The following is a 72,089-nucleotide window of genomic DNA, read 5'->3' as shown; positions in this document are numbered from 1 at the left end:
AATTACGTACTAGTGCCGGCCGTACTTGTCTCCGGCAGCGAAGGAGGAGAAGAAGTCATGCCCGGCGCCGCCAGTCACCCTATCGCCTTCCGGCGCCGCGGCCGATGCATCGAAATCGTCGAACGGGTTGAACCCTCCCATGCTGATGCCGTGGTAGAGATCAGCCGCACTTGATCCGCCCGACGTCGTTGCGGCTGCGGCGCCGCTTGGCATCACGTTGCTCTTCGCGAACAGCGCGAGCGCGTCCACGAGAGTGCTGTTACCGGTAGTATTCATGGTGGTGTTAGCTAGGGTGGTGGTGCAAGTGCTCGGGGGCAGTAGCACAGGGTACTTGAGAGGAGACGGGCGCATCAGGAAAGGCGGGCCGCCGAGGAGGCGCGGGCGGACGGCAGGCGGCGGCGCGGCGGCGAAGGGCGGCGCCGGGAAGCCGGTGAACTCTTGCACCATGGCGCGGAAGTTGGAGGTGTCGGTGGTGAGAACGGTGGTGGGCGGCCGGCGGGAGGCTCTCAGGCGCTTCTTGGGCGGCTTTGACGGCGCCGGCTGTGGAGGGAGCAGCGGCGCCGGCGGCGGTGGAGGGGAAGGGGACGACATGGCGGTGGAGGAGGAGGTGGGGAGTAGACCATGGAAGGAGGAGTCGAGGTATAGGCTGGCAGGGGAGGAGGAGGGGAGAAAGAGGCTGTGGTAGTGATGGTGGCGGTGGTGGGAGGAGAACTCTTGGTCGGCGGCTGCGTCGAGGCCGGCTGCGGTGGCGGGGAGGGAGGGGGAGGAGGGGAGGCTCTCACTGGTAGTGGACGCCATGGACGGAGCTTGCCGGGTCGGTTGAGCTAGCCGTGGAGGTGAAGGGAGGAGGAGAAGTGTGGAACAGTGGAAGGTCTGGATAAATGGACAGATAGGGTTTGGTGAGTGGAAGCTCTGTAGAGGGATATGGAATCTTGATCTAGGTTAGTAGGTGGATTGGTGATACGAGCCTGATGAACAAGAGAGGAAGAGGGGGCATTTTGCTTGCATTTGTTGTGTAATAATAATGGTCGTGCTTCAACAGATCAACAACTGAAATCACACGTGTGAGATCAACCACAAGTGTATACTACAAATTAAATAGAAGTAGCCAAAAAGATGCATTGATGAGGATTTCTTTCTTTAATATTGGTAGATCATATATCACTATCACAAAATCATTCAAAACAGACGGAGTATCACAAACACTTTCTTAGGACTCGTCATTGATAAAATAGTCACAGGTGATTGCTAAGATAGATATGTCTGTAATATGACCGTCATTTGGGTGTGCCAGAACTCACAGACTGTTTTTACAAATGAGTTTTTCTAAACTCCGTTTGTATCTATATGATAGAAATAAACGGATTTGTAAAAATCATCTGTGAGTTCTGGTAGACCCAAATGACGGTCATTTACAAACATGTCTGTCTTAGTAACCGTCTGTAGGTATTTTGTCAGTGACAGGTTCTAAAAAATCAGTATCCTGCTGTGTATGTGTCTATATGATAGACACAGATGAGTTTATGAAAAACCTTCTATAGTTAAAGACTTAGGTACTATTTTAAATTTGAACACTCACTTTTCAACTTCCCACTACCCCCATAGACACAAACCTCTCATTTACCTCACTAAATCGACAAGAAGTTCATCTCTCTCTCTCTCTCCTTGTTGCCATCTGAGCCCCTTCTACAAAGGGTTTTAGGGTTTGTTTTCGTGAGGGAGGTTTTGGGCGTCAAATTCCCTTCCCTGCACTGAGGTGAGTAGAGTTTGTATCGCAATTTTGTTAGGGTTTCATTCAATCTATGTATTTTGGCAAATGTGATGTTTGCTTGTCCCAGATTTGAAATAGAATATCTCTGTTCACTGCTATCAAGCAATGAGATGATGAGGTTGTTCCTATGGCTGCTTTCACAATCCGGGTGCTTAGCATTGATTTCAATCATGTGGAATATATGTTATTCGCTGTTGTGAAGGGTACCACCGTGGACCGAGTTTATACCGTGAATCACGTTCTATTGTCTTTTATTCTTGATGAAAATTTCTTTGTTGTTGTTCATCACAATGAAGATATTTTCGTGAACTGTAGGACTAGTTTGAATCGGCATCTCTTACATAACAAGGGCTGGAGATTTGGAAGCAACGTAGTTAGATTTTGGCACATGACTGAGTTAGTCAGGATGGATTCTGATCTGATGACAGCGGGATGATGATGGAAGATGATGCTTGGGTTGATATTATGGTGAAATATAGGTGACATCATCTCATCCTTCTTGAAGACAGCGTCAATAATATCAATAATCTCATCATTCTGTATGACCAGACGAAAAATTAGAGATTGTGTATAGGTTTATGTGATGTACATGTGTTGCTAAGATTATGTATATAGAACAATATGTGTTATATATAGTTCTTATCTATATGCATGTGATGTTCTTATTTGTGTTATGTATATGTCTATGATGTTCTTATGTAATATGAAAGTGTGATGTATATCATAGCATGAGGGCAGTCAGGAAGTAAAATGGTTTCTCAGAGGGAAAGGATCACATGGACGGCTTTTTAAAAAAAATCGTTTGTGACACTTTATAAGTACATACAAGTTTCAACAAAAACTGGTTGTAACCCTTAATACTTACAGACGGTTTTTAAAAAAATTCATCTGTGTATAGCTATTATTATAGACACGTGTCTTATTTAGACTCGTCTGTATATAGCTCTGCTACAGACGGAGTTGTAACCATATATAACAAGTTTAATATCACAGATACTTTTACAGAGACAGAGCCCATAATCATCTATGATAGATTTAAAATTCGTTTATGATAACTTGTTCAGAGGTAGTATGTATACAATAGTTTTGACACATTGGCTTTTTGGATTCTACATAGAAAAAAACATCTGCTATATGCTATGCAATGTGTGTGGGACTAGGCATGTTTTGTTCACTCTCACACGTTGTCTCAACTCAGCCAAATATTACCATGTTTGGCAAAGATGCGAGTATATATTAGGCGGGGTCCAAATCTAAAAACCTCGCATGTCAGGAATTGTGATTAATTACTAACCAAACAACTACCACAGAAAACTGACAAGGTATAGCAATTAATGAACTTGCCCTAAGTAACTTGCCTTCATGCTCTTACACGCTCAGTACAGCTTTCTCTTTGTATTGTGTTGTTTGTGGCAATTACTGAGTTTTAGATGGACAAATAGAATATAACAGTTGTGGACAATTTTTTAAAGGATATTGTTGAACATCTAGGATTTAGCTTGACATACATAATTTGGATCCAATCCACTATCAAACATATCCTCATTTTAAAAATTAAACGTAATAAAAATTTCAGTATCTGCAGTAATGCTTTGGACAAGAGTCTAGCCATTTAGGTGTGTCGGACATGTTAAATGTGCGCCAATGCATATAATATCGATCATAAAAAGCGAGTGATGTATGGCGGGGGCAAAAATAAAGCATGATTATAGCCAATTCGATTGGATGTTTCTATCTGTAGCACAGTAATATTGGCTCTTTTAATGTTTAATTTGCTGGCCACAGTATACGTACGCACCTAGCAGCTAGCAGCTAGCTAGCCGCCTCTCTGTCTGAAAATCTAATGGGGACTTTTCTACACATTTTTCTCTTCAAAGGAATTGTTTTTTTCTCAGATATTTTCTTGGATGTACTCAACCGAGTAAACAAATATGGGCGCGCCTTTAATTTGTACGTGCTTTGCATGAGCCAAATACAACTACTATCAAGTATAGGCAATTAGTATGGCGGTCCGAAATTGGTTACATGCTGTACTCCAAATATATTGATATCACCATTTATAAAGTAGGTGGTGATTTTTCAGATGGCATAGAACATTAGTACCTGCATAGTATTTCAAAGTAAAACACCCTGGATATATTAGTTTCTGGTAGGACATTGGACTCTTGCATGGCTGGAAATTAATATATCAATTCATTTTCAAATATTTTTCTGGGTATTAAATCGAATAGTAAATGTGTTAATTGGATGTCCATACATGGTATTCATGGTATAGATAGGTAACCTTTTTAATTGCGACAAGTACTAGTTGGACTCCGAGAAAAAAAGAAACAACTAGAAATCCGTGCATATCATATAAACCAAACTATTGCAATATAGAGAAAAGCTACAGATTTATAGGCTACGTAAATAAAATCAGTGTTAATAACAAGGCTTCTATACACCATTTTTATTCTAATTATTTTAGATATCTAAGGCAGTGTAAAATTATGATAATTAAGAAGAGGGAAGAAAAGTAGTGTAGACTACTACAGAACAAGAAATATGTGGCGGCTTATCAGTACCAATTCAAAAGGAACTGGTACTGAAAATGTGTCAGTGCCGGTTCCTAATCTCTCATTCGTGAACATTGATTAAGCCACTAAGAACCGGCACTGAAACCGACTATCAGTACTAATTTTAGTCACTAACCGGCATTAATAGTCGGTTTCAGTCACGAACCGGCATTGATAGTATTGGTTCCCACCACCAATCGGTATAGATGATTCCTACAGTATAAATCCCACCTTCTACCCCAAGCTTGACAAGAACAGAGCCACCCCAAGACCGAGCAGAACAAAGCAGGCCGCCATTTTTGCTGTCATTTTGCGGTTGAAGCACTCAAATTTTAGAGGAGTCAAGGTGTTTTAAGGTTAGTAAGATGATCTATATTTCATTTTTAGTTAGATTTATTTGGTAGATTGTTCTTGGCTTGATGATTGGTGCTTGTTTCATGGTGATGAATTTTGAGATCCAATTGAGATCTAATTTAGGAAAAAATTGCAATTTTGTCATTGTTAGATGTACAGAGATGATCTACATTTCCTTCGTAATTGGATTTAGTTGTTAGATTGCTCTAGGTTTGAATTTAGGTGATTGTTCTTTGGTGTTGATTTTTGGAATGAGCAAGAGCTCCAATTGAGATATAGTTTAGAGAAAGATCAGAATTTTGTCATCGTAGATGATTTAAAGAGTAGATTAAAATCACACGTAAATAGATATGGTTGCGTATATTAAAATCTAGCTCTAAGTTTCTAGTATGTGGATTGTGTATTTTTTTAAAGTCTTGAATTTAAATGTTAATCTAATGCATTTCCTCTATTCGCAATCATACACGGCTACCTTTGGAAGGCGGATCTCCCGACTCGCCCCACGTGCTGGAAGGAGATCGACTCTCAAATAAGGACCAATCAAGATGCGAGGTAATTCAATGAATTAGTTATAGATTTTGAAATGCAATGATTATAAGTTGTACGGGTTGAATTATAATGGTTGGCAAATGGACCGGTCATAGATATACAAGGATCGTGGGCCAGAGTTTTTTAATGGCATTGAGGCTTTTTTAGGGCTGTCACGGCGTACAAGAAGCCAAAAAGGAAGCGTGCCAATCACTATATATGTTGTCTGTGTGTCGATTGCAAGAACAAGAAGCAGTTTTCAAACATAGAGTAGATTCGTGTATACTTGATTCGCAGGGGTTTCAAGGCTAGCTATACCCGTTGGACTGAGTATGGTGAACTTGAGGAGGTTATGCATGAAGGCCAACCAACAGTCGAAGAAGGCAGAGGCAACGATATGACAGCTAACGATGACTTATATATGTCGGTATTTGAAGATACTTTTATCGAGAACGATGGAGATGATACTTTTGTTGACAACAATAAAACGACATATAACAAATGTTATGCGATGTGGAGGAGGACTTCACCAGTGAAAGATAACATCAAAAGTTCCAGCATATAGTATAAGACTCTAAAACACCAGTTTACCCAAACTGTAAAGATGAGCACAACAAGTTGCATGTGTTGTTGACACTGATGTAAATGAAGGCTAGCAGTGCTTGGGTCAATAAGTGCTTCAATGAATTGTTAGAATTCTTGAGGGAATTGCTTCCAAAGTATAACGTGTTGCCTGAAAACACGTACCATGACAAGCATGTTGTCTGCCTGTTAGGATTGGAAGTAGAGAAAATATATGCATGTGGAAATGACTGCATGGTATTTCGCCTCGAGGATGTAGACCTGGAAGTGTGCTACGTTTGTAATGCACCACGGTACAAGCACAAAGTTGATGATATTGAGAGTGATGGCGTGGGGTGAAGAGAAATAAGAAAATACCCCCCTGCGTTAAGGTCATTTGGTATTTTCCTATAATCCTCTGTTTAAAACGATTGTTTGCTAACAAAACGAATATCAAGATAATGTGATGGCACACCGAACAACGCAAGAAATATGTAATGTTTAGACACCCTAGTGATGGTATGCAATGGAGGATATTCGATACAAAAATACAAGAAATTTAGAGATGAAGTGAGGAATATAAGGTTCAGGTTGAGCACAGATGAGATGAATCCTTTCAGCCGCACGAGAAGTACTCATAGCACTTGGGCGTGACTCTCTGTATCTACAACCTTCCACCTTAGATGTATATGAAGTGAAAGTACCTTATGATGCCTTTGTTGATTAGTGGCCTAAATCATCCAGGCAACGATATCGATGTGTACCTCAAACTATTAGTTGAAGATCTTCTTATACTGTAGAAAGATGGCGTACGGATATGGGATGAGTACAAACGTGAGAATTTCACCCTATGCACAATGTTATCCGTAACGATCTCAGATTGGCTTGCTCTTGGTAACCTATCAAGGCAAACTGTAAAATGGTACAATAGATGTGTTCAATGCTTGGAGGAAACAGGGGGGCGGTGGCTAACGAATAGTCGAAAAATGATCTTCATGGGTCACCGTAGGTTCCTTCACCCAGATCACCCATACCGCAAGAATAAAAGAGCTTTTGATGGGATAGTGGAGCCTCGTCAAGCTTTGAAGATTTCACTAGAGAACAGATATTTAAGATGGCAAAGAAACTTAGAGTTGTAGTTGGAAAGGGGGCAGGCAGTACAAAAATCTCAGCTCGGCAACATGCTCCTATGTGAAAAAAGATATCGATATTTTGGTTGCTACCTTATTGAAAGTATCTTATAGTCCGACATATAATTGACGTTATATATGTGGAGAAGAATTTGTCTGATAGCTTGATTGGTATCTTACTAGACATATCTGGCAAAACAAAAGATACACTAAATGCGCAGTTGGACCTGGAAGAAATGAACCTCAGGAAAGATCTACATTACATATAATTAAACAACGGCAAAAAAGAAATTTCCCATAGCTTGTATGAGTAAGGAAGAGAAGATCAACCTATGTGGTTGCCTGCATGATATCAAAGTTCCAACTAGTTACTCCTCCAACATCAGGAGCTTAATAAACATGAAATATAAGAAGTTAGTTGGCATGAAGTCTCATTATTGTCACGTGACGATGACGCAGATGCTTCTAGTTGTAATTTGAAGTATTTTGCCGGATAAGGTTCGAGACCCAATCGTAAGGTTGTGTTCGTTCTTCAACGCAATTTCACAAAAGGTCATTGATGTGAATAAACTGACAAAGCTACAAGAAGATGTGGTACATACTATATGTCAGTTTGAGACTATTTTCCCTCTAACATTTTTTTTGATATAATTCCCTATCTAATTGTTCAAATTATGGGTGAGATAAAGAGCCTTGGCCCTGTGTTTCTACATCAGATGTATCCTTTCGAATAGTTCATGAGGGTTCTGCAGAAATATGTTCGTAACCAAGGTCACCCAAAAGGTTGCATTGCCCAAGGGTGGACTATAGAGGAGGTCATTGAGTTTTTCATTAATTATATGAAACATGAACGCTATTGGTATGCCTATATCTCGCTATGAGAAGAGGCTAAAGGGGAAGGGATGGTAGGTCATACTTCAATCCATATCAAAGATCATGTTCCATTCACTCAAGCACATTTTGTAGTTTTGCAACAATCAATTGTAGTGGGCTTGTATGTCAATATGCACGTGACCATGCTACGCTCCACAAATCCAATGAAGTCAGAGGATTGGATCGCAAGAGAGCATAAAGATAATTTTGGTAATTGATTATGTAAACACATGATGGGTAACAATATCGATGATGCTCTGTTGGAACTGTTGGCTAATGGCTCGTCAACTACGATTCGCACATTCTAAGCATACGAGATTAACTGTTATACATTTTATACGAGAGCACAAGACAACAAGAGCACTAGCCAAAATAACGGTATCCATATTTGATGCCTATGACTGCACTGGCAATAGGGAGACCTACTATGGATTCATAGAGGAGTTTGGGAGCTTGAATATGGCGAGTTGCTAGTCCCTCTGTTTTGGTGTTAATGGGTCAGACTCCCAGGGGAGTCAAGGTCAACAAGTATGGTATGACTACTGTGGAGCTCAAACTCGTCGGATATAGAGAAGAACCATTCGTGCTTGCCAAGGATGTTACACAAGTATTTTATGTAAAGTATCCGGACCCAGCTAATAAGGAGGACTTTCACTTGGTTCTTCAAGAAAAAAGAAAGATTATCAGTGTTGAGGATGTTGTCAACAAAGAAGACTACGACAAATTCGACGACATGCCTCCTTTTGGAGAGAATGCCAAACTACCTCTCATTGATGACACTAAGAAAGCTACCTACAAATGCCGCTACCATAAAGAAGCATTAATCATTTAACGGAAGCAACTTTCATGTATTTGCTGAAATTTATATAAATTTAGGCTAAGCTTTAATTTGTATCGAGGGCATGTATGGATGATGTAAGAATATGCTTTAATACCGAGTGCAGGAGTAATAATATGCTTTAATTTATATTTAGGGCATGTATTAATTATTCCAACCAAACTCTAGAATAAGTAAACATCCTTATCTTAGATAATAGTAAAGATAGGTGTTGCAAACTACAAAGAGTAACAAGCCAATAACTTCACTTGACCCAAATTAAGTCTAGACTATAGCTAGGTGAATATGGTACTAATAAACCTAGGAGTATTTCCCATTCCATAACACTGAGGCCTCCTTTTCTTTGGCTTTTGGCATGTGTATCGTAGCACCATCGTGTCATCAACTCGCTACCATACCGCTCAACTCTACACCCATCCCAAAGGTCATCTGAATATTGGTTTTGTCACACACCCGAATTTTTGTATTATTTATATTTTCATGGTTTCCATAAGCTTTTGGATAAATTTTTGCATGTTTGAGTTGGTTAGAATTGAAATTGGATTAAAAAGAGAAAATCACATGAAATGATAAAAATCACAATGTTAACCAAGAATCAGTGGTAAACGTTAACTTTCAGGTACAGAGTATGACAAATTAAGATTAACATACTTGGTTTCACTTTTTTTTTGTAGTTGGATATTTCATAATTTCATTACAGAATTATCAAATTACAGACTTCTTAATGAAATAAAGATAATTCAGTGCATATTTCATATATGCAAGTATTTTTATCATTTAGGCAATAGTAATACAAACTCAAAAAATTTACTTTCATATTTTTCTGTACCTTAATCAATTTTCTATGAATTTTTCAAGTTTCCAACCAAATTTAACAATCGAACAATTATTATTTTCTGTATTTCTTTATTATTTCTGAAATCCACACCCGATTTTGATAGGTCACCGACAATGAATGGCAGCAATCCTCAACCGGGAAGTGATACCAATAGGTATAGCGCGCGACGTGGAATCCATTTGAGGGGTCGGTGGCGACATTCACGATGGTGAGGTATCTTGGCGGCAGCAATGGTGGGAGATGGTGTGGGGACTAACGGCGGTGGCATGATACAGAGGAAGAGAGGGGAAAAGGAAGGGGCGGTGAGGTTCCCTAGGCTACGGTGAAGCTCACCGTGGTCTCGAATTCGAGGGACGGGTTGGCGGCCAGGAGATCGATGGTCGGGTGGGGGAGTTCACGGTGGCTGCCAGTGGAGAGGAAGGAGGAGGCATGCTTCACCTCGGGGAGGTCGTGGGGTGGGAGTCGGTGGCCGAAAGTTTGACGGCAGGGTGAGGGAGTTCGCAGTGGTGGCTGGCAGAGAGGAAGAAGGAGGCGCTGAGCTACTGTTGCAATGAATACTCTAGTGTTGCCCTTTTCGTGAACACCGAATCATCCTACAATGCCTTCAATGTCAGACTATCCGGCGGTGAATATGTAATAGAAGAATATTTCCTAGGAAAAAAATCATTAGTGTTGGTTTATACCTAGAACCTGCACTGATACATGTATTAGTGCCGGTTGCTACTTAGAACCGGCAGCTTTATCTCTATAAAGCCGTCACTTAGTCGCAGGCCTCGCTCGCTCCATTCAACCGCCTCCTCTGCGTTCTTCTCCTAATGTTGCTGCCTCCTCTACGCTCTTCTCCCTACGCCACCACCTCTTATGTGCTCTACCGCGTGCCACACCGCTGCTTCCTCCTGACGTGCCGCCCCGTAGTCGGTCGTCGCCTCTTCCCGATGCCACCACCTCCTCTACACTCTACCGCACGCTTCGTCGCTGCCTCCCCTCCTCCTCCCCGATGCGTCTCCCCGCAACCAGTCGTCGTCTCCTCTACACTCTGCCGCATGCCGCGCCGATGCGTCACCACCTCCTCCTACATGAATAGTAATCAGATTTGCACTCCTTGTGCTGGTTAATGTCATTGTTCTACACACATTGTGTTCTCTGGCTTGTACAATATTCACTATTCTATTTTATTTTCCCTGAATGCTTATACTGCTCGATTGAATGGACATCTCACCATGTTTGAGCTGTTGATGCAATAGCTATTCATTACCTAGTTGTTTAGGTACTAATTTTGAATAAAAATTGTTTATATTTAAGATGCATACTTATTATAGTCACTGCATCCTTGTTTCTGATATAAGTTCATTACCGTGCCACCTCCACTGCCATTCAATATTAAGTCCTTATTGGGCGCCTCTTGACATTTTTCGTGACTGTTGTTCATCATTTATGATTCTATCATGGCTGTTCACATTGCCACTACCTTGCCAGTCACCTTGTTGCAACCACCGTAGCTCTTCTTGATGCCAACCAAACCACTATGGTCACTGCAGTGGTCTGCATATTTTTTGAGGAAGTTGGGAGGGGAGGCCATTACCTATTTTTTGAGAAAGTTCTAGTACATGCATGGGAACAGATGAAGAAGGGGAAAAGGAGGGTAGAGATTACAAGTTACAAATGAGTGTTGTAGCAACCACTTTAAAATGTTATGTAGAAATTTAAACTGCTTTCTGCTTTGAAATTGCTCTGCAAATTGGTGTGGTGGGTGAAGGAGGGGAGAGATTACAAGTTCTGCTGTTTTGTGGGATTTTCCTCAAAATTTTGTTGCGCAAATTATTGCAATTCTAATTGACACCCAGAAGTGTACATATGCACTTCAACAAAGAGAATGGTAAAAAAAGAATCAATTTTGGTCTAGCTATTCATGTATGAAACCAGCTTCGAGATCCTGAATTTGATCATTATTTGTTATTAACAAGGAAACTATGTGTGCTTGTTTTTTGAAACCAGTTTCGAGATCCTGAATTTGATCGTTGAAGTCTCGAAGGCATTATTTTACATGTATTTAGAATTTTTCAAGTATTTAGTGAATTTTACATGTATTTAGTGAATTGTACATGTATTTCAGTTAAGATGTCATAATATGAATATATATTTGGCATGTAAATCATAACATGTATTTTATAATTTTTATGTATTTACAGTTCTATGTAATTCAAGACTTCATGTAATTAGAATTTCATATTATTGATTTTTTATGTATGAATGACATGTACAAAATCCAACCGCCACGTACAGCCTCGTCCCCCCTCAAATACAAGGCCCCTCTTCAGACCTGGGTCTAGCATCGGTACAAAACGAGCCTGCAAACATTAAGGTGGACCAGATGGGAGACGGTATCCCGAGTGCGTACCTCAACATGGATCAACTTGAGGTTGAGACAGACGCTAATGCTACACAGGGCACGACCGAAGATGATGCTCTAGATGGTGAGATCGATCCTGATGCTGATGCTCTAGAGGGTGAGACGTTCAGACAAGAGAGGAGTGGATGAGGTACTAGCAGGATGCCCAAGGGATGTTTTGTCATCATAGAGGTTTATTCAGTCGGAGAGCCCACAAGACCTAAAATGTTCTGGGGCCGTTTAAGACAACAATCAGGTGTCTCATTTGCCCACAAAACCATGTTGCGGTCACCTATAGAAGTTTGAGAGGAAGACAAGGTAAGAAGTGGGTGGTTCCTGATAATATCAAGGATTTGATATGGGGCAAGTTGGCGGCAAAGTTTGAATACCTTGAAGGACGCAGTATGGCCAAAGCGAAGAGTGGTGCCATATCAACAATGGGCATCGCGTTCAGGACTTTCAAGGGTAAACTATGGAGAGATAATTACTTGAAGGGTTGGACACTAAAATGGGAGAATTATGTGATGGTAGAACCATTTTAGACTGATTTCATAGAGTACAAGCTTTCAGAGGAAGCATAATAGCTAAGTGAGGCAAATAAGGCTAACTTCCACAAGAACTTATACCCCCCCCCCCATAGAACTAGCTTGTGTGGGTATGTGAGCAAATATGATGAGTGGGAAGAGATGGAAGAACAACTAACCCGCGATGGTGTCACACTTGCGATGACTAACTGGATTGAATGAGAGAAGCACTATCTGTACGTAAGATGGGTGACTTTGTCAGCAAAGGGCAACCTAATCTTCAAAAGTGACAGAGAATAAGAAGCAACTCAAAGAATTATATATGCTCATGTACAGTCTTCACAAGGCTCTTTCAGGCTAGAAAGGGAGAAAGACTAGCTAACCTTGGCACTGAGAACCAATGAGCACCCAGGTCACACTAGAGGCAAGGGTGTGGTTCCTTAGAAAGAGGGATTCCTAGAAGATGCCAAAAGTTACAGGAGTTGGAAGAGAATTAGAGAACAATTGGTAGAGGTATTGGCTTTAGTAGAACAAGAACTTGTACAAGAGAGACAGATGACAATGCCAAAATCAAAGAAAGCACTTCAGCAAGGAAACAGGCAGTAGCAAGCTGAAGATAATGCTTTGAGCGCTAGTGGTCGTCGGAGCAGCTGCGCATCCATGGGGTTTGCCGAAGAAGACTTGACTCGTTACCCCATGGACAACATTATAGAAAGCAAAGTGTGAAAGTTTGTCGTGCCCACCTTGAACATTATCACCACGGTAGCTATGGGGTAGGTTGACCAATGCGTGGAATGGGCTCTCTTCAATGATCTCCTGATACCTCGGGGATACGCCAAGGTCCACGTGTGTGAGGAACCGTCCAAATAGTATTCTAATTAATCATCAGGAGGATCATTATTCATAATCACAACCTCGACGATTAACCAGAATACCATTCCGGTAGTCCCGGCACGTGTTTTGTGTCCAGGATCGGAACACATGCCTTCCAACTCAAATATCACAACACAGTTTAATAGAGAGCAAATAATTAAACTAGATTACAATTATTAAACATGCAACTACTTCCACAATTTACAACAAAAGAGGAACAACAACAACTATGCAGCGGAAGAAAAACCTATACAACAAAAGAGTATGGAGTCGTATGCCCTTAGGCTCCATACCAAAAGCGCCGGAGTTCGGAGTAGAAGGTGCTACTCCTGCCCGCCACCCTGATCGGCAGGCACAAAGTAGCTGAACACTGCCTCTTCCTCGCCAACCTGCAAACCTGAAAGCAACTTAAGGGCAGCACCCCTTAGTACGAAGGTACTAGCAAGTCTTACACAGTATGAGTATATATATTCTCGACTCCAAGGATAATGCATTTAAAGCTGTAGCAAGGATTTAAAACATGTTTAAGTTCATTAAGCAGTAAGCAACCTAAACTCTAGGTGTAAGCAACTGACTTAACCAACCACCGACTCAAACCCTGCCAACAAACTGATCAGAACATATATATGAACAACAAGTGTATAAAAGCAAACCATTCCCACCAAACCACCAACCACATACCAACCAAACCACCCCAATACAACCATGCCACAACCCACATCGAAACTCTACGACCAAAACATGGTCGCTCGGTGGAGATAAGCGATAGCGATGCTCATGACCGAGAGCGCGGCAGTTCGAACTGATTATACACCCTGCAGGGGGATACTCCTGGACCCACACGACACAGTGACCATACGGCTTGTGCCACCCGCTAAGATGCACACAAGGGGGTACCCGTGACAACCTTTCCCAACCAGGCCCAACCATGTGGATCAACCATAGCTCGGCATGGCGGTATTAGAACTACTCCCCGAGCAAACTAATACCGCTAAAAGCCCGGACTCAAACCGGACTCACACCGTCTATCACGAGGCCCACATGACCACGTCTGCAAAAGTAATCAGCTCGCGTACCATTATATCAGCATGTGGTGAGTAAGGTAAGTGCTAAAGCCGACTACACCGACGGTCGGTGCTTAACCGGTACAAGCGGTCTACGGTATCCGGGTTCCCTCCCCGAACTGCCTGAGGACTCCTCATGAGCAGATGACACCCCTAACACCGCCCACACCTCGTCTCAACTCACCACTCACCAAACCGACTCATCATCAACACAACCATAAGTGTGAACAAGTAATAAGCCCTAGGCTCGCGACAACGGTGGACGCCGTTGTCGACTTCTACCGGAAAGCCTAAGTACCACTAAGCATAGCGAACTATAATTAGACCTCGATGACACCACTAGGCTCCAAGGAATAACACATGACACATGACCAAAATGGGAGAATGCATCGGCATAGGTTCTACCCAACTCGGAACCCGACACATGCAATGTATACATAAGCGTAGATAACATATTAGATTTTGAATTGACACGGTGCAATATGATAGATGCTTGCCTTGCTGCCCTGGATCAGAAAGGTGGGGCGCCTCACGATCGCCCACGGCCTCCAGGATCGATGGATCGGCGTTCACTATAGAGAGCAACGCGTGCAATGTAATGAGCATGTATGAAATGCGACCATATAAGAAAAATATGCTCCACAATACATGAAAATATTTTTCCTAGATCGCACTGTCCAAAACAAGAGTTTTCCAAGTGGTCTCACAACTTTCGAACATGGCATTGGCTATTTGTGCTTTAACTAAGCTGAAATACATTTAATTAATAAATAAATTCTCAGAACGTATTTAATGAGTTTCAACATTTTTAACATGTAGTTCATATTCATACGAAGCCAACGCAACTGGTCTCATGAAGTTTGGAGTTCGTACAAATTAACTATGAATTTTACAAGCTACCAGCTAGGGTGAACAGTACTCGGGTACCCGGGGATAAACAGCACCGGAGTGCTCGGGGGCTACAGTGCTTCGGGATGAACAGTAAAATCAGCCTCGTGCAGCTCCAGAACAGCAGCCATTACGAGGGGAAAAACTGGGCTAAACTAACCTGAGAGTCTCTCTAAACCAAAAGTAAAAATGCCTAGGAGGATGTACAGAGTCTAGACTTTGCTCAACCGCCTAGCAACATGATTCCTAACTCAAATCCACATAAATCCTCATTTGTTCCCAGACTGAAGAACTTTAAGAACTTTGCAACCCTAGTTCCAGATTCAAGAGCTATCCAACCAAAATGAGCATACTTGCCATGGAAGCCTAGCAGACTCACCCAATGTCCTTTGCTGAGGTTGGTGACCGCCAGTTGAAGGAGGAAACGACGGAAAATGGCTTGGAGAAGAGAGGAAAAACTGCTGCTTCCTTGCTTCTCCCAAAAAACACCAAACAAGTTCAGAACCAGCTCGAATTCCTTCGGGGAAACTGAAAATGAATTGGATGGACGAGTAGTCCTTGAGCTGGTGGTCACGTGAGTACCACATACGTACTTTGATCTTGCTCCCAGAGGTAGGGATCCAAAGGGGAAAAAAGGAGCCTAAGAGAGAGAGTGAGAGACAGCCAACTCCAACTTGCTTCCTCAAAAAGTCTTATCTGGTGGAGTGGGTGAGTAGTATGTATGGGCAAGTTGAGGGGGAGAGAGAGTGTTGTTGCCCACCTATAGAGAGATATTTTCCACCCAAGTGGGCCCCATTTACCTAGAGGAGAAGTCCAGACTTGCTTCTTGCTCCTTTATTTCTCTTAGTTTCCTTCTCCCACCTCATTGATTCAAAGTGAGATGCTCCAGTGACCCAAACTGGAACATGAAGCTGAAATTGCATGTTTTAGGATTAAAACACACAATTACGGATTTCGGGACGTGACAAACCTCCCCCCCTAAAAAGAATCTCGTCCCGAGATTCAGTACGAGTCGGGGAGAGAACGATGAGCACACTCATGTGAGAGATTCCAAATATGCCATATTACGACATCTTTCACAAGTCCTCAAAGAACTCAGGATACTCGGAGCAGAGCTTATCTTCCCGCTCCCATGTCGCTTCGGCTTCTGTATGGTTGCTCCATTGGACTTTCAGGAATTTGATAGAATGGCGCCGTGTCTTGCGCTCGGCTTCATCCAAGATACAAATTGGTCGCTTACAATATGTCAAATTCGGTTGCAACTCTTGGGGTGCAACATCAACGACTTCCGTCGGGACTCGGAGACACTTCTTCAATTGTGACACATGGAACACATTGTGTACGGCGGAGAGAGACGGAGGCAAGTCCAACTGGTACGCGACCTCTCCACGCCGAGCAAGAATCTGAAATGGGCCAACATACCGAGGCGCCAATTTGCCTCGGACTTGGAATCGACGAACGCCTTTGAGAGGTGAGACCTTCAGGTACACGTGATCCCCCACCTCAAATGTGAGCTCTCGGCGATGTCGATCCGCATAGCTCTTCTGCCTAGACTGGGCCGTGAGAATACTCTTGCGGATATTCTGGACATGGTCTTCTGCCTCCTTGACCAAATCCGGACCCAGAAAAGCCCGCTCACAGGATTCAGACCAATTCAGTGGCGTACGGCACCTCCGACCATAAAGGGCCTCGAATGGCGCCATTCAATACTAGCCTGGAAACTGTTGTTATACGAAAATTCCGCGAACGGCAGGCATATGTCCCACTTCTTCCCATAAGTGAGCACACAAGCATGGAGCATATCTTCGAGAATCTGATTTACCCTCTCCGTCTGACCATCCGTCTGCGGGTGATACGCCGTGCCGTGGAACAACTCGGTTTCCATAGCCTCCTGGAAATTTCTCCAGAAATGAGAAGTAAACTGTGTACCCCGATCAGAAACGATCTTCTTCGGCACTCCATGGAGACAAACAATTCTAGTGAGGTACAACTCCGCATACTGCTTAGCAGAATAAGTGGTCTTGACAGGAAGGAAATGCGCGGACTTTGTCAACCGGTCCACGATGACCCAAATAGAGTCATACCCAACCCACTTGAAGTCTTTGGTAAGCCGGTAATGAAATCCATCCCAACTTCTTCCCACTTCCAAGATGGAATGGGCAAAGGCTGGAGTGTGCCGGCAGGCTTGATGTGTTCAGCCTTCACCCTTCGGCAGACGTCGCACTCAGACACATACCTAGCAATCTCCCGCTTCATGCGAGTCCACCAGAAACGGGGTTTCAAATCCTGATACATCTTCGTACTGCCAGGGTGAATGGACAGCAACGAATCATGAGCCTCATCAAGGATCTTCTTCCTCAGCGCCTCGACCCTCGGAACCACTAGACGGTCCCCAAACCAGATAACGCCTTGATCATCCTCAGTAAAGCACAAGGCCTGCCCGATCTTCCTCTTCTCTCGAATTCGGGCCATACCCTTATCATCCCTCTGTGCAGCCTTAATCTCATCAATGAGCGTGGACTTGATTTCGAGATTGGCAATAAAACCATCCGACACCATATCAAGCCCAAGACGCCGGAAATCATCACATAACGTGGAATCCATCGGCGAGGCTATAAGACAGTGACAATGAGCCCTTCGACTCAAAGCATCGGTGACCACATTCGCCTTGCCAGGATGGTAGTGAACCTCCAGCTCGTAGTCTTTGATCAACTCAAGCCACCTGCGCTGCCTCATGTTCAAATCTGCCTACGTGAAGATGTACTTCAAGCTCTTGTGATCCGTGTAGATACGGCACAAGTTGCCCATCAAGTAGTGGCACCACATCTTCAGAGCGTGCACGACAGCTGCAAGTTCAAGATCATGTGTCGGATAGTTCTCCTCGTGACGCTTCAGCTGTCGGGATGCATATGCAACGACTCGGTGCTCCTGCATCAAAACACAGCCGAGACCGATGCCGGACGCGTCGCAATACACATCAAACCCTCTGGTCACATCAGGCTGAGCAAGCACTGGAGCGGTCGTGAGCAGCTTCTTCAATGTCTGGAAGGCAGACTCACAGGCATCTGACCACTCAAACACGCTGCCTTGCTTCAACAACTCAGTCATCGGCTTCGCAACCTTGGAGAAGTTCTTGATGAACCGGCAGTAATAGCCTGCAAGTCCAAGAAAACTCTGGATCTCACTAACATTCTGGGGCTGAACCCAGTCGAGCACATCCTGCACCTTGCTCGGGTCAACTGCCACCCCGTTCTCTGATAGAACATGTCCCAGAAAGGCCACCTCCCTGAGCCAGAACTCACACTTGCTAAACTTGGCGTACAGCTAATGCTCTCGGAGTCTGCCCAGAACAATACGGAGGTGCCCAATGTGTTCTTGCTCAGTCTTGGAGTATATCAGAATGTCGTCGATGAAAACCACGACAAACTTGTCCAACTCCTCCATGAACACCGAGTTCATGAGGTACATAAAGAAAGCCGGCGCATTAGTCAAGCCAAACGACATAACGGTGAACTCATACAAGCCGTATCGAGTAGAGAACGCCGTCTTTGGAATATCCTCTGGCCGAACTTTGATCTGGTGATAGCCCAGCCTCAAGTCAATCTTTGAGAAGACTCGGGCTCCAGTCAACTGATCAAACAAGATGTCAATCCTAGGAAGCGGATACACATTCTTCACCGTGACTGCATTCAGCGGACGGTAATCAACACACATCCGGAGAGTGTCATCCTTATTCTTCACGAATAGAGTCGAGCATCCCCAAGGTGAGGAACTCGGACGAATGAAACCCTTCGCCAGCAGCTCCTGAATCTGCTTCTTCAGCTCAACTAGCTCAATTGGCGACATCTTGTACATCTTCTTTGAAACCGGGACCGCACCGGGCACGAGGTCAATAGAGAACTCCACTGCCCTGCCAGGCGGCATTCCAGGCAACTCATCCGGAAAGACATCCGGAAATTCCCACACCACAGGAATGGTCTTCATAATCCTGGTGGGGACAGCCTTTATGGCGAACAGGCAGGATTTGACACCCTTTAGCTTCAACTCGACCCGAGTACCTGACAGACCATTGAGGGTGACGGTCCGTCGAGCACAGTCCAACACAGCCTTGTTCTTGGAGAGCCAATTCATTCCCAGAATAACATCAATTCCCTTCGAGTTCATCACTAACAGATTGACAAAGAAGGGCACTTCGTTGACAATTACCGCCGCTTTATTCACACAGTGGTTGATTAGAACTTTGGCCCCCGGGGCGTCTATAAGATACGGCGTGTGGGTAGCACTGACTCTCAACCCACTCTTCCAAACATAATCCGAAGATATAAAGGAGTGAGAGGCTCCTGAATCAAACAAAACCACTGCAGAAAAGATGTCAGAGTTGAAACTCATATCCAACGTACCCATCAGGACGGTGTCACCCTCCTGAACCTCGTCGGCGGTAGTGTGGCGAGCTCGACAACGCTTGGGAACGTGAGTCGCCTGCAAAGACTGCGGTGCTGACTAAGCCGGCGGTGGTCGCGGGGCACTCACCGCGGCTCCCGGCCTCGGATACGGGCACTCCCTTGAGAAATGGCCGACGCGGCCGCAGTTGAAGCACGGACCGCCTGAGCCACCGGTCACGCTCACTTGGGAGCCGGCTGGTCGTGCAGCCTGCCCCTGTGGAGCGGAGAACGCAGGACGTGGTACAAACCACATCGGTCGTGGGTAGCCAGCCGACGGCACCTGAGACTGTGGAGGCTGACTCTCAGTGCGGGCGCGTTGCGAGCTCCCACCCACAGAAGACGAGGAACCCCTCTTCCGCCTCTTCTCCTCTTGGTGGCTCTTATACTTGAGCTCCACCGTGATCGACGTGCTCACCAACTCGTTGAAGTCGGCGAACTTATGCGCGGACAATCGGTCCTGCATCTTCGAGTTCAGGCCATTCACGAAGCGGCGCTGCCTGCGCGCATCCGTGCTGACCTCCTCGGTAGCGTATTGTGCAAGGTGGTTGAACACCTGCACGTACTCCATCACCGCCCGACCTCTTTGCTTGAGGTCCTCAAACTCCCGCCTCTTAGCCTCCATGAGGCCACTCGGTATGTGAAACGAGCGGAAGGCCTCGCGAAACTCCGCCCATGACACGCGGTGATCGGCGGGGTGCATGGCCAGAAAGCCAGACCACCACGCACCCGCCGGGCCCTGAAGCTGATGGGCGGCGAAGAGCGCCTTCTCGTGATCCTCACAGCGAAGAAGGGCGAGCTTCTGCTCGATCGTCCGGAGCCAGTGATCAGCATCCAGAGGATCCTCAGCTCGCGAGAAGACCGGCGGCTGAGTCCACAAAAAGTCCGAGAAGTCGTCTCGGCGCACGGCCCCACCTCCTCCATGAGGAGCCGCGTTGCGCACGAGAGCCTCCAGGAGCGCTTGGTTCGTCTAGAGGAGAGCGTGATTCGCTTGGCGGTTCTGCTCGATTTGCATGAGCACATCCGCCATGGTCGGCGGTGGAGGAGGGTTGTTCTGACCGGAACCCTCCGGAACCTCCCCACCACGCCGAGTGACAACCATTCTGAAATGTAAAACAAAAGGGGGAAACGTCAAATTCCGACTCAGCACAATGCATTCGCCGGATATATTGTTAGAATCCCGTAATACATGTATAAATATGAATGCATGCATGAATGCCATGAAATGATGCATGCTCGAACCTAGCTACCGCTTCTTTCTCAAAATAAGAACCGCACCTGCAAGCATCAAAATCACAGGCAGTTTATAACATCCAGAACGTACCGTTCGCGCTAGAAAGAGTAAGAGCGTGAACGGCCCTTGTACCACATACCATACAAGTGACAATCCATACGTCGACAACGACGTATTCACTTCCCGTAGACCCTACGGGACATCTCGTGTAAACGCCACACGAGTAGACGACCATGTCTCCCATCGCATGGTGGATGTTCATACGCTATTGCTAGCGTATTCACTTCCCGTACGGATCGCCGTACGGGACACGTCGGTCCCCTGCCTCGCATCCGGCTGAGCCCTCGGTGATTAACTGCCACCGAGCGTCGTACCTTACCTTCCGACGATGCAAAGCCGAAGATGCAATGCTCAACATGAATCAATGCAGGGTCAAAAGCGAAACAATGTGGTATAAGGCATATAAGCGCCACTCATAAAACGCATTTTAACTTAGGGGCATAAACGATAGCAGTTCAATACATATTAAACATGAAGAGGCATAAACATAAATTGTGGGTTGTTTAGGTGGAGTTGTCGACTTACTAAACAACGCACTAATTAGGTTTAGGCTACTAAATTAAACCAGGCTCTGATACCAAGCTGTGAGGAACCGTCCAAATAGTATTCTAATTAATCATCAGGAGGATCATTATTCATAATCACAACCTCGACGATTAACCAGAATACCATTCCGGTAGTCCCGGCACGTGTTTTGTGTCCAGGATCAGAACACATGCCTTCCAACTCAAATATCACAACACAGTTTAATAGAGAGCAAATAATTAAACTGGATTACAATTATTAAACATGCAACTGCTTCCACAATTTACAACAAAAGAGGAACAACAACAACTATGCAGCGGAAGAAAAGCCTATACAACAAAAGAGTATGGAGCCGTATGCCCTTAGGCTCCATACCAAAAGCGCCAGAGTTCGGAGTAGAAGGTGCTACTCCTGCCCGCCACCCTGATCGGCAGGCACAAAGTAGCCGAACACTGCCTCTTCCTCGCCAACCTGCGAACCTGAAAGCAACTTAAGGGCAGCACCCCTTAGTACGAAGGTACTAGCAAGTCTTACACAGTATGAGTATATATATTCTCGACTCCAAAGATCATGCATTTAAAGCTGTAGCAAGGATTTAAAACATGTTTAAGTTCATTAAGCGGTAAGCAACCTAAACTCTAGGTGTAAGCAACTGACTTAACCAACCACCGACTCAAACCCTGCCAACAAACTGATCAGAACAGATATATGAACAACAAGTGTATAAAAGTAAACCATTCCCACCAAACCACCAACCACATACCGACCAAACCACCCCAATCCAACCATGCCACAACCCACATCGAAACTCTACGACCAAAACATGGTCGCTCGGTGGAGATAAGCGATAGCGATGCTCATGACCGAGAGCGCGGTAGTTCGAACTGATTATACACCCTGCAGGGGGATACTCCAGGACCCACACGACACAGGGACCATACGGCTTGTGCCACCCGCTAAGATGCACACAAGGGGTACCCGTAACAACCTTTCCCAACCAGGCCCAACCATGTGGATCAACCATAGCTCGGCATGGCGGTATTAGAACTACTCCCCGAGCAAACTAATACCGCTAAAAGCCCGGACTCAAACCAGACTCACACCGTCTATGACGAGGCCGACATGACCACGTCTGCGAAGGTAATCAGCTTGCCTACCATTATATCAGCATGTGGTGACTAAGGTAAGTGCTAAAGCCGACTACACCGACTGTCGGTGCTTAACCGGTACAAGCGGTCTACGGTATCCGGGTTCCCTCCCCGAACTGCCTGAGGACTCCTCGTGAGCAGATGACACCCCTAACACCGCCCACACCTCGTCTCAACTCACCACTCACCAAACCGACTCATCATCAACACAACCATAAGTGTGAACAAGTAATAAGCCCTAGGCTCGCGACAACGGTGGACGCCGTCGTCGACTTCTACCGGAAAGCCTAAGTACCACTAAGCATAGCGAACTATAATTAGACCTCGACGACACCACTAGGCTCCAAGGAATAACACATGACACATGACCGAAATGGGAGAATGCATCGGCATAGGTTCTACCCAACTCGGTACCCGACACATGCAATGTATACATAAGCGTAGATAACATATTAGATTTTGAATTGACACGGTGCAATATGATAGATGCTTGCCTTGCTGCCCTGGATCAGAAAGGTGGGTGCCTCACGATCGCCCACGGCCTCCGGGATCGACGGATCGGCGTTCACTATAGAGAGCAACGCGTGCAATGTAATGAGCATGTATGAAATACGACCATATAAGAAAAATATGCTCCACAATACATGAAAATATTTTTCCTAGATCGCACTGTCCAAAACAAGAGTTTTCCAAGTGGTCTCACAATTTTTGAACATGGCATTGACTATTTATGCTTTAACTAAGCTGAAATACATTTAATTAATAAATAAATTCTCAGAACGTATTTAATGAGTTTCAACATTTTTAACATGTAGTTCTTGTTCATACAAAGCCAACGCAACTGGTCTCATGAAGTTTAAAGTTCGTACGAATTAACTATGAATTTTACAAGCTACCAGCTTGCAAAAAAACCTGATAACCGACCTACGGCACTGCTACAGTGCTCGGTACTCGGGATGACCCGTGCTCGGGGTGAACAGTACCCTCAGGAGCACTACAGTACTCGAGATGAACAGTATCCGAAGTGCTAGGGTAAACAGTACCTCCCCGGAGTGCTCGAGCGAACAGTACCCGGAGTGCTACAGTACTCGAGATGAACAGCACCCGTAGTGGTCGGGTGAACAGTACTAGGTACCCGGGGATAAACAGCACCCGGAGTGCTGGGGCTACAATTCTTCGTGATGAACAGTAAAATCAGCCTCGTGCAGCTCCAGAACAGCAGCCATTACGAGGGGAATAACTGGGCTAAACTAACCTAGGAGTCTCTCTAAACCAAAAGTAAAAATGCCTAGGAGGGTGTACAGAGTCTAGACTTTGCTCAACCGCCTAGCAACATGATTCCTAACTCAAATCCACATAAATTCTCATTTGTTCCCAGACTGAAGAACTTTAAGAACTTTGCAACCCTAGCTCCAGATTCAAGATCTATCCAACCAAAATGAGCATACTTGCTATGGCAGCCTAGCAGACTCACCCAATGTCCTTTGCTGAGGTTGGTGACCGCCAGTTGAAGGAGGAAACGACGGAAAATGGCTTGGAGAAGAGAGGAAAAACTGCTGCTTCCTTCTTCTCCCAAAGAACACCAAACAAGTTCAGAACCAGCTCGAATTCCTTCGGGGAAACTGAAAATGAATTGGATGGACGAGTAGTCCTTGAGCTGGTGGTCACGTGAGTACCACATACGTACCTTGATCTTGCTCCCAGAGGTAGGGATCCAAAGGGGGAAAAGGAAGCCTAAGAGAGTGAGTGAGAGACAGCCAACTCCAACTTGCTTCCTCAAAAAGCCTTATCTGGTGGAGTGGGTGAGTAGTACGTATGGGCAAGTTGAGGGGGAGAGAGAGTGTTGTTGCCCACCTATAGAGAGATATTTTCCACCCAAGTGGGCCCCATTTACCTAGAGGAAAAGTCCAGACTTGCTTCTAGCTCCTTTATTTCTCTTAGTTTCCTTCTCCCACCTCATTGATTCAAAGTGAGGTGCTCCAGTGACCCAAACTGGAACATGAAGCTGAAATTGCATGTTTTAGGATTAAAACACACAATTACGGATTTCGGGACGTGACAACATGGAATCTGTACGAAGGCCGTACTGTAAGATTGACATGGATTACCCCGGAGAGACAGGTTCCAAGAGGCTCAGATCAAACGTAGGTGGTTTTGTTCTGTGGCACAAGCACTACATAGTGTTTGAAGAAAAAACAGACGAGTTGTCTAATGCGGAGTCAGACTCACCAAGAACCTTCCCACCACACATAGGATCTCTAACTCCTCCATGGTCGCTGCCACCACCACCATCACCAAGAAGATCTTCAACTCCTCCCTCACGGAAGTCACCACCACTGCCACTAAGAGAGCCAACTCCTCCACCTTCGAAGTCAACAACACATGCACAATCTAAGAATTTGAATTCATCTCAGAAATTGACTTCATCCTAGAAGCAAAGGCCACCTAAGGTGGCAGCACCTGAGAAGTTGCCTCGTGAATAAACTGAAGAGGAAACTAGAGTGATAGTGAATGCCAGTGTCAAGAAATTCTTGTAAAAGTCAGAGCATAAGAACAAAATACCAATCCATGCAGGAACACATCAGTTTTTCTTAAAGATGGCCACACCTGTTGAGCCTACATGTAAATCAGACTACGCGCGCATCAATAGAAAGAAATAACTGAAGGAGTCTACGATCGAACAAATACTACAAGAAAAAAATTTAGAAAGATTTCTTAAAGAATCCAAAATAACAAGAGAGCAACTTCTAGACGAGTCATTCACAAAAAGCAACCGAGAGATGGAAATTTAAGCTAGGCGAACTATTGGTCGAGCCAGACGTATGGAATAACCTAACATTTCAACTTTGAAAATTCCATGCGTGGTACATGAAGGAGTCGAGGGAGGGTAGACAAATGTCCGAGGCTAGATACAAGCATCGGGATTTTATCCGCAGGGACGGCACTATTTTTATATTATTTGAGGAAATGTATCAAGTGTACCAGCAAGGTGCCCACAACGTATCTATCATGAGTTGCTGGACTCTGTAAGTGTCATATAGGTATAATTCACAGTATATATTTTTGTATCATTAGATTGAATATCTTAACTTATTTCTTGTGTAGAATAGAGGTACACAAATGCAGGATGGATGGCATCCACCATGTGGGATTTATCAACCCGCATAAAGTAAACTCGACAACGATCTGAACCTAACCAAAAGAATTTGAGGACTATACATTGGAGTGTATTCTGGAGCTACAATTGAAGAAATACATACTTTTACCCTACCACTTTGGGTATATGTTTCGCTCCATGAATGTTCTACTCTTTTTTAGCAATACAACATTAGAAATTAGGACCAACTAATCATGAATGATCTTGCTAATGTCTGGCTGAATGATAAGGAGGATCCAATAAAACCTACAAATCCATCATTGACTTACTACAAAGGTAAACTCGATCATTTCGTTATTACTCTTGTAATCTTTGATTTGATTGAATCTAAGTCTACTTATGGTAATAATCACACACATACATAGTGTACACACGATACATCAAGAAGAGTGTTAAACATCAGCCATAAACAGGGCCTGGGCAACAATTTATGTGTTTTTTATGTAATAGAATTCATGCACGAATTCACCAAAGACACATCACTCTAGGTGACCGATGCTGAGGTAGGCGGCATACTATTGATGAGTAATTTTTCGGTCCGATACGTGTGCATAAGGATTGATTTATTCAATTCTTGAAACTACAGCTCCTCAAGCTGGCCAAGATCGACTCTTGACTATTGAAATCAACGCACTTCAAGAATAACTTGACTGGTTCATCAATGAATAAGTCATCAGTTCAACCGGCGAGTACAATGAAATTGGGTGGTCACTCTCGTTACCTTTATCTAACAAGAAAAGGTAGACTTTAGACCCTTCAATTAGCAAGAAATCTTAAACTTCTTATCATTGTTGTAATAAAACTTGATATGTATGCGGTGTATATATACTGTAATGAGACTTGAGGTTTTATGACTTAAATTTATATGTGCTTATGTATATATGAGGTGATGAAACATGACATCTAGTGAATTAAATTTATATGTGCGTGTCTATAAATATGTCGTACAATATTAGTGGCAACGACCAAATTTTAAAAATGGGCACGCTATTGGCGGCAACTAACAAAATTTGAAATTGGCGGAATGATAATCCACACTACGGCAACTACCAAAATTTGAAATTGGCAGGAAACAAATATTACTATCAGTTGGAGCCACTAACCGGTTCTATAACCGGCACTGATAGTCACAGACTATCAGTACCGAGTAATCGGTGGTGATTTCATACCCGCCACTAATGACGATTTTAAATTGCTACTAATGGTATGTTCTGTAGTAGTGGTATCAAGAAGCCGATTGACTGATTGAGACAGTTCATAGAATTGATGGGTTAATATGATCAAATTCGAATTTCCACAGAAAAAAATAGTATGTCTTTGGTTAAGATATTTATAGAAATTAAGGTATAGAAAGAACCAATAAGTCGATAAACACGCACACGAGTAGTACATATATTCCCAGACACCATTAAGTTACATTAAGGCAGATTTTTCCATATTTTTTCTTTACAAAGTTCTAATATAATTCTGATTGAAGAATGTACGCCAGCTGGTGTAAATGAATGCGTTTAAGAATTAGTTTCGTTGTGAATTAAGTTTTTTTTTTCAGAGGACTTAATACACAGGGATTTTTCTGCCTTCTGCTATATATGATACCTTTGAGAACGAAATTGAGTTCTGGGGACGTACAACCTACATGCATGTAAACCTTTGATTTTGCTGTCTGAGAGCTGCAGGGCAGATGAGATCTCAACGGCCAAATTGCTACTACAAGCTTTCCGATCACTGCCATTATATATTGTACTACACAAATGCATGCATACATGGCCAGCATCAATTGGAGGTTGGTTTTTTGGCTAAAATTTATAGTTAATACTAATCTAGATGCACGGTGGATAAGCCAGATGAGAGCTTATTCTCACCACCTCCACCTAGCTAGCTCCTTTGGGGCTTTTGATTGGAAGGTGTAGCTAGGTTGGTTCAACCACGTACGTACTCCCGCATGCGTTGGTTGCACCTACGAAAATCTGCATGCATGCATGCATGGGCTGCATCGAAATTGGCATGCATGTAAGAGTACTAGTAGTGGCAGTATGGCACAATAATCCATCTCCTAATTATATGCATATCGAATCCATCCATCGTGACAGTATGGCACAATAATCCATCTCCTAATTATATGCACATCAAATCCATCCATCGCTGGCTTTTGGTTTCTTCAAGAAAGATTTGAGATTTTTACTATATCTGCAAAAGTTGGTACTGTACCGGTAGTTTCTTTGATCTATATGCCAATATATAACAATAGTCGGACGTGTGCGTGTATAGTCCTGCGAGGAATGATTATTCCTGTTTGTGTGTCCTTGCGCATCGCCTTTATGCAGAGGTGGTCTGGCCGGAGTCGTCGTCGTCTCCGCTGCTCTCGATCAACAGACGGATGCATGGTCCATCATGATCATGCTAAGTTGCGGACCCGACCTGCCGCCACATGTGGCTCTGCCAGGTGCCTAGAATGAGGTACAAACTATTCGTTCCTTACGTAATAAGCGTTAATATGAAAAACCCTTTAAATAATATTCTAGTTAATCGATAAGTTAATTATTTATATAATTATAACTTTGATGACTAATTAAAATATCATCTCAGTAGTCCCAGTACGTGTTTTGTGTCTAAGATCAAAACACATGTCTTTTCAACCTAAGTAATTATAACCAATCTTAATAAAGAGCGAGTAATTAAATTAAATTATAAATTATTAACTATTTACAAGTTTAACAATTTATAATAAAAGAGATGTAGGAGAATACTAAAACTGATCAACTTCTAGCAAAAGAGAATCTGCGCAGCGAAAACAAAAGCTAAAAATAACAAAAGATGGGTGAAGTCATATGCGCTTAGGCTTCACTTCAAAAGCACGACCTCCGAATAGTTGCCAACTCATTCCCGGCGCTAGCATCAGCGAGTATAAAGTAGTCAAACACCACTTCTTTCTCACCTGCAAAACCTATAGAGCAGCTGAGTACGAAGGTACTCGCAAGATTTAATCCATATAGAGTACATATAAATAACCTGACTCTAAGGATTATGTATTAGGCCATTAGTAAGGAAAATACTACAGAGTTAATTAAAACATATGCATCCATAACATAGACACATATGTGTGAGCATCTAAACATAACCAGCATACCCTTTCAAACCTGTAACTACTAACCTGCACATAAATGTAAATGAAACCATAGCAATACATCAATAGTCAGTCATCAATATTTTCCAACATACTATCCATATCACCATTCAACATTCGTAACTCTACGACAGATGCAAATGGACAGTAGCAAGCTCATGACCGAGAGCGCGATAATTCAAAATATTTTTACATCCTGTAGGGGGTGCAACTTTACCCATAAGCCTCAAGGATCATACGGCTTGCATGACCACACAGGTCCATACAAGGGGTACTCATATCAACCTTGCCCAATAAGCCTTAACCACTTGGATCGTGCATCGCTCGGTGTGGAGCCCACTTTGGTTAACCCCTAGAGCAACCACAAGTACCTCTACAAGCTCGCTCGCTCACACCGTCGATGTTCAGGCCCAAATAACCACAACTATATAGGTATTCAGCTTACCTTACCATAGATCAGCATGTGGTGAGTATGGTAAGTGCTAAAGTCAATTGCACCGATAGACGGTGCTTAATCGATGCAAAGCGGTCTATGGTACCCGAGCTTCTCTCCCAAACTACCCGAGGAACTCCTTCAGGATAGAAAATACCCCTAACACCACCCACATCTCGTCTCATCCTCACATATCATCCAACCATCGATATAATAATCAATATTCGTGAATAATAAGTAAGTCATACGCTCGCGAACAATGGTTGCACCATCGTTCGATTTCTACCGAGGAACTATGCATTGCTAAGCATTTCGAATAACTTTCAAGTTAGACCTTAACAATATTATCAATGCTACAAGGATATAGATCATCAAATAACTAAAATAAGACAATGCATCACATAGGTTATATCCATATAAGCCCGACATTGACTCATTGAACATGCAAACTTACATAAAGCATAATTTATCAATTTTAGACTCCACAATTCAAATCGAAAGATACAATATGCTTATATGCTTGCCTTGCTGCTCTAGGGTTTGCCTGATACTTCTCGCGCAACACTAGCAAAACTCCAGAAAGTAGGCGTCACCTTCACTCGCTTAGACCGACGGTGCAACGCCCTCTAAACGAATCAAAATGCAATGCGTAAACAAATGAACGATGGAAAAAAGCGCAAATGATGCATGTTTGAAGTATAATAGAGCGTCGAGCTTCGAAAACATTTGCAAAAGACTGCTAAGCAATTAGGGTTTTAAGTTTGAAACTCCAGATAAGGTAACCTAAGTATACCTAGCTTTAACAGGCTGGCAGTCAAACCGACGTAGAGGTGACGGTCTGACCAACGGCTAGCAGAGAGTTTTGGTCTCTAACGGCCTAACCGTAGGCATGATGGTGGTCAGACCACCCACCAACGGTTAGACCGGCCCAAGTGGCGGTCAGACTCATGTATAAGTTTTCAACTTGAATTCTCTGATCCCAACTGGCATCAAACCGGCCCTAGCGGCTGTCAGACCATCAGACCTTGTCGACATCACCTTTGCAGGGTCACCAGTGAGGATTCTGGTGAAACGTTCGATAATAAAAGGTACCAGAATGCTCTATGAGACTAGTGAAGTGTTTCTAAAGTGATTTGGACATCATTCACCAAGCTAAACTCAAAAATACCCTATAGATTGGATCTAGGCTAGGTTGAACTTGGGTCTAAATGACACGAGGGTCGAATCGAGCTCGGAAACAATAGGGAAACGGTAGGGATAGCTCACCTCAGCTTATGGAAGCTTTCTATTGGATTGAAATGCTTCGGAGAGGCTCCGATTCGTGGACCGGCTCCTGGAATGGTGGTGAAGCTTGCGGTCGATGAACGAGTCTCAGGCGAGGGAGAAGAGGGGGAAATTTTGGGGTAGTCCTCTGGGAAGCTCATGTGAGTTCCCACCTCCAATCTATGCCCTTCAAACACGACGAGTAGAGCTTTCTCTCTCTCTCTCTAGGGTCAGATGCAGAGAGAGAGTGAGAGAAAAGTGAGAGGGAGAGAGCAAAAGAAAGTGATCGATCCACTTAACCTGAGTCTTTGTGTGTTGGCGGTCAGACCACGGAAAATCCACGTGGAAACGCACCTGGCGGTCAGACCGTGAGTGACACTGGTCAGACCGTGGGTGACACCAGTCAGACCGCGAGGGGGTTCTTTTGCTGAAATTTTCTTAAGTCTCCCCTCATCATCCTCCTTTTATTCATTTCCTTCTCCAAGGTATGTAGGAATTCTCCAAAATGCTCGAAACCATCTCTAAGATGTTTGAGATATGTTGAAGTAGTTTTTGATAGATAAACACGTGCAACACTTGCAATGACTATTGCATGCCTAATTATGTAATTAGCATTTTGGGACGTGACAAACCTCCCACAAAAAAAGAATCTCATCCCGAGATTTGGTAGACTTAGGGAGAAGGTGCTAGCGATGAAATGGAAAAGAATTCTCCGCTATTAGGGAAAGAATCACGTCGACCTTCATTGATGGAATGAAAAGATAGCCATCGTACCTCTCTGTGAACTGACGGTCAGACCGCAGCTAGGCTCGGTCAGATCATGACTTGGTTAGACCATGGAAACGGCGGTTAGACGAAATCTATACATATAGTTTTGGGCTCCTACGATTAGACAAATGATGTGGTGACAGCCGGACCACAAACCACTGGTTAGACCACAGGCCTTGGGCGGTCAAACCGCCCAGGGAGCAGAGAGTTTTGAGTTCCAAATGACATTGGTGGTCAGACTAGCAGATCAACAACGGTCAGATCGCTAGGATCATGACTCTCCCGGTTTAGTGGATTTTAGGCACAAACCTTTGGAACAAAACTCCATTCAACATAGCGATGAATATAGACATGTGACATGTCCCAATGTGCAAAAATTACACAGTATTTACAAGTTATCAAAAAGCTTGGGATATTCGGAGCGGATTTTATCCTCACGCTCCCAAGTTGCTTCATCTTCGGTGTGATTGCTCCATTAAACTTTGATGAACTTAATCGAATGCCGTCGAGTTTAATGTTCCACTTCATCAAGATTCGGATTGCTCGCTCACAATATGAAAGATCTGGCTGCAACTCTTGGTTTGCATCTTTGATCACTTCTATTGAAACTCGAAGGCATTTCTTCATTGCGACATGTGGAAGACATTGTGAACTGTGGAGAGGCATGGAGGCAAGTCCAATTGATAGGCCACCTCTCCATGCCGGGCAACAATCTAGAATGGTCCCACATATCAAGGTGCTAGCTTTTCTTTGACTTAAAAGAGTCGAACTCCTTTGAGTGGAGGAACCTTGAGATATGTAAAGTCTTCAATCTTGAACACAAGTTCTATCCAGTGGCGATCCGCATAGCTCTTCTATCATGACTGAGCCATGAGGAGACACTTCTGAATAGTCTGAACATGCTCTTATGCCTCCTTGACCAAATCTAGGCCTAGAAACGCTCTTTCACCGGATTCAGACCAATTCAATGGCCTTCAGCATCTACGACCATAGAGAGCTTCAAACGGGGATATCTCAATACTTGATAGATATCTATTGTTGTATGAGAACTCGGCGAATGGCAATCAAGTCTCCCACTTCTTCCCATACGTGAGCACACAAGCTCGAAACATATCTTCTAGAATTTGGTTCACCCATTCAGTTTGACCATCGGTCTGAGGGTGGTAAGCGGTGCTATGAAAGAGCTTGGTTCCCATGCCTCATGAAGGCTTCTCTAGAAATGAGAAGTGAACTGAGTGCCTCAATTAGAAATGATCTTCTTCGGAATCCCATGGAGGCAAATAATTCGAGTGAGGTATAGTTTCACATATCGCTTGACCAAATACTTGGTCTTTACAGGAATGAAATGAGCGGACTATGTCAATCGGTCCACAATGACCCAAGTCGAGTCATATCCATTTAAGGTCTTCAGAAATCCAGTAATAAAGTCCATTCCGATCTCCTCCCACTTCCAGGAGGGAATAGGCAAAAGCTGGAGTGTACTGACTGGCTTGAGATGTTTAGCTTTCACCCTTCGGTAGACATCACATTCAACAACGTATCAAGTGATCTCTTGCTTCATGCGAGTCCACCAAAATTTGGGCTTGAGGTCTTGGTACATCTTAGTACTCCCTGGATGAATGAATATCAAAGAGTCATGAGCTTCATCCAGAATTTTCTTCCCCAATATGTCAACTCTCGGGACCACTAGCTGGTTCCCAAATCACAAGACACCTTGATCGTCCTCAGAGAAACAAATAGCCTTGCCTTCCTTCATTTTGTCTCGGATTTGGGCCATGCCCTTGTCATCCTTCTGAGCTTCTTTGATGTCATCCAGGAGGGTAGATTTGATCTCCAAGTTTGCAAGAAATCCCTCCAGAACCATCTTGAGTCCAAGCCATCAGAAATCATCACAAAGTATGGTATTCTCGAGTTTGACCATAATGCAATTTCATTGAGCCATTTGACTCAACGCATCGGTGACCACATTCGCCTTGCTAGGATGATAATGCACTTTCAGCCCATAATCCTTGATCAACTCGAGCTATCTTTGTTGTCTTATGTTTAGATCGGCTTGAGTGAAGATGTATTTGAGACTTTTGTGATCTGTATAAATACGACACAAATTTCCCAATAGATAATGGCGCCAAATCTTCAGAGCGTGCACCACTGCCGCAAGCTCTAAGTCATGGATTGGGTAGTTCTCTTCATGGTGCTTCAACTGACGTGAGGCATAAGCCACAAATCTGCCCTCTTGTATAAGGACACATCCGAGGTCTATGCGGGAGGCATCGTAATAGATGTAAAAACTTTTGTCCACTTCACGCTGAGGGAGAACAGGAGCGATCATGAGCAGTTTCTTCAAGGTTTGAAAAGCTGACTCACATTTATTCAACCACTCAAACACGCTCCTTTGCTTCAACACCTCAATCATTGGCTTGGCAATCTTGGAGAAATTCTGGATGAACCAATGGTAATAGCCCACAAGTTCGAGAAAACTCCGAATATCAGTGACATTCTTGGGTTGAACCTAATTGAGCACATCCTGCACCTTGCTCAGGTCAACTGTGACACCATTTTCAAACAACACATGACCTAGAAAAGCGACTTTCCTAAGCCAAAACTCGCACTTGCTGAATTTGGCATATAGTTGATGATCTCGAAGGCGGTCAAGTACAACACGGAGGTGCTCTGCATGGTCATTCTCGGTCTTGGAGTATATAAGAATGTCGTCGATGAAAACTATGACAAACTTATAGTTCCTCCATAAACACAAAGTATATAAAATACACGAAGAATACCGGTACATTCATCAAGCCAAAGGGCGTGACAGTGAACTCATAAAGCCCGTAGCGGGTAGAGAAAGTTGTCTTTGGAATATCCTCCGATCGGACATTGATTTGATAATAGCCCATTCTCAAGTCAATCTTTGAGAAAACCTAGGCACCGATCAACTGATCGAATAGAATATTGATCCTGGAAAGCGGATACTTATTCTTGATCACGGCCTCATTCAGCAGATGGTAATCAACACACATCCGTAGAGTACTATCCTTTTTCTTCACAAAGAGTGTTGGGCATCCCCAAGGTGGGGAACTCGGGCGAATGAAACCCTTTGAAAGTAATTCTTGAATTTGTTTCTTCAACTCAACTAACTCATTTGGCGGTATCTTATAAGACTTCTATGAAATGGGGACCATTCCGGGAAAAAGATCAATTGAGAATTTTACCGCTCGGTCGGGCGGCATTCCTGGCAACTCTTCTAGGAAGACATCAGGAAATTCACAAATAACCAGAATAGTCAGAAGATCCATGGCTGAGACAACTTTTAGGGCATAAAAGTAAAGATGGATCTCCTTAAGCTTCAAATGGACTTAGGTGCCGGACATATCATTAACAGTGACAGTCCTACAAGCACAATCAATAATGACCTTATTTTTAGCAAGCCAATTCATTCCCAATATGACATCCACTCATCTAGTCCAGCACGATCAAGTTTGCCAAAAACTAAACCCCCTCAATAAGAATCTCAGCCAAAGGAATGACACAGTTGGTTCTCAACAATAGCACCGCATATTTGGAAAAATGCATGCACATGAGCTATAGTAAATGAAAGTATGCTCGATTCTTATCTACATGTTTCTCTTTTGAACGCGTCTCTCCGCAATAAACATCAAGATCACAGGCATTCATACATACACTAGTTTTCAATCATCACCTTTTGTGCTACCTTTTATTTCTCATGCGAACGGTGTGCGTTGGAACTCCTTCTACCTGTGGTTGTGGGTTGCACAAGCACCGTTTCATACGTTGTTGCCAACGTATTCATGTCCCATACCGTTGCCTTACAGGACACTACATGTAAGCGCCACATGGACGACCATATCTGCCATCGTATGTTGGATGTTCATACTTTATTGCTAACGTATTCACTTCCCATACCATCGCCGTACGGGACACACCAGGCCCCTACCTCACACTGGTTGAGCCCCCAATATTTACCACCATCGAGATGTGTTCCTTACCTTTTTCGTCGATGCAACATAATTCATAAAAAGGAACATCCCAATACGAAACTAAATGACATAAGCGTCGCATACAATAACGCATTACACTTGGGGGTATAATATGGTAAGTTCATACATATTAATCGTGAGAAGGTATAAAATAAACTTTAGTGGGTTCCTTAATGGATTTGACACTTTACTAACCCACGTTCTAAGTGTTTTTAGGCTACTTCATTAAATTAAGCTCTGATACTAGCTATGAGGGAACCATCCAAATAATATTCTAGTTAATCACCAAATCGATCATTTACATAATCACTATTTCAATGATTAACCAGCATATCATCTCGGTAGTTCAAGATCGTAATACATGCTTTTTCAACATAAGAAATCATAACCAAGCTTAATAAAAAGCAAGTAATTAAATCATATTACAAGTTCTTAACCATTTACAAGTTTAACAATTTACAATAAAAATGATCTAGAGGGATACTAAAACTGATAAACTCCTAGCTAAAAAAGAAACTACGCAGTGGAAACAAAAGCTAAAGACAACAAAAAATTGGTGAAACCTAAGGGCATATGGTTTCACCCCCAAAAGTGCATTTTGGCAACCACAAAAAGTAAAAAATGAGGGAGTAATATTTTCAAATCTAAGGGGAGAAGGAAGTGAGAGATATAGTATATGCTGGTCCAATGCCCTGTATATATGTGTGTATTGTGGGGGTGTTTTTTAGTCTAGCGGCCAAAATTCCATGTTTTATAGGATTTCTTTTCTAGGTTTCATACTTGCATTTTTTTCATCTTCAAGAAGTACCACAATATTCCATAATTACGAAACTCCGGACGGGCATAATATATAGCATATCCATTGGGAACGACTAATGCTTCATTTGCCCATCAAATTAACTTGTTTCTTAAATTCAGGAAAATAAGTATAAGTGAAAATACAGCGCAGCAGCAGCAGTAACAACAATAGCAACTGATCCTTTTGTCGCAAACAAATTGGGATATGGCTATGAATGAGAATGTCATCCCAAAAGAAAAGTATAAATGAAAATAAACTAGCTATGGCATGGAATACAATAATGCAGTTACCAAAATAACAAGGCGTTACAGAAGTATACGAGCATCCAACATAGTTCGATATGTCATAGTACTTCCTGATCTTAGCCCGATTTAGGGATTTACTTGTCATTCGGTTTAGTCCGATTTTGGGATCTATTGTCATTCGGGACATTGAAGTCTCAAGACTCTAGTCCATTGACAATGGCCTTTTCTCAGCATATAATAATGGAAGTATAATGACGTTGTACTTTTTGTGACGAGTCTATAATTGTTATTTTTATGTGATGAAACTAAATATACAATGATAGTGAAAGTTTTGAGTTATATTGTGCGCATTTAGGACAATACAGATATTTTTAATGATATGTGAAAGTGTTGAGTTATATTGTACATACAGGATCACGCAGCTACCGATGAAATCGTTCAAAACAACTACGTAAAAATTCCAGTTCGCGGCCGGCTCGCTAGTTCTGGCGCTGAAGATTCAGCCATCGTGTTGTCGCTGTGGTCGACCCATGCACGCATCCATTGACCAAAACGTCAGCTCGAGTCTTTAACCGGACACAAGCCCATGGAATAGATCCTATAAAAACACAAAGTTGTGGAATAGATGGGACAAGCCAAGACATCCTAACTGACCTGCTGTCCGGTTACTTGAGCTCGATCACAAAAGTTACAATTGGTTCGCCAAGTCATTTTGCTGAAGACATGCATCTTTCCGAGACGATACTGCGAAAGATTTCGCTTGCATCACCGGTCAGAGTATTGTCATGCATGTGTATCCTAAACTTTGACATGGGCCCAACATGTCAGGAGCACATCTAATGACGTTTATGGTAGCGACATGGCACAGAAACGTAGGAATAAAAGAAAAGGAATATGAAAGGCACGAGATTATGCTAGGAATGCAGGTGCAAAATAAAGGATCGTGGAACACCATAAAAGTGCACAGATGGTTGTTTGGTTGTTTGGATGGAGCATAGGAAAACCGCATGAATTTGATAAGGGTGATTGACATCAGGGATGGTTTCCATGAGGTTAAAGTTCATGCTAGAATTACTCTAGAAATGGCGTTGGACAAGCCATTTCGTAGTAATTTCACATAATTTGTAGAAGCCCCATCTTTTGTTCTAAAGGCTTTGATAGAAAAGATTCAAAACCTTTGAGGGCTCCTTTGGAGCATAGGATTTTTAAAGGAATTTGGTAGGATTTGATATGAATTGTTTCTAAATGGCCTTTAGAACAAAGGATTGAACACCTTGGAATTCCACTGAATTCATAGGAATATTGGAGGAAATATAACATAGGTCCAACCTCATGGAACTTTCCTTTGTGTCTTTGTTTCTCCTCAAATTCATGTGTTTTTTCTTGCACTCATTCAAACGTTCATTATTCCTGTAGTTTTCATGTGTTTTGCAATACTCTATTTTGCACTTGCATTTCCACCAAATTCATATGGTTTGTTGTTCCTGCGTTGCGTTCTAAAAGGCCCTCTCTATTTTCCTACGTTCCAAATAGGCGCCTAACAGAAAGAACTAGATGTTCTAAGACGTTGATGGGAGGAGATATTGTTGTAGAGTGACTTGGCTGGCCCATGAGGCAAAAGACGAGACGAGCTACTGGAAATAACGTTGGCAGTGGCCGTCATAGCAGTAGCGGGGTCCAAACGGTGCCAATGCAGCGCAGTGGTTCAAAATAGCTGCTTGCGATAGGGAATCAATTGGTATATGGTTCCTCGCAAAGAAAAAAATGGTATATGATTTATGTTTTATTCCACGTTCGTTAGTTCGATATCACAATTCAGAAAGTAATATTTATGACACCCGCTAGGAGGCTAAAGCAGGCGCACGCCATGGATATGGTCACATCTAGCGAAGATGGAAGCAGACACCTGCATGAGCACAGCGCAGCTCCGGAGTCCAGACCAGCAGCCGCCCAGCTAACTCGTGCTGCGCACCACCTTCCTTACCCGGAATCGGATCCTCTGACTTCACCGATGGGTGAAGTCTCGGTGAAGTCAGGTGACTTCAAACCTTGTAGACCGTTGGATTGTGGATAGATGGACTAGATGCACTGCTACAATGTAACGAAACAGTAAAATCGATACAGTAAATTAACATAATCGTTGCTACAGTGCTATTGCGCCAATAATTGACATCAGGGAACTGTTTATCTACTCATAATTTACTGTTTCCTCGTGACTTCATACCCTGAAGTCTGGGGATCTGGATCCTACTTATCCACGTAGCTATGAATGAACTTTTCAGTTACCCAGTTTTCGCTTCGCATGCCTGACTGACTTTGTTTAATGTCTTCCTCTCGGATCGATGTACTGTATTCTAATTACTTCGTTATGCGCATGTTTAGCTATTCAAACAATAACGCACAATGCGACGAGTAGCGTCACATTGTGGGCCAGAACCAAGTTCAGGATGAACATAAGTTTTCTGAATTCATGTTTGGCAGATTTATTATAATGTACGTGGGTTAGGGGTACTACACAAACCGATAAATTCCTCTTGAATGGTTATTATAAAGACCAAAATTATTTCCTTGATAACCATTACTAGCAACACACAAGTTCTTGCAGTGTCAGCCAATTTCCCTAGTCAAAATGAATGGTGATTACAAAGTTGGGTACTCATATATATGCAGCCGACCACCTACTGCAAGTGTGAACGTGCCGAGCAACCCATTAGGCAGCAGCCTGCAGGTACGTGCCTATCAGGGGGCTTAGAGAGTTGGTCAATGGTCCCTTAATCGACCCGTACAGGCGAATAGTCTGGCTGTCAGGTGACAGCATCCATCTCGTAGCCCTAGCCACACAATCTTCAGCCCCGACTAAGGCTGTGTTTGTTTGCTGCTTCTGAAATTGCTTCTGCTACTGGCAGAAGCCAGAAGTCAGAAGCCAGAACAAACGAGGTTCTAGAGAAGCCAGAAGCCTGTTTCTGAGGAAAATAAACTAAAGCTGAGAAGCTCGCTGAGATGTGCTTCTCTGAGAAGCTATGTGCTGAGAAGCCAAAAATTTATTGCAGAAGCCAACAACCTATTTCCAAAAATAGCTTTTCAGAAAAGCCAAAAGCACAGCTTTTCAGAAAAGCTCAAAAGCTTCTGCTAATGGCAGAAGCCAGAAGCCAGAACAAACGAAGTTCTGGAGAAGTGGCTTCTGGAGAAGCCAGAAGCCTGTTTCTGAGGAAAATGAACTAAAGCTAAGAAGCTCGCTGAGATGTGCTTCTCTGAGAAGCTATGTGCTGAGAAGCCAAAAATTTATTGTAGAAGCCAACAACCTATTTTCAAAAACAGCTTTTCAGAAAAGTCAAAAGCACAGCTTTTTAGAAAAACTCAAAAGCAGAAGCTCAAACAAACACGACCTAAGAGTTGATAATTCCACAGAATTAAACATATCTGACCGGACTCTAAGAAAATAGTCCTATGAGATTATAATAGTAATTTTAATGATTAATGATAGCGTAATCAATATGATTAATATGTTTATTAAATATATATTTTAATAAATCTTATAGATATATTACATAAAAAAGTTATCGTAGTCGAGACAAAATTTAGTTGAATTTAAGAAGTCATAAGAGAAATATACTCACGAATGGTTCGGTACTTAGGAATATATATGCCAGAGAAATTCTAATATGAGATGAGAAATGTCTTCACTGAATAATCCGGTGTTCATTGAGTAGTTTGTACCGGAGCATTTTGCTTCTAAGCAGAGGAAATTCAAGGCACCAGAAGGTCCAGCGATCAGTGAGGATGCACGACTGACTATTTCTTACAGAGAATAATCTAAGCACAGAAGAAGAAGATCAATGCATCAGAAGGTCTGATGCCTATGTTATACATACCGGATGCTTCACACCTGAATATTTTCTACATAAGTGTTTCCAAGAGTTGAAGATCGAAGAACACCTTACCTGATAGTTCGGTAACAGGTGTTGTGTACACCAAAGACTTGCATCGGAGCAATTTACACAAAGATGTTGCAGAGGCTCGGATGACTCAACTATACTCACTAGATAGTCTGGTGATGAAGATAAAATATATACCGAAGTGTTCGGTGTTTACAGAGGCTTTGAGTAAGGTTCCAACTGCTAATTTCTGAGGTTGTACTCATCAGATAATCTGATGTTAGTATTATTGTTCTCACCGGATCATCCGGTGTTAATAGCTTTTCTGAGCCATTGAAAAAACAGCTAGTTGATGGGTTTGAAACTATAAATACCCCTTCACTCAGTCATTTGAATGGGCTGGAATCTAGAGAAACATAAAGACACTTGAGAAGATATTCAAACAACCAAAGTGCTTAATATGATCATCCAAGATAATTAAGTACATGCTTAATAATTAGTGTTTATAGACCTAGAGAGAGTGTTGCTAGATGACTGTTGTCTAAAAAGTGGATTAAAGAGTGATTCTAGCTTGTATCATGTGGTACATCGACGCCTTGGAGTCTTGTAACTCGCTGGTACTTTAAGTTGGAGTTACTCAAGTTTGTTGACCCTTCGACTTGGTGTAAAACGACAACAAGATACGTGTACGAGAACGCAAAGACCCTTGATTTGATGGTTCAAACTCCGAAGTAAAGACAGTGACAAGTGATCAAGAGAGAGACTAATGATGAAACATTGCCTTTGTAATTTAGTAGCTTATCCGGATTGAGACCTAATCTTTATAATTTGGTGACTCAAAAATCATGATCGAAAGAGTCTTAACGACCAAAAGCATATCTTTGGTAGAACACCAACATGAACTAAGATGGTATTCATACTATCGATACCACAGGATAAAAATCATTTATACCGAATTTATTTTCTCCACTATCTTTACGCTTTCGCAATTATATTCTCGTAATATACATTTATGCATTTACTTTTCTAAGTAATTTATGAGGATTAACTATAGATTATCTTTTGAGCAATAGAATAGACACCCTAGATAAATCTAAAGTACATTTAGATATAAATTAATATAAATTTATCTTATAAAATTTTTAGAATTAATTAGATTAAATTTGTAAATGTCTTAATTCATCCTTTCTTTGACTGATCCTTTCACCCGACCCTTTCACCCGACTAACGCTTCATTTTGCATAGTATGGTTCGACTTCGATCCCAATTTTGTGTAGTGCAAAATTTCGGGCCTCGTGGATGCTACTAAACTCTGATCAATGCAGTGAAATGGTACAGAAAGGATAGGCACCACACTATATATTGGCCAAGTAGTGATGGACAGTGTGACAAGTACGACATGATGCACCTACCAATAGGTTCGAAGCCTCGTCCGAGTCTACAATATGCATCCACGAGGATTCAAATAAAAGTTCCTCTGTCTCGCTGCAGTTAATCAGTTCAAAGTTTTTTTTTTTTTTTAAAAAAGAAAAGGATTTGACGAACTCTTGGCGGGCTTCCGTTCGGCTGCTCAGGTGTCTTGCTTTTCTTTTCTGAAACCGTATGTTGTTGACAAGCACCTTACTCCACCTCTTCCAAGAAATCCTTGATCTCTGCGGGGCTCAGAACCCTGTATTTCGCATGGTAAGTAATTGCTGTCAGCAAACCATTTGATTGCAGCAAGAAACATTGTACTCTAAATAAACAGATGCTGTCAGCAAACCATTTGATTGCAGCAAGAAACAACCACTCTAATAAACAGCTTTAGTAAGAAGGTACATAGCTGCTACCAGAGACAAATACAGCAGCAGGAAACCGAGAGTAGGCCTAATAAATCAAAATTCAGATGCAACGGAATAATTTATGTAGGAATTTTTTCCACCAATTAAAAAAGTGATCTATTGTGAGCATCTATTCAGATAAAAGGGAATAAGAGCACAAGCATATAGGACTTAAAAGGCTAAAACACAAAACAACTCCGAATCCGTTATCCGTAGAACTGATTATGACAATTTTCTTGAGTTTGGGAAACATGACAAATAGCTCTTCAACAGAAGCGAAAGGAACAAGAGATAAAGGCGGCAAATGTCATACTTGAACTCACGGTCAGATCGAATGATCCCAATTTCAATGTTGTTGGAAGAGATTTGCCCTTCGTATCTGCAAGTCCAGAATTGGGTCAGTGATGACACTGGAGAACATAGTAACAGAGGAAATAACATGATGGGAGTAAGATATCCTTCTTTCAGAGCCAAAATTGCAGTATGGATGACATCATCAAGCTCCATGTCTTCTGTGTATCTACAATGAAACCATAAATAAAGGTCACACAAGTGTACTCGTACAACAAAGAAAAGAGATGAACCTGACAACCTGTATAACATACTTGATACTTGTCACTTGTATTAACAAAGCAGATATATGACAATTAAATTATGGAGCAATTCAGAATCTGCCACTCCATACGTGAGCACTTCAGGACTTTCCATTCAATTAGGCCACATATCCGTGATACAATGGGTCACAAATCCTGAAGTGGCACTGTGACAACGGGGCAGAAAAATGTAATTTTTCCTAAAATTTATATGCAACTATTTATGATCAAACTGGAAATAGTATTAGCACGAGTGACAATCTCCACTTAAATATTAGAAGCCAGCATGCTAGTCCAACTGTACAACTCGAATAGTTGTAAAAATTATTCAAGTAAATTTGAATGATTCTGTCAATAGCAGCATGATTCTGTCAATAGCAGCAGTCAAGCAGCTCAGCATGTATAATATTTGTTAAAAAAAAAATCAATCAGATATTTTGCTAACAAGCATGACCAATCTTTCTACATACCTCTTCTCAAGAAACATCTTTGCATTGGACACATTTTTCCCCATAGCTGATGGTTTCCAGGAGAAGTATGATCCTGATGGGCCTACCTATAAGAAATAATTGACGATGTCGACTGTTCAGAATTTCATCAAAACACAGTGGATGAAATATTACTTATAAGTAGATGGTCAGTGTAAATAGTCCAGGTTGGAAATTTTCCATTTACAACTCTTTTAAGTGAATAGTCAATGCACATAACATTAAATTTCTCAGAGTGTCATTGAGAATTGAGATAAAGATAATGTTGTTCAATGAGCATTGAACACTGACAGGGCGCGAAAGGCCATTTTGTTGTTCTTTGTCCATACCTGGTATAACGGGGGGCCATTGTCATCATACCCAGCAATCAACACAGATACACCACATGGTCTTACACCACTGCATAAAACAAGTTCATAATAAAAATTTACCCAGGGATAAAAGAGTGACCTTCAGGCTTCAATCAGAATAAGCACTACAGATAATTACATGACACAGACCAAATTTTTGGTAAGGGTTTTGTTAAACTGTTGCTTCTGCTGCGTAACTTAATTTCTATGAGCTAAATTTTATGTTAGAATATTGAGCTGTTTGGCGATTGGGGGAAAAATTGATGTCACTTAGAGCAAATCTTATTAGAGTCCTTTTTATTGTTTGTATGGAACTTGCTTGGCTAGCTCCCAATTTTAACCCACAACATCGAATGGTGAGGCACAGTTACATTGTGTTATGCATCAACAATATCCAGCGATCTTAACAAATAAATAAGATAGAGCTTGTTCATGGTTTAACAATCTCAACAAAGCAACAAAAATGAACACGTGTCAACTTAACCTACCCACACTGTGTGAACTCCTGCATAACAGCAGCAGTTTCTCGGACAAGCTGAGTAACAGGTATAGTTTCCTGCAATGATCGGCAAAGTTAACAATTAGAGAGCAGAAAATGTAATTTTTTCACTTCAAAACAACAGCTTACATACAATCACACATATTATATTATTTTTTATAAAAAATCATTTGCAGAAACCACAGGTGATTTGGCTGGCAACACATTCAAAGTGAACACTTTTTTTACACAGCAACGACAAATACATAGGGCAACACAGTTACTTTCAATCTTCAATGACACTGTGATCCACATATACATCAGATCAACCTTTGCATTTTCTTGATGAGCAATTTACCACAAATTAGTGGCTTCTCCAATTATCAGATTAATAGCAACAATGATTTCTAATGTACAGAAAGTTGGTGCAGCATATGAGCCGCTTATATTTATTTAACTTCTGTTATCACTTGATATCCTACAGATTCAGTGATATTTGCTAGCATGCACTATATTCTGTACAGAGAAACCAGACACTAGGTACATCACTTAAAGTTCCTTGGTGGCTTGGTTCAGTAGTTGCACAACAAGCTTTAATTAGATATTATATTTGCCAGGCAATCAGACATCAAAAGGGCATGCTTCACCAAGTAGAACCAGAAACAGCAAGGGTAGCCCCAAATGTGGTAATTATATTATAGAACCAGAAAAAAACTATACAAGGAACAAACTTACAACTGGCTATTTAGTCACGAAGAGGTGCTAAGATTAAGGAGAGGTTTCATCCTGTGTACATTTAAATTTACATTATGTACAAAGTGGGCCTTCAATCTAGCAAGATTGATTTTGTCCTTGAAAGAAGAGAGGATAGACATGCTTCCTTAGATTGTAAGGTGATACCTGGAGACTGTGTTGTCCCTCAACATAAGCTTGTGGTGGCTGACTTTCGCTTCTGCATACGTGTTTGACGGGACAAGGACTCTAAAATCGCAAGAACGAAGTTGTAGAAGCTCAAAGGAGAGGCGGCACAGAACTTTAAAGAGAGGGTTATTAACGAGGACTCTTGGAAGGAAAGAGATAATACAAATGACATGTGGATGAAGATGGCAACTTGCATTAGGAAGGTGGCTTGAAAGGTGTTTGGGGTGACCAAAGGAAGCAGGTGCGAAGCTAAAGACACTAGGTGGTGGAACGAAGATGTTCAAAAGGCTATCAAGGAGAAAAAAGAATGTTTCAGATGCTTACACCTTGACAGGAGTGCGGAAAACATAGAGAAGTACAAAGTGGCAAAGAAGACTGCAATGCGAGCTGTGAGCGAAGCAAGAGGTCGGGCTTATGAGGACCTTTATCAGCGGTTGGGCACAAAGGGAGGAGAGAAGGACATCTACAAGATGCCAAGATCCGTCAAAGGAAGACGAGGGACGCCAACCAAGTCAAATGCATCAAAGATGGGACCGGTCGACTTCCGGTGAGAGATGATGAGATCAAGACTAGATGACGAGAGTACTTCGACGAACTGTTCAACGGGAAGAACGAGAGCTTTAGCAATGAGCTGGACGAATCTTTTGATGATACCAACAGGAGATTTGTACAAAGGATTCATAAAGTTGAGGTCAAGGAAGCTTTTAAAAGGATAAAAGGAGATAAGACGGTAGGCCTTGATAGTATCCCCATTGAGGTATGGAGATGTCTTGGAGACATAGCGATAGCATGGCTAACTAAGCTCTTCAACCTAATTTTTCGGTAAAACAAAATGCCTAAAGAATGAAGAAGTATATTACTACCAATCTTCAAGAATAAGGGAGATATTCAAAGCTGTACTAATTACTGTGGAATTAAGTTGATGAGACATACAATGAAGCCATAGGAGAGAGTTATTGAGCATCGCCTAAGTAGAATGACGAGCATTACCGAAACCAATTTTGGTTTCATGCTTAGGAGGTCGACCATGAAAGCGATTTTCTTGATAAGGCAACTTATGGAGAGATAGGGAACAAAAGAAGAAACTACACATGAGATTCATTGACTTGCAGAAGGCTTACGACAAAATACCGAGAAATGTCATGTGGTGGACCTTAGAGAAACATAGAGTCCAAACAAAGTATATTACCCTCATCAAGGATATGTACAATAACGCTGTGACAAGTGTTCGAACAAGTGAAAGTGTCACCGATGACTTCCGTCTTAAAATAGGACTACATCAAGAGTCAGCTTTGAGCCCTTATTTATTTACTTTGGTCATGGATGAGGTCACAAGGGACATTCTGGGAGATATCTATTTGTGTATACTCGTTGCTGATGATGTTGTGCTAGTTGACGAGTGTAGGATAGGGGTTAATAGGAAATTGAAGTTGTAGGGATATACTTTAAAATCGAATGGTTTTAAACTTAGTAAGACTAAAACTAAGTATATAAAGTGCGATTTCAGTGATACTAGGCATGAAGGAGAAGTTTTTAGTCTCGGTGGAGAGGTGGTTCCCAAGAAGGATACCTTTCGATATTTAGGATCGATGCTATAGAGGGATGGTGATATCGATAAAGATGTTAGTCATAAAATCAAAGCCGGATGGATGAAATGGTGCCAAACTTTTGGCATCCTCTGTGACAAGAGGGTGTTACAAAAGCTGAAAGGTAAGTTCTATAGGATGACGATTCAACTACAGGACGACGTTATCTACACCTCCGAGCCTTGCCGCTTCCATCAGGCCCCGACATCGTCACTAACGGTAATTACTGAGACTCCTCTATGGATTGAAGCTATGTCATGGGATATCCTAACTACGATGTCAGGCTAGAGCTAGTTCCTTTTACATCCGCTCACCCCTTCTCACCTCAGGCTAGCAAATGAAGGGGTGCTGTTGGGGGAAATACCCCAGCCCGCAGATATTGCTAAAAGGTTGCCACCAGGAGCTCATCTAGAGCCGGGCTCCAGATCCAAAGGAGGAGGCCTGGCTTCTGGAGGGCGTAGACCCCTCTGGCTACTGTCTAAGATATCCAAAGGAGGAGGCCTGGCTTCTAGAGGACGTAGACCCCTCCGGCTACTGTCTAAGATAGGAGAAGAAGCCATCCTCCGAGGGAGGTTGGGGGTCGTCTCTGAGCACCCTCGATGCCCCGGTCTCGCTGGCCTCCCAGAGCCCCGGTCTCGCGGAGCCCCGGCCTCCTAAAGCCGCAGACTCCCAGAGCCCCGGCCTCCCGAAGGCCCCCGTCTCTCGGATCCTGGGTAGGCTCCTTGGAGCCCATAGGAAGAGGCCATCAGACCTTGGAAAAATATCAACTAGAACAGACCCATCAACCGCCCTCCACCTGCAAGGAGGTGACATACATTTAATGCGACGCAAGTGGAGGCCATCCTGACATCCCGCAATAGGCGACTAACAAAATATCATGCCTTTTGGACCACTTGTATCACTGTATCGCTATAGTAGATAATATCTTCTAAGTTAGGGGCAAAAGTATCCCACCTAGACTCATGCTGTGTGATTCAACAGGCTCTAGACCCATGACGTATTGCGATATTTATATCGATGTAAGGGCATACTTGTATATATGTACCCTAGATAGTCCTATAAATACAGACCCTTGGCCATCAAGCCAAGGGACCGATCCTTTTTACCATTGACATATTTAGTGTTCATCCCTCTCCACTTCTTCTCCAAGCTTGAGCCACTCATGTGAGTGAGCCCACACCGCACTTGTTCGTGCAAAATATCTTCTTGCGCCAACAACGGAATAGAACAATTTGAAACTGCACATGCTATGCTACAGAGTCATTATAATATAACAGCTACATGTATCAGTAGTAAAAGTTTCATTAAGCAGTTTAAGTTCAGACACAAATATTGATAATGTGAGTTAAAGATCCTTATATTAAATTAACTTCTAGAACACAGCTGCTGAGTGGCAGAAAATTAAAGAGGTAATAAGTATAATGGATATGAAGGCAAAAAACAAATTTAAAAAAGGAAAGAAAATTTAACTACGCTTAATCCACTTCTAAATTCTAAATTCCAACTCCAAAAGGAGGTCCTGGTGAGTATATGCTGCCGAGCATCCTCCTTCATTACCAAAAGATTGTTGTCGAGCATCTGAACAAGTAAAAAAAAGCGAACCGGAGCCTCAAGTTGAGAGGTCATCCACCTGAGCTCGAACTCGAGTGCTCACAGGTCATATGAATACCTCCATAAAGGGTTTGGTACTCCCCTCTCTTAAGACAAAACCAGGGGCGTCTTCTCCCCGTGATCGAGTTTTTTAAAAAACAAATAAAAAACTTATACAAGAATACCTTACATAGACCGAAATTCTTTGTTGCAGTGGAGACAAGGGATTTTAATCTTGGCCAGAAAAATCACCCACACAAGCCCCCAAAGATTGGGAAACCAGAAATTTCGGGAAAAATCACAAAAGAGAGCAGCCAAATTTTTGTACAAAATTCGAATTTAAATATCTCCAGAAAAAGGATTTTTTATGAAAAAGTAATTGATAATGTGGGATTTGAACAGTATAAAAAAGCAAGATGTGGGATTCGAACAAACCAAGTATGTTGATCATTGCTAGGGCAGCTATGCGGTTGAGTATGGGTTATGATTATGACATATTTTTGCAGGTTTTAGGCCAAAACTCGTTACCCTGATGTACACGCTCCAACAGGTTCCATTGACATCAAGGAAACAAGAAAGATCTAACTTTTGAACCGTATTAAACTCGGTAGATTTCATATGCATCAAGAAACTCCAAAACCTCCGAGATTTTGCCCGCATATGTGACTCTACAATGCACACTATATCAGCAAATATATCGGGACGAATGAAATCAACCAGTCACAGTGACAATGTCTGAGCTTAATTAAAGAGCATCTGGAATTCAAAGCCCTGATATTGTGCATCTTCAGGTGCATCTGCAGAAAATGAAAATGAAAATTTAAACTCTATGCCACCTGAAAGGTCTATAGCCCCTGTAGGCATCCAGGAAATAAAGAATTCACCGCCGCAATGGATACAGTGCCTAAATTCACAGCTCCTGTAGGCTCCAAAATCCGAGCATTACGCATCAAACGTACAACTCCACAACCCTAAGAGCCTAAATATAAATTAAACTAATCAATTCAAGCGGCGCGGACACGCGGAATCGCAGTAGGCAAAACCCCCCAAAACCCACCCGCGCTCGAAAAGGGTCGCAGCGGCAAACCCTCATCTCGCATTACCCCTAACCGGAAGACGCGCAGTAGGGAAGGATTAGTGCAGGGGAACGGATCGCACCTTTGATTCCCAGGGAGGTCTGGCCGGACCCTACGGCAATCAGCGCGTATTCGATCAGCACCAGCTTCCTCGACGGCCTGCAAGGCACGGAAACCCCATTAAGTCAGGTCCAATCTCCGGTTAGAGAGAGAGGGGGGGGGGGGGGAACAAGAGGGTAGGAACCTGAAGGTGGTGAGAGAGAAGGAGTACTGGCTGTCCCATCGGGATGCAGTTGACATTGGCAACTGCAGAGGCTACAGTGGAGTGTATTAGGAGTATTTTACAGTCGTTGATTTGAAGATTGATGATGGATTGGATCAATTGGATCAAACTGGCTGTCCCATGGCAGACCTCGGCCGTTACCTCGTCGGCCGGCTTCTGGCTTCCCCCTTTCCTGGTCGAAGCCTGGACTCTCGAAGAGACCAGCCTATAGCCTGGAGAGGAAGAAAGGAAGAGGCAGGAGGGCATCTGACTCGCGGGCCCTTACCGGCTCCACATCACCCACACCGTCGGATGCGACCACCGATTCGTCTCAGGCACATCCTACAGCGTCCGATCTCCGATCTCGTACGTGCTCTCTGAACTGCGATCTCTATTCGAGATAATCTCACAAAAACTAGTTAACTGCACTATAACAAAAGCTGTACACGTAATAAATTTGTTCTTACGAAAACGTTGCAAATTCAATGGGTACTCGAGGCAATTCAAGATGTAATCACGATGTGACATGTCATCATTTGTAGAGCGTAACAAAAATTTTGACACCTTTTCATGAACTTACAAACCTCAAAATATTGTGAGGATGATACATTCACACGCAGATTCAAGTGAAAACAATCGTTAAGGGTGGGGGACACAGAAAAATTATCAGTTTGAAGCTCATATGTTCTAAGTTTGAAGATCATTCCTCACAGTCTAGTGCTATCCTCAGCTCTGGGAAAACTAATGCTAGTCGCGCCCGGATTACAAACAGTCAAGTATACAAAAATATCACAAACATCAATGTTTCCCTGTTTGCCCACATGATTACATTAACGGAGTCGTCTTCGAAGAAAACTTTTGTACACGCCAACGCCCTGAATAGCCCTCGATAACAGCAGAGTGATGCGGCTGAAGTCACCCACACTTTGGCAGTACGTGTGCAGTAATAGAGCGCACCGTTGGCTGGACTAGAACGAGTATCTGTGCCTTGCATAGCCTAACCAAGATGGTCCAAAAGGGAATAATCACTATCCTGGTACCGCAAGAACATGGGTCGTCACTACTATGTGCAAACCAAGATGGTACAAAAAGGAAAAATCACTATCCTGGTACCGCAAGAACATAGATCGTCACCTGTCAATCTTTGGCTTTGTGCACATCCCGGGAGCCATGATGTCAGCCTGTTAAGTGGTCTCAGAGTTGAGTATTTGATGTTCCAAATCAAGATTTGTGGAACACAGGGCAAGTTAGCGCAATGAAGGATGCCAGCCTCCATTTCCAAAAAGGTAATAACCAAATGGCTCACTCTTCCTCCATCTTATCCTTCGACTCAGCATTTTCTTCAATTATCTCGTCCTTTGACTCAGCATTTTCTTCAATTATCTCATCCTTCGACTCAGCATTTTCTTCCTCCATATTGTCCTTTGCATCAGCATGTTCTTCCCCCTTCTTATCCTTTGTAGCCACATTACCCTCGCCATTCCCTTCATCCATCTTGTTTCCTTCCTGCATCATGTCATCCTTTGCCTTGACAGTGTCTTCCTCCATCTTATTACTGATCACTGTGTCACTTGCGCCATCATTTTCTTCCACTGTCATTCGCTTGTTTGCCTCATTCAGAACACTATCAGCACTGCCATTTTCAGGAGGGGTTGCATCAACATTATTTTCTGACACTGCTGAAGGTGGTACATTTGCCTGAGGTGCATAGTACTGCATGTATTGCATCTGTTGTGCAAAAAATGGTAGTTATGGTTCAGTTTTAAAGTAACAAAAATAAGCAACACATTTAAAATTTACATAACTGAGATATAATACTGAAGAACATACCTGACGAAGATGTTCCAGTCTGAAATTCACTAAGTGATCAATGTCTTCAATACCAGTAACATAATGAATGTTTCCAGTTTCCCCCAAAGGTCGCTCTGTAAATGGAGTGCACTCCTCAAGATTCAAGCCAAGTTTATCGGGTCTTTGGAGGAGAAGCTGGAACGTTGGCTGCAATTCGTAACACTGTTCAAACAGTGAACGACGGCAAAACACATACAAGCCCAGACGAGCACGGGACATAGCCACAATAAGTCTTCTGACATCACGGAGATGGCCCACAAAACGGGTCCGAACAAGAGAGAGTAAAATGAAATCATTTTGCTGACCCTGGAACTTGTCCACAGTGGTAACCTAGATATGGCATACAAATGGATGTCAGTACAAGAAACTCAAAAGCTGATAAACTGTTAGCTTATGAGCACAGCTCAAACAACAAATTTATTATAAATTACCTTGCTAGGCACCTCAATATTCCACGGCTTGCATCTTCTATTGATAACATCACGAATAAGAAGCTTCTGACCATTGTACGTGGTTAATATTGAAATCTTATTGGCAGGGTAGCCAATCAGGCGCATGTAGATATAGACACTAACAATATACTCGGCCTCCCCTTCATTCTGGTAGAACCAAGGAGAGGGGGCAGACTCACCTCTGCCACGATAATCAGGAACATCAACCAGCTGGTACTCAAAAGAGAACCCAGCGTTAGCTTTATGGAAGATGGCCTGCTCACGCACATAAGGCAGATCTCCAAGCTCTCTGTATCTCCAGTTATAAAGTTTAGCAATACTAGGTCTTGCACGACCCTGAGCATTGAGCTCGATATAAGGGACACCAAGACGGACAAACCTTGTAAAGAGACTCTGGTCCATGTGGCTGTACTTCTGAAATGCCATGTTCTTCACAACAGGGGGTAACTGATGGTGGTCACCAATTAAAATGCAACGTTTGAGACGAGCATAGCCATCTTCCTGTCGTTGCAGCAGCATCGGTATAAAAGTCTCTATCTCTAATATCTGTGCACTTTCTTCCATCAGCAAATTGTCAAATTTGAAACCTAATTGAAGAAAGTCTCTCCTCTTTAATGCTGCATGAGTACAAGTCATGGCAACAATCTTGGCCTGTTTAGTCATTAGATAATTTGCTCGCTCCACTGTTGACTTAAGTAGCTCAAAAGCCCTACACTCTTCCAGCTCTTGGAATATCGTAGAAAGATGTTTGAAACAACCTTTGGCCGCATGCATATCTTTCTCAAAAGACTCACCAGTAAAGATAGGTTGTGGAGTATCCAAAAAAAACTCCGAAAATGGGAATCGGTCTTTGACAAAAGAGGACTTGTCTAGATTTTGCGCACAGGCAGCTAAAAATTGTTCCCAACGGGCATAAACATGTAATAACCAGAAATATGCAGCAGTTTCACATGTGTATCCTACATCTTCAGGAAGCCGAAGAGATCTCGCCAATTTAGAAACTTCACCTAGCAGCTCCAGCCGTCGGACTAGCATAGCATTGACACGGCCTTGACGGCTAAAATCAAGATCAGTTGCCAGCTCTTGCTCACCCTGACCAAGGCGAAGAAGGTACCTAGCAGGAACATCCCTCTGGCAGAAAATGTTACATCAGATGTCCAGTAGCAAAATAACATGCAACTGATAGTTATATACAAAATATCTCACAAATTATAGAGAGCATCAAACAAACATATACTGTTCATCATATGAAGTGAATCAAGTAGTTCAGAACTCCAGTCAAAATACAAACAACAATACATGGAGATGCAACATAGTGGTTCATTTTATATGGAAGCACTCAGGATCAACATGCAACTTTTTCTATATATTCCATTGACAGAATAATTGGAAATGAAAGGAATAAAACTAGCATATTGCAATTACACGGAACAGCAGGGAAGTTATTCGATTAATTTCCAGACAGGCACAGCAACAATTAACAAGTCATTCACATTATAGCACTGATACACAGCCTCCTGAAAAAATATTAATTTATGGTAAGCGGTAAGAGTTCAGATAATATATAGTGCAGTAACAGTACCTGCATTATCTTCTCAAACAAGTCATTCAATGCCTGATTGGAATGGGTTATAATCAGCGTTCTTTGTGAAGGACAGTTGTGATATAGAACATTCAATATCTGCACAGCTGTATCTGTTTTACCCGTACCAGGAGGACCAACAACCATTGTCAACCCAGGTTGAATACCAGATATTATAGCACCAATCTACATATAAATAATATTGTCAGTGTCAGGATTTTTAAGTTGAATAAGATCCTCATTCGCCTGGAAAGCAAGCTCATTAATGCAGCACACATGCTGAGCCTAATCATATGTTGAATATAAGGTAGTACTGATATCGTACTTAAGAGAGCAAATATGCCATATACTCATATTCCAGTTGGACAACCAGGGCCTTGATTTGTGCACTCTTAGGTAAAATATTAGTTTTAGACCAGAGACGGTAACTTTAGAACTTCAAAGTTGGAATCAGCATCTTTCCAATGTTCTGCTTAGCATATATTCCCTCAAGTCACAAATATTTGATATTTTGGACATGACACGGTCTCCAACATGTACCTGTTGTGGACGCCTTTGTTGGGCGCCACTACCAAGCGCACATGGAGAATACCCAGGCGGCAGATAAAAGTGGCTAGAGATAAGCTTTGGAGTTTAGTTAAATTAGTTCGGTTGTTAGGAGAATCAATAAGATAATTAGGCAGATTGTTGAGTCGGTTGATTAGTTGAGATTGAGTGGTTAGGAGAATTTGTTAGGGCCGGCTCTATTTAATGGGCATCGGCATGATCTGATGTTTTCAAGCAATAGAAGAGTAATTAGGCTCAGAGCCTCTTCGGAGGGCGAGTTCTTATCTTCCTTTGCTAATCCCCTCTAACCCAGCCATATCATCTTGGTATCAGAGACCACATCGCTCCTACGCCTGTCCACTGCCCTGTCTTGCCACAGCATTATTGCCGTGTTCTTCCTAATCATCATCCAGCAATGGGGGATACAAGCGCCGATCTGAAGTCTTTGTCCTCCAAGCTGGACAAGCTCCTCTCGGTGGTTGAGGCCAACACCGCCGAGATCCACCATGTCAACACCCAATACGTGACCCTGAATGTGGCCGTGAATCACCTCCAGAGCAACCAGCTCGGCAACGGCAATGGGTCAAGCTCATCTGGGATGAAGGACAACGACGACCGACAAGAGCACACGTCATCTGCGGCTTCTGGAGTGCGCATCCAACGCTCTACTCCGATCATCCACAAGCTCCGATTTCCGGAGTATGACGGCTTGGAGGATCCTGTTACATGGCTTGATCGCTGTGAATAGTTCTTCTGGGCGCAACAAACGCCAGAGGAACAAGTATGGCTAGCTTCCTATTATATGACTGGCGTTGAGCAACAGTGGTACTACCGCTTGGAGAGCAATCGCGACATACCTACTTGGCCGCAATTCGTCAAATTCGTCAATGCGCGGAACGGTCCTCCCGCCCGAAGCAATCTGTTCGACGAGCTCACCCATCTACGCCACGCTGGCTTGGTGGCAAATTACCAGGATAAATTCCTGCAACTCCTGACCTGCTGCGACAACATCACCGAGCAACAACAAATCGACATCTTCACCGCTGGGTTGCGCAATCCACTGCGCACAGACGTGAAGCAGCAACGACCACCCACATTGAAGGATGTGATGGCCTTGGCGTGCGCCTTCGAACAGCGGCTCGAGCTCGACAATGATACCCCACGGCCCTTGGCCCGCTACATCCATCCACCACGCGCCGCACCAACTGCGCTGAGGGTCTTGACACCACTGGCCCTGGCCCCGACTAGCACGACAACCTCACTAACAGCGCGGCCAATTCCAGCACCGGGCACGTGCTTCTCCCGCCTTACCCCGACTGAGATGATTGAGCGCCGCAAAAATGGCCTTTGCTTCAATTGTCCGGAGAAGTTCGCTCGGGACCACCTCAAACATTGCTCCATGAAAGGTATCTACCTTCTCGAGCTTGATGAAGGCTCCGAGGTGGAGGATGACTACCACGACGACACAGTTGAGATCTCCCTCAACGCGCTCATTGGCATCCAGACCAGCACTACGATGCAGCTTGTCGCTCACGTCGCTAGTGCACCGCTCCGCACACTGGTGGACTCTGGGTCCACCCACTCCTTTATCACCTTAGACAAGGCACGCCGCACCGGGCTGGTGCCAATTCCCCTGCCCGACATCAGCGTCAGTGTGGACAATGGTGATAGGATCACCAGCACGGGAATCTGTCGCGACGTCGTCATCTCCATTGGACAAATACGATGTCGTTCTCGGATGTCAGTGGTTATGTACGCTCGGACCCGTCCTCTAGGACTTTGAGCGGCTCACCATTGCGTTCTGGCGACACGACCACGGGGTCAAGCGGTCTGGGGCAGCCACGACGCTAACATCGAGTCTGCACACAACATCATCGGCCGACCTCCAACAGTAGTTGCTCGTGGAATTCGTCGACATCTTCGAGGAACCACAAGGTCTTCCCCCAACACGTTGGTTTGAGCACCGGATCCATCTACTTCCGGACACAGGCCGATTGTCGTGCGACCTTACAGGGATGAGATCGAGAGGCTATGCGACGACATGCTTCGACACGGCCTCATCCAACCAAGCACATTAGCCTTCTCTCGGGTCCTCCTAGTCCGCAAGCACAACAACAGCTGGCGGTTCTGCTTCGACTATAGAGCCCTCAACGCTAAGACGGTCAAAGATAAATTCCCAATACCCATCGTCGACGAAATGCTAGATGAGTTGAAGGGCGCCCGCTTCTTCTCCAAGCTGGACCTTCGTAGCAGCTATCATCAGGTGTTGATGCACCCCGCAACGATCGAGATGACAGCATTTCGCACCCACCATGGCCACTTTGAATTCTTGGTCATGCCGTTCGGATTGACGAATGCGCCATCAACCTTTGAGACCTTGATGAACAACATCCTCAAGCCCTTCATCCACCGGTTTGTACTTGTGTTCTTTGATGACATCCTCATGTACGGCCCCACCTAGGCCGAACACCTCCAGCAAGTGCGTATGGTGTTCCAAGCGATGTGCGACAACAAGCTCTACCTCAAGCGCACCAAGTGTAGCTTCGGCGAGGCTTCGATATCGTACTTGGGCCACATTATCTCGCATCAAGGGGTGGCTATGGACCTGGCAAAGATTGCGGCAATGCAAGTGTGGCTGCGACCAACATCCGTGCGCGCACTCAAGGGCTTCCTTGTCTTAACGGGCTACTATCGCAAGTTTATCAAGAACTACGGCGCCATAGCGCCGCGCCTGGCACAACTTTTAGAGGCTTTCGTGTGGTCACCGAAGGCCAACCACTCATTTGAGACCCTGCACCGCGCCTTGACAGAAGGGCACGTGCTACAGCGGCTGGATTTCAGCTAGCGCTTCATCGTCGATTGTGACGCGTCGGGCTCTGGATTCGACGCAGTGCTTAATCAAGAGGGTGGGCCGGTCGCCTTCTGGATTCGGCGCAGTGCTTAATCAAGAGGGTGGGCCGGTCGCCTTCTTCAGCCACGCCATCGCACCACATCACGCCAAGCTAGCGGCGTACGAGGGAGAGCTCGTCTTGGTCCAAGCGATGCGCCACTAGCGGCCATACCTGTGGCCACGCCCGTTTCTTGTTCGCACTGACCACTTTAGCTTGAAATTTCTTCTAGATCAACAGCTCACGACAATTCCCCAACAATTGGGTCAGCAAACTGTTCGACTACAATTTCGTGGTGGAATTTCGACCAGGCAAGCTCAACACCACGACAGATGCATTTTTGTGCCATGACGAGGACGCATGGTGGCACGAGCTATGTCCAGTCCCGACTTCGCCTTGTTTGCTGAATTCCGCAAGGAGGCTACGGCACTGCCCGAGGTGCCGGTGAAGGTGGCCGCCATCCAGGCGAGGACGGCGGGCGACAAATGGTCCATTGTCGATGGCCTTGTCCTCTACTACAACTACATCTTCGTCCCGGCATCATCCGCATTATGGCCACGCATTCTGGCCGTAGCTCATGGCGCAGGACATGAAGGCGTCCAAAAAACTCTGCATCGGCTCCGGTCATCCTTCTATCCGCAGGAAACACGGCTGGTGCGGGAGTACATCCAAAGTTGTGATGTCTATCAGTGCAACAAAACCGAGCCATCTCCACCCCGCGAGCCTCATGAAGCCACTAGACATTCCTAGCACAGTCTGGACAGACATAGCCATGGACTTTGTCGAAAACTTTCCAAAGATCTATGGCAAGTCGGTGGTGTTAACAGTGGTCGACCGTTTTTCCAAGTACGCGCATTTCATCACGCTCGGGCACCCCTACACAACTGTTTCAGTGGCTTAGGCCTTCTTCGACAACGTCGTCCGGCTGCATGGGGTTCCCTGCCCCATCGTGAGCGACAGGGACCCCGTGTTCACTAGCACATTCTGGACAGAGCTCTTTGGCCTCACTGGTGTCGAGCTGCGACTTAGCTCAGCATTCCACCCGCAGACAGATGGCCAAGCGAAGGTGACCAACCAAATCTTGGGAGTCTACCTCCGGTGTCTTGACGGGGATCGATCACGTTCGTGGCATCGGTGGTTACCGTGGGTTGAATATATTTAAAAATTATTGATAGTCCGAGTTTAAAAGTTTGACTGGAGGGAGCAAAAGTCAAGTACTTGTGACTGGAGGGAGCAATAAAAGACTAAAGAGTAAAGACACTCTAATGCACTCAAGAAACGCTCTAAAAATGCCTTCATACTAACACATTTGTTACCACACACGCATCAATTGAAATCATTGGTTTATCTCAGAGCCTGAAGAGTACCTGAGTGGGTGTGAACCTCACTGAGTTCTGTTTAGGTTTATCTTGAGGATACGGCCCAGGATCAGCTGGAATATAAGTCTCAACAACTAGTTTCTCTTTCTGAGACCCTCCATCAACCATATAATCATTGTTCTTAGCCGTCAAATTGGAGTTCACATTGCCGGGTAGAGCATGACTGCTTTCCCTCATTTTTTTGGACAGCCTAATCTTAAAAGGAGGGCTTGGATGCAGGTTTTCTGTACCATCTGAATTGACAAAGGTAACCTAAAAATAATTTGGATCATTAGAATCTTCAGGATCAAAGATGAAATATACCCACTTTAAGAAAGCAAGACAGAGTCAAAATATTTACCTGGTAATCTGGAAAGCTTTGCTGTACATGGTTAGCATCAAGAAAAGTATCCTTAAAATCAATAACTTCCAGAAGATCAGGCATATTTATCCACTGCGCAGCAGAAGGATTTCCATAACCCAGGAATGTGTTATGCAACCATTCAGGAACTACACATGTTTCATTCATTAGATCACGTATAGATTCCAAGATTGCTTTGAAATTATTCTCCTTGGGTTTCCTTCTCATTAGAATATTAAATGTTCCATACACATTTTCTGCACCCTTCTCTGCTGTCTCAGTAACATCAATGTGGTACTGTGCAGTATCTAAGGCAATTCTGACAGTACGAATCTCGCCCTTGGGTGCTTTCCGCTCTTCTCTCTTTATCCTTCCTGTGAAGTCATTCATGAGTGTTCCTTCTTCATCACGGATTTCAATAACCTCACATCCACGTACATATTGCAATCCTAGCCTTTCTGGCACAATTGAGTTTGCAGCCTCTTCAGGACTAAGAGGTTCAAAAGATGGACGGATTGACAGCAAAAAAAGAACATCATGTTCCTTCAGAGCATCCCATTCAGATTTTATCTGTGGCCTGTAGCTTGATATGCTGAAAGTAACCTCAGCAGTTACAGCAGAAGGCTTAACTTCTCCAATGTTTGGCTGCTTCATTTCTGTAATCTTAAATTCCTTGATAGGAACAGCCATTCTAGACCATCCACGGAAGGCAGTATCTCCCTCATTGTTTATATAAGCATGTAGATGAGGAACAGCTTCCTGAATGTCTTCACGGATTTCATATGTCGATTCAAGACGAAACAGATTAAAATTCCTCAACAAATAATCATGAAGTGTCAGGAATTGGAGATTGAGTTTTGGGAGGGCAAGACAGCCTTCTCCTGAGTAATTAATGCTAGGAACAAGGCTCTCATCCCACATGATCTGCTCATTTGGATAAAGAGGAAGTGCATTTACTGCATCTTTTTGGGATTGACGCTTCTCAAAAAAAGCAACTAGGACTTCAATAAGAAAATCACGCCTTCCGCTGCATGGGTCTTTCTCTGAGATTAATTTAAGCTGCTTATAAAAGGAGATATTAGCACCTCAAAAAGTATGCACTCAGTTACACATGAAAAATAAAATTTTCATGTTTAGCACAAATAAGCAATAAGGAAATATTACACTAATGAACCATAAGGAAAGTTTCTAAGCAAACTCCACTATGAAACTGATTTGTTATTTAAGTATGAAAGCAAATAAAATGGGGGATATTTGCTGCCATCAAGATAACTTCTCTGAACTCTCTGACTGGTGGCTCGGTATTTGTTTTCCATTATGGTCATTTGACCATGGATGGCATTTAACCCTTCATGAAACAATAGCATGGCACATGCTAGGGCGAACTAAACATGCACATAAGAAAAATGAGAAGTATTTATTTGGTAAATAACATGTGGAAGTCTGTTTTACTGCTTCTGCAGACATAATTTGATGGAAATTATCCCATAAATATCTCACACATTTATAGGCCTAAAGAAGTCAGTGCATGTTCACATGTCAGTGCTGTCTGTGCTGCCTGTGGGGGCAATATCAGGTGTATCCCCTATTTTTGATGATGCTCAAATGCAAACCCAAGGGAGGCAATTCAATTTGAATTTCACTAAGGTAATATTTAATTTCACTAAAGGTCTGCATAATCTATCTAAGCTGTGCACCTTATCCACCTGAAACCCCACTTCAATCAGCCCCATTCTATTTCATATCTGTGCCCTGCTACAGAGGTCTCATTTAGGTGCAATCCCCCATGACAGAACGATGTATGCTCATTAGTTACACGAAAACAGGACAGGGTAATGTGCAGCAGTGAACTAGTTGATAAGCTCAAGCCCTCAATAAATGGCTTATCTGAGTTGGTAATGATGTTCTAGACAACACACCTAACAATCTTAACTCAAAAAAGTTTCACAGTTTAGTTCCTTGTGATCAAATATCACAAGATGTGGGACAAACCCGAGACAACCATAGTTGTCATGGTGTCGAGATACCGTCGCCATAACGTCAATACATCGATGTGGCGGGGAACGGCGTCTTGCGACAAGGACGCCACGGCTCCGGTGTGTATGCCATCCGTGGCGCCTGTTTGGTGTCGTGTGGTGCCGTTTTGTGTTGTGGCAGGCACAATAGAGGATTAGAGGGTGAGGGTGAGGGAATAGGGATACCCTAGCCTGAGCCGCCGCCGCTCGGATCTCCAGCCGTCCCCGCCTCTGCGTCCGCCTCGGATCTCCGGCCAGCCACTCCGCCCGCCTCTCCGGCCTGCCTGCGTGCTGCGTGCGTGCGTGAGTGGAGGAGGGGGTAGCTAACATGGCAACTGCTGCTGTGCTGCGTGCGTGAGTGGAGGGGGTAGCTAACATGGCGGCTGCTGCTGTGCTGCGTGAGTGGAGGAGGGGGTAGCTAATATGGGCTGGATGGGATAATAGGGTTAGAGAATGAGTTGAGGGGTTGATTTTGTGGGCTGGCTTGGTGGACTGGACAGCATGGCAGCCTACTTATTAATTCTTCTTGTCTTTGTTTAGCTGCACACTAGTTCTTCAGCTGAAGAAGATGAGGAAGAGGGAGAGGAAGAAGTACCCTCAGCTCTACTCAAGTTAGCTTCGGCTATTTCAAGTGCCTGTTGAGCTTCTTCTGGATCAATGTCACTACACAAAAAGGAAGCGACTCATAGAATGGCAGAGGCAAATAGAAGATCATTGTGGATGATCATATCCTAGACTATAATGTATGTATTTGCCAGGCCAATGTCTGTATGGCGTTGGCACACCGTGCGCCATAAGCGCTGTAAAGTTGCAAAGGTGGTGGGTTGCTGCACCTCGCCACACCGCCGTAACAACTATAGAGACAACATGAGAAAGCATGCCAAGAACAACAGTGCAACACTGGCTTGAGTTTCTCGAAGCCACGACAAAGGAGAGGACTTTTTTCCAAGTTCACCAACAAACAGGTACAGCCATGCAATTGGAGATGCTTGAGAGTTTAAGATAATAACATGCTACAGACAGGATACTATTTAAATGTATCCTGTGCAAATTTAAATTTTCTGTGATAACACTCTGGAAATATTTGTGATAATTAAGTTTTGAGGGGCACATTTACTATATTTTGTCCTTCAATTAAACAGTAGCTTCGCTGGTATGCATGCATTTTCTATGCTACTATCTTAGCTAAGGTCTGGAGACTGGAGTAGCATCAGACTTCTCACATTTAAATAGTAACTATGTGAAAATTCTAACCTTATTACAAACCAGATCTTGCAATTCCACATCTGACAAGACAAGCAGCTTTTTTGTTAAATCAGCTCGCTTATGGAGTGAACCAATACTAGACAACGCAAAATCCCGCAACTGCAAAAAATTAAAAACGAAAATTGCTATTTGCCTTCAGCTTTACTGCTATTGTACAAGAAACCAAACTAAAAAAATGGAAGTCAAAATAGATAACAAGGTGCACACCTTAGGCACTTGTTTAAATGCTAGCAGCTGAAAAGCTTGAAAACGGGAATAATGAGCTTGCAGGACATCATCATCACTGAGCTGTGTTCCAGAATGATCATTTATTTCAAAGCCTTCATAGAACTGCAGCAAGTCAACCAACTGTGCAAAAAGGCGTCCTTTTTCATGAGTATAGAGTGCACTTAAATGGCACTTAGCAACAACAGCAACATCAGCAACTAGTGGCCTCAAAAACCTGCAGATAATAACCAACATAAGTGGGTAACAAAAATGTCATGTAAACAAATACAAGCTAAGCTTTGTTAATATTGCCACTTGATGGCAATATTTAAATGAACAAGATCTTCCTTCACTTAGGAATAGCTTGTGTTTTCATGAATAGTAAGGAAATATATGTAAAAATGCAATGGAAAAATGTTATAAGGACATGTTAGGAACAAACAGAGAACCATATCAAGGAGTTCATGTTCAGTTATGACAATATGCGGATAGGAAGATTCATACAGCAGAAAGATTAACACCCTTGAATGGAGCACGATACACTGGTTTACAAAGTGCTCAGGGTGGAAAGAACAAGGCACTCATAAACTTATTTTTATGACTCCAATTGATGCACAAGGACTTTGAAAATTGCATGGTCACAAAAGGCAGTTACTCTGAATGTAAATTGTGCCCCATGCCTTAAACATCAATAGGTTTCCATTTGGATCCATGAGCTTGAGAACAGAACATGTAAGTACCTAAAGCACTGATAAGTGGATATGTGTTACATTGCACATGAGCTTCAATTTGCATTGACCAGAACGAGTGACGCAATTTTGCAAAATTATGGGCCTGGATGTTAAAGTTCCCACTTCTCAAGTTCTTAGATCTAAGTGGAACGCGCACATAAATTAGAATGACCCGGGATACAGTCTACTGTTATACTAATCAAAGGTGCTGGCAAACCAGAGAAGTGACTACATACCGTCTAGTAGGAAGCTGGCTCAACATGTCAATCAAAAATTCCATGAATCTCTCACAGTATAAGACACAGGAATCATCAAACTGCCCACCGAGTGACTCGTTCAACAAAGACTCTTCACTGCCATCTTGACTGGATAATATGACATTCGAATCAAGAATCTACACAGAAGTTTCACAGGAGTTAAGAAAAATTCACGTCTAACAACAACAAAGTAATAAGAATAGTTTCAAAGGTACACCTCCAGGAATTCTTCGATTAGATTCCTAAGGAATTTATTCTCAAGCATTTCCGAAGGATTGGTAGGTTGGTCAGCCCTTTTGGCTTCCTTTGCTTCTTTTCGTTTGATTTTGGTCCACTTCTTAATCAATTCAGGGTTAAGGCAGAGTTCCATCTGTACATGTTTGAAACGGAGATAAGAACCCAAAGGTAGGAACAGAAAAGAAACTATTCTTACTGAAGAACAAACTAAACTTACCTGAAGTCGTCCAAAGGAAAGAGTATGCCACAGCTTTAGGCTTACTAACTGAAGTATAGTTTCCCGGACAAGTTCATCCTCCAAACTCTGCAGCAAAGCATGAAATACATGGCCACTGTAAGAATTAAGTTCTGACACAGTTCACACGGGGTGACAATCCCAATAAACAGTGTATAAAAGGACAATCTTCATAACTAGTTTTAAAATTATAAATGCATGTGCTTATAAACTTAAAAGATTTAAGAAGGAATATAAGACACATAGATCAATTCAATGAGAAACTTATATGGATGTTCAGGCTCAGCATCATGAAGAATTATCTGGTAGTTGTCTGGTTGAACAGAAACTATTAAACAAAATACATCCCAGAAAACGAGCATCAACATATGATGCAAATACTCTATTTACAGAAAATGTAATAAGTACCTGAAATGCATTTATCATGAACAAGAGATAATTTGTTTTCTCTGCCATAGTAAGGGCCCTTTCCTGCAAGATAACATAAGAAGAAGAAAAATCCAGAATAAACATTGCAATGTCCTAATATTTTCGTAAGGAGTCCACAAGACAAGATACAACATGAGAACAGAAGTTTAAGGTTGGAACTGGAAATACAACTGAACTGTTTGTCTCACAGATAGCTCACACGTATAACAAGTAACAAAAAGGTAAACAAAATACAACCAGCAAAATCTTATCCCCTTATTCACTTCAACTCTATGAACCCTGCACAAAATAACATCCTAGTAGCCTACTGTACCCAACATTGCAAAGAACCAGTACCAGAGCATCTGAGTAAGAACTTCTGCTTAGCACAAGCTCTTCAACTGGAGCTTGAACAATTAAACAGCAAATTGAGGAATCATCATCAGCACAACAGAATCAACCTCAACAGCCAAATCCCTCATGCTTTTGTAATCCAATCTCATATTCACAATTACACCACCAACTATAGTGGCTAGTGACTACATCTCACTGCCTCTTACATTTTGGCTAATGTGAGATGCATACAATTCCAGTAGCTCCTGCACACTAATTGCAAGTTGAGTGGGCTCAGTTCCTCCATGTAACTATTAACGCGTTTTGGTAGCAACAATTCAACTACTAAAACAATCGTGCTCACCCAAATTAACCAAGCTACACCAAATAAAAATACATCAAAGTAGATACACAGATAACCAACTCTAAATCCAAAAATGCAGGGTAAGCTCTGGCAAGCAAATAGATAAGTACGGAAAATCAACACAAACCTCTCCCTTGAGCTTGAGAACCAGCCACAGGAACCCCTTGAACGCATCCTTACGGTCATGGAAACATGTCCACGCCGCTACATTCTCCCGAAACTGCATACAAGATCCAAACCATGTCAGAAACCCTAGAAATCACACAAGGGCCTAGCAGTAAGCCCTCCAAACCGATTCCGTGGCGGAGGTTTTCCACGCGCATCACCTTCTCGTTGACCATGAGGATGATGGACATAACGTGCTCAAAGGAGGAGTCGGCCGGGTCGAAGTGCGGCCAGAGGTAGTTCTCGAGGTACTGGCTGACCTCGAGGATCATGACGCGGTGCAGCGGCACGGTCTTCCGCCCGCGCCCCTCGACGCGGAGCTCGGTGGCGTAGATCTTCCTGACGAGGTCCGCGTCGAAGGCCGCTGCGGCCGCGGGCGTGCCCCAGTGCTCGGCGGCGACGCGGGTGAGGCGGTCCCGCTGGATGTCGAGGAGCGTGATGGAGGCGCCGCCGGTGGATGCGGGAGCCTTGTCGGGCGCCGCGGCGGGGGCGGCGTCCGAGGGGAGCGGGTACTCCGCGGCGCGGGGGTTTCGAAACTCGAAGACGCCGGTGCCGTAGACCTTCGGCATGGCTGCGGACCGCGGGGTTTATGGTTTGGAGGGGTTACCGGGGTTTGGGGGTTTAGGGTTTGGGCGGGAGGTGGTAGAAGAAGCGGGTGTGGGAGCGGCGGCGGCGTCGAGGGCGGCGGCGTTGAGAGGAGAGGGATCTGAAAGGGGGTGTTTAGCCTGACGCCGCCATTCTTTGGCTCGAGCGAGCTGTACCGCAGCAGCAGCCAACACGGTCCCGCTTCGTTTAGGTTGAGGTACAGCTCCGTCCGAGGCAGACCGTCAGGCCCTCCGCGGGGTTTTCTACAAAACAGCCGTAGTGGGATGGCGAAGTGCCGTGGGATGTGCATCGGACGACTTACGGCCACCGCCACCATGGTTTGCACAGAAGATTTCGCCTCAAAGATCGCAGGCCGGAAGCTGGACGCCTGGACCTCAATGTCTCGCGATTTCCTCCTCCATCCCCACCTGCAGCTGCAGCCGCAGCCAAATACCCCATTCCGCAACACATCGCCAGCGGCTCCTCCGCGGACCTGCTCCTCTGCGGCTCCCCGTCAGGCCCTCCTCGTCCGAGGCTCCCTCATTGGCCCTGCTCCTCTATCAAACCCTCCTCGTCTACAGCTCCTCCATCGATCCTGCTCCTCCTCGGCACTCCTCCTCCAGGGTGCCCCCATCGGCCCTCCTCCGCGGCACCCCCGTCGGCCCTGGCTCTCCTCCTCGGTTCTTCGAGGTGTACGAGGGAGAAGTTCTTGACGCCATTGGAGAGGAGGCACGAGGCAAGAGGAGGTGTTGTACGGTTGTGGCTGAGCAGTGGAGTGTGTGGCTTCAATTGCAAAGAGGCGGAGAACAAGAGCCGCAGCTACTATGGTGTGCATCACGGAAGAGTTGCTATTCTGTTGAAAGAATTAGCTTGTAAATTGTTGGTGCAGAACGTGTATTGAGATGACCAATCTTTAAACCAATTTGTATATATTGTGTAACTGGTTTTTGGTTAGGTAACTTGTGATGTTCAAAATTATGATGTTCTTGACTCCCTGTTCTATTTTTCCATCATCTGTCAACTTGTGATGTTCAAAATTCAAACCAAAATTGTTTGATTGTCAAAACTATTAAATAATTAGGTTAGTGAGCATGACCAATTGGGGTTCGCAAAGTTAGTCTTGCTTGCACTTGGGCTTAACTTCTACCTACTTCAAAGTTGGCTTTGAGACCAACTCTGAAGCAATTTGTGTTAAAGGAAGAGCAGAGGTGTACTGTATGAATCTTACATGTTCAGTTTAAGTGATTACCAAGCATCAAGCTAACCTGAACCGAAAGCCTGTATTTGTTGAGCTGTAATTGGGCTGCTGGGATTGCTAAAGAAAAAAAAATAACACTGATGGCATATGTTTTGTTGCACAAAATAATATCAAACTTTCTTATAAATTTGTAAAGAGTTAACATCCAGAAGCCTATTACGGATAGAAGTTATGACATGCATTTGCGAGCACACAACAGCGATATGCCTCTCCAGACTGAATGTATCACCAGTTCAACATCTTCTATGACTTCATTTCAGCAAACAACACCATACCATGCCAAAATAGCAAAATATTAACTCTGCAACATGTGTTTGCCAAAACATAATCCCTGCAACACTTTCGAACAAAGTAGCAAATATATGTTTGCCAAACACAAAGATGATCACAACCTGCATTTCTTCTCATAAGTTATCTCCATTTCTTCTAGCAGTTTTCCATCTGCATCATAAACAATCTCTCGCTTGCAATTTTTTGTCATCTTTTTAGGACATAGTAACTAGGTAACTCATTCAATTTTGCACCGCGTAGTACATATATAATATAACGGCAAGGATAACCAAGTCTTTGAAATAACATGCAAGAGCAGTGAGCAATCATGATGGTTAAATCAAGGTTGACTCTTACCTTGGGACCATCATCAACTATGGAATATATTTTGAAACAACCGTTCTGCCTCATCCTATCAACAATACAATGGTCCCTGAAAGCCAACACCTCCTTCTAAAACTGCAAAAATATCTCATATGTCAACACCTCACTGGCATGTTTCTCAATTGGCCATCATGTCTTCAGTATTGGTTTTGTATGGAGGCTAGCATTGTCTCGTATCAACTCTTTTTGTCATTGTTCTCCGACTGCAGTAGCAAACCGAACCCAAAACTCGACCAAAGTATATTTGTAACCAATGAAACAATTGAAAAAAGAGTTAGCACTCTTTGACCTTGAAGTTGTTCTAAGAATGTCACCCAAGAATGTGTTCCTGAAGTAAGCAGGTATCCATGATGCACGAATGTGATACCGGTAAGCTAGCCATTCATTGTCTTCCAATCCGTACTCCATAATCATTTTATATCATTCTGATTCAAACTCCTCAGTTGTTTCGGAAAAATATACGCAATGGTTGACACGTTTATAAAACTCTTTGTCCTCCCTCACAGGTGAACCAACCTTATTCAAAAACTTCATCAAAATGTGCCACATGCATAATCTATGTATGGTAGTAGAGAAGACTTTAGCGATGGTTGCCTTCATGCTAGCATCTTCATCAGTTATGATAAGTCTGGATGCAAACCCCTATTGCTTTCAAGAATGTATTGAACAACCATACATATGATTTTATTGTCTCATCAAGAATCAGTGCAGTCCCCAATAATACACAACTTCCATGGTGGTTAACTCCAGTAAATAGTGTAAACTTCATGTTGTACTCGTTTGTGCTATATGTAGAATTAAAAGAGATCAACTCCTCAAAATGTGAGTAATTCTTCCTACAAGTCGTATCTGCCCAAAAGATGTGTACCAACTTGCCATCTTCATCAACAACATAGTAATAAAACCCTAAATTGATGGAGTTCTTTTTAGCAAGATTGGCAACAAATATCTGTGCATCTCTTGTCTTTATCAAAATTCTCAAGTTACCATGATAACTCTGTAGGTCTTTCTTCATGCATCCCACATTCTCAAAACCCCCTCACTAACACGAATATATCTATATGGTAAGAAGGTGCCAATGCTTGCTTTATGACAATATCACAAATGTATTGCGATCAACGAACACGCCAAATATACAAATTTCAAACGAACATAAGATCGGATCATGTTGTGCACGGTAGACCTGATGATCTTTTTTGACCCGTCAACCCGCGGAAAATTAAAAAAAACACAAAAACTTGCTTTCACCCGGAATCGAATACACAACCTTCTGCTTAAGAGTCAAACACACTACCATTGCATCACATATCCTATATGGTATTAGATCTAAACAAATTATATAAGATATTACAAAAATAGAAACAGTTAAACGGGTCGTGCCTTGCCATGTCGGCCTGTCGTGCCGCGGCTCCAGTCCAGACACAGCCCAAGCTGTCATACTGTACCGCCCTGGCCCATTAATCGCCGTGCCATGCCGTGCCTAGGCCGGGCCTAAATGGCTGTGCCGTGTGCCGGCAAATTTGATCTGACTTACTTGGCCACCTTTAGATCATAACTACATTCTAGCATAACTCTATTTTACCTATCCCAATCGAAATCCTTACATATCCTACTTCAAATCTGCCATGTGTGAAGGAAAAAGGCCAACATATCTTTTATCATTCCTTGTAGACCACAAATTGACTACACTGAATGGCTGATAGATGCCACCTTGTTGTTGTCATTGGAGTATGGTCACCATTAACCATAGGATCGATTTTATTAAATAATATAAAATTAATAAAAAATTATAAAATTAATATCCGTTTTGAAAATTTGCAGTAATAGTATTCTGCCGGTAGATGAAATGCTTACCAGGGATCTATCGGCAAATCATCTACTGACATGTGCCTATCGACATTTAGGTCATCGACAAGTGGTGACCCACTGCTTTTATCATGGTTGGCAGTGCGACAGGATGTCTATCAACACATGGCGTGCCAATAGGTCCTGTCGGCAGGTCAGGTGCCGACATACACCCTTAATAACGACCGCACACACGTGAGGGGAGGAGGAGGAGAAGAAGAGAGAGAAAGAAGAGGTAAAAAATTGTTTATTTTTCCTGTTTGTAGAATAGTTTAGAAATTTAAGAAATAATTTTAGAATAGTTTACAAATTTTATAGTTTAGAAAATTTACAAATAATTTTAGAATAGTTTTGAAAATTATTATAGTTTTTAAAATTATAGTGTGATTTATGAATAGTTTTAGGAATATTAGCGTGGTTTAGGAATAAATTTAGTATAATTTAGGAAATATTTTAGACAATTTAGGAATGCCCATTGGAATTGTAGGAATAATTTAGTGTGACTATGATTAATGTGTAGCGTGATTTACAAATAATTTAGGACTAGTAGGAATAACTTTAGTAATAATAGTAGTAATAAATCTAGGAATTTTAGTGTGATGTACGAATAATTGTAGCATAATTTAGGAACAAGTTTAGTGTGATTTACGAATAATTTTATGAATTTTAATGAATAATGGATAATAATATGAATTTCGATCAAGGATGTCAAGAGACATGATTTTTAGTGTGTATTATGGGGAATGATATGTCCAATAATGTGGCAGTGGGTAGATTTAAGCAATTTCTTGGGTGTGGAGGTCGGTCTCAATAATCCTGATTAAATGTAGGGCAGTCAAGTGATAGGAATATTACATAATATGTTGCAAATTAGCCCCTCGGAGCAGTCGTGTCGTGCTGTCCGACTAGATCCGAGTGGTTGCGTTGTGTTCCATGATCAGACGAGCAGGTACGTCGACCAGTTTATCACGGCGGGCGACCAGTCCCGAACACGTCGCGATCAACTCGCCGAGAAGATCAGCGCTGCAATAGTAGCAGTGCCTCTACGGTATCCACACATACCAGGCAGAAACGCCGAGCGCCGATGTACTAGCACTGCACGCGCGGCTAGGGTTTTGAGAGATCGTGTAGAAGGCTGCGGCTAGAGTTTCAGAGTGGCTCAACCTTAGCACGTCCTACCTACGTCTCTCCTTATATAGAGATCGTCAATGGGCTCCCACATTAGAAGCCCTTTAGTACTCTAAATTCTCATGGATCATAATCCAATCAAACCCATATACGGATCCAATTCGCATATTTTGTTCCAACCTATTAAGTGTGTAACCCGTTAGGTTCATGTATAAACAGCTACAACTTAGAAACCCTTTCCAAACCAAAATCAATAGCGGTCCCTAGCAGGACATATTGACTCTCGAGTATACACAAAAGATCATATCGGCTGAACCTTGATATACACATACACCGACCCCTTCGCCTCACGATACCAGTCAAGTTCAAGGCGAGATACGTGCCACCCTTGTGATAACTCGACCATTCACTCGATCAAGTAGTGGATTCATCATGACTAACTCTTTAATCATATTGGCATGACCATGCAACTTTCTCAATCTAACTACCTCGAGGGACACAGAGATATCTCTCTCGTTATCAAGGAGGGTAAAATCTCATCTTGATCGCTCACACCCCACGACATATTTCACGAGCCCGAAAACTACCTTTATAACTACCTAGTTACAGAATAGCGTTTGGCAGCCTCAAAATATGTCACTACACATTCTAGAAATCAATGACCATCTCATGTCTAAAGATCTTGCAGGTACACCATTTGAGATAATAACTGATGGCACATCATAAATAACAATCTTAGCAGTAAAGGATCTATCCAACATCGTGTTCTCTAACATAAATATCCACATTATTGACTTGGTATGTCTATACCTATGATACATGAAACGTGATTATCAATCAATATATGTACTAGTCTTATGTATCATCACAATGATATGCGACCAGGGATCGACTAAGAATAACATTATGATATAAACAAAGAGTTTCATGAACAAGTCACATACTTGTCAATTAATGTAAAAGGTACTCATTTTTATAATAACATATTATTCAAAAGTACATTAATATAGACGTGTGATATAATCATCTTTATGATTACCTCTGAGGCATATCACCTTCAGCTATAAAACTAGAACAAACAATTGTATGCAACATATCAAGCCACGTTGCGAGAATCTAGGATATTTAGCTCAATTCTCAATTTGCAAAACCTTTGTTCGTCTAGTGGCTTGGTGAGGATATCGACTAGTTATTTTTTGTTCTCACATGATGAATATCGATATCCCTTTTGGTTGGTTCTTGAGTATTGCACATAATTGTTGGCTATTTTGATGGCACTCTCATTGTCACACAAAAGTGGGACTTTGGTTGTATTGTAGCCATAGTCTCTCATGATTTGCCTCATCCAAAGTATTGAGAACAACAAGTGCCCGCGGCAACATACTCAACTTTGGCGATAGATAGAGCTACATTTTGTTTCTTTGAGGACTAAGACACTAAGAACCTACTCAAAAATTGGCAAGTCCCGAAGGTATTTTTCCTATCCACTATGCAATCGGCATAATCGAATATGAATAGCCAATAAGATCAAAGATTGAACCTTTAGGATACCATAAGCCAAGGTAAGGAGTATGAACCAAATATCTAAGAATTCTCTTAACGATCACTAAATGACACTCTTTCGGAGCGGCTTGAAATCTTGCACACATGCACACACTAGGCATAATATCGTGCCTAGATGCATAAATGTAAAGTAAAGAACCAATCATGAAGTGATATACCTTTTGATCCACGGCCTTGCCATCTTCGTTGAAATCGAGATGTCTATTGGCTTTCATAGGAGTGTTGATGGGCTTGACATTCTCCATGTCAAACTTCTTGAGCATATCTTTGATGTACTTGGTTTGACATATGAATATCCCTTCCTTTAGTTGTTTGATTTTAAATCTTATGAAGAACTTCAACTTTCTCATCATTGACATCTCGAACCTTTTGGTCATTATCCTAC

The 72,089-nt window shown here is 43.1% G+C and overlaps 3 protein-coding genes across 11 annotated transcripts in view; all 3 read right to left on the bottom strand.

Moving 5' to 3' along the window:
• LOC133911081 (calmodulin-binding protein 25-like) overlaps positions 1–1,110 on the bottom strand; it is a 1,560-nt gene extending 450 nt beyond the window's left edge. For both annotated transcript variants that reach the window (XR_009908587.1, XM_062353299.1), the window contains exon 1: positions 1–1,110. This exon is cut by the window's left edge. Coding sequence is in view for 1 of the 2 variants with exons in the window: in XM_062353299.1 (XP_062209283.1) it covers positions 10–798 (789 nt within the window). In the remaining variant the exon portion in view is untranslated.
• Positions 1,111–41,584: 40,474 nt separating this feature from the next.
• On the bottom strand, positions 41,585–49,925 carry LOC133912614 (proteasome subunit alpha type-2-like). Of its 5 annotated transcripts, none has more exons than XM_062355450.1 (8): positions 49,398–49,636; positions 49,236–49,312; positions 43,991–44,058; positions 43,482–43,551; positions 43,135–43,220; positions 42,525–42,591; positions 42,385–42,446; positions 41,585–41,920 (listed from the first exon to the last, which is right to left on the bottom strand). In XM_062355450.1, the coding sequence occupies exons 3-8, from the start codon at positions 44,011–44,013 to the stop codon at positions 41,872–41,874; spliced, it is 357 nt and encodes a 118-aa protein (XP_062211434.1). In that variant the 5' UTR covers positions 44,014–44,058; positions 49,236–49,312; positions 49,398–49,636; the 3' UTR covers positions 41,585–41,871. The 5 variants fall into 5 exon arrangements, with proteins under 5 accessions (XP_062211434.1, XP_062211431.1, XP_062211430.1 ...); XM_062355447.1 differs by adding an exon at positions 44,881–48,874 and having other exon boundaries at positions 42,385–42,591; positions 49,398–49,634; XM_062355446.1 differs by having other exon boundaries at positions 42,385–42,591; positions 49,398–49,633.
• Positions 49,926–50,066: 141 nt separating this feature from the next.
• LOC133912612 (uncharacterized) lies at positions 50,067–65,798 on the bottom strand. 4 transcript variants are annotated; one of them, XR_009908834.1, is made up of 15 exons: positions 64,833–65,798; positions 64,634–64,726; positions 63,810–63,872; positions 63,384–63,470; positions 63,147–63,299; positions 62,909–63,066; positions 61,942–62,176; positions 61,723–61,833; positions 58,454–59,512; positions 58,102–58,365; positions 53,301–53,486; positions 51,698–52,849; positions 51,246–51,596; positions 50,550–51,143; positions 50,067–50,448 (listed from the first exon to the last, which is right to left on the bottom strand). XR_009908834.1 is itself a non-coding variant. In XM_062355444.1 (14 exons), the coding sequence occupies exons 1-14, from the start codon at positions 65,238–65,240 to the stop codon at positions 50,718–50,720; spliced, it is 4,746 nt and encodes a 1,581-aa protein (XP_062211428.1). In that variant the 5' UTR covers positions 65,241–65,798; the 3' UTR covers positions 50,067–50,717. The 4 variants fall into 4 exon arrangements, 2 of the variants coding, with proteins under 2 accessions (XP_062211428.1, XP_062211429.1); XR_009908835.1 differs by having other exon boundaries at positions 50,067–50,412; XM_062355444.1 differs by having other exon boundaries at positions 50,067–51,143.
• Between the last annotated feature and the right edge of the window lie 6,291 nt (positions 65,799–72,089).

The sequence above is a fragment of the Phragmites australis genome, chromosome 3 (genome assembly GCF_958298935.1).
Source record: "Phragmites australis chromosome 3, lpPhrAust1.1, whole genome shotgun sequence".
Taxonomy (NCBI): Eukaryota; Viridiplantae; Streptophyta; class Magnoliopsida; order Poales; family Poaceae; genus Phragmites; species Phragmites australis.
This window is presented reverse-complemented; position numbering and strand designations above follow the sequence as displayed.

Excerpts from the sequence above, each read along its gene's own strand:
- LOC133912612 (XM_062355444.1), bottom strand. The coding sequence starts at position 65,240 with ATGCCGAAGGTCTACGGCACCGGCGTCTTCGAGTTTCGAAACCCCCGC. Across the intron at positions 63,873-64,633 it reads TTCTCAAGCTCAAGGGAGAG|GAAAGGGCCCTTACTATGGC; the intron begins GTTTGTGTTGAT and ends GTTATCTTGCAG. Across the intron at positions 59,513-61,722 it reads AAGATCTGGTTTGTAATAAG|CTTAAATTAATCTCAGAGAA; the intron begins GTTAGAATTTTC and ends TTTTATAAGCAG.
- LOC133912614 (XM_062355447.1), bottom strand. The coding sequence starts at position 44,013 with ATGCAGGAGTTCACACAGTGTGG. Across the intron at positions 43,552-43,990 it reads CAGGAGTTCACACAGTGTGG|TGGTGTAAGACCATGTGGTG; the intron begins GTAGGTTAAGTT and ends TGTTTTATGCAG. Across the intron at positions 42,592-43,134 it reads AAGATGTTTCTTGAGAAGAG|ATACACAGAAGACATGGAGC; the intron begins GTATGTAGAAAG and ends GTTTCATTGTAG.